This window comes from Lissotriton vulgaris, chromosome 11, assembly GCF_964263255.1.
Source record: "Lissotriton vulgaris chromosome 11, aLisVul1.2, whole genome shotgun sequence".
NCBI classification, from domain to species: Eukaryota; Metazoa; Chordata; class Amphibia; order Caudata; family Salamandridae; genus Lissotriton; species Lissotriton vulgaris.
The window spans coordinates 797057307-797129395 of NC_141699.1; positions in this window are offsets into that span (position 1 = coordinate 797057307).

Below are 72089 nucleotides of genomic sequence, written 5' to 3' on the forward strand. Positions count from 1 at the left end.
TAAACAACTATATTTTTGCAAACAATATTAATAACTTCGATATTTTCAAAAAACGATATTTCTTACCTTAAAGTCGATATTCTTGACCACGATATTCTTGCTGTCGATATTTCTGTATCACGATATTTCCAACCCAATATTTGTGTATGTCGACATTTAAAACTAGATATTCTGTCTGTGCACCCAAAGTTATATGGCCGTTTCAATGGATAATGTGCTGCCTGTAAATAACATGATGCTCTAATTACATAAAAAATTCTCTCACCTCATGTGTATTAAAGCTAGGTGGAAGCTGGAAACACGCATTCTTCTGACATGATTAATAAACCCCTCAAGCAAAAGGTTCTTGCACTGGCAGGACCCTAATAGGATGGCGGGCGGACTTCAGTTGGCCCTCCACCCTAGCGGTGCAGAGACCGTCCGCCAGCAGTGCGACGGTCCGGGCTGGAAATCATGGCGATTGCTGACCGGCGGAAAAGCAGCGGACGGACTTTCCGGCCGCCGCAGGACCCCCCACCATGGTAATATGGCGGGGGTAAATGGCGGTCGGGCGTGGAGTTATGGCGGGCGGATCGCCACCACTGGTCGGACGGTGGGATCTTCACGCCATAATTATGACCCCCTAATTTTCAAATATAAACCTAATTCCCTAATTGTGTCTTCTTCTCTTTCCCAACCAATTCTTTCTTCTTTCTTTACTCCTTCTTCAGCCTTCAATTCTTCCTAATACAATACTTCTAACTCGTGTTTAACCTACATGAAGCCTTAAAATGAATTGGGTTAGTTGTATTAGTTTGTGTGATAGGCCTCATATATTAATACATGTGATTCACATACATCGCCTTTGATTATGGATTTAAAGACTTAAACATAGGTACGTCATCCAAAAGCATATCAAAGTTCAAAACATAATACTCAAAATGATCTTGAAGTAAAAAAAAAATCATAATTATACAGCAGGAAAGAGAAGGCAAAGTGAAAGACAAATGGTGCTATGTGACATCAGCAGCTGTAAAACAAACAGGAAGACACATGCAAATATAATATTATGGGTACCCATGACTTTGGAATACTAATTTAACAATTTAAAATAAATATTTTCTGAAATGTTTCCTGGAAAGCGATCTTTGTTTAAAATCTTCATATTTAATTTACGTTGCTCATCTGAATAGGTCTGGTTGGATCTAATCTCATTTGAAACATGCTCTATAGGTGAGTTCAAACTCACTAGTAAACCCAGTATTACTTTAATAATTGCTTATGCCAAAACTATTTTTTTTTTATGTTTGAAAGCTTTATTGAGATAAAGAATTAGCAATACAATAAGGTGACAACAGCAGAATTAAAATGATAAAGGCAAGCATATAAGAATAAAATTAAGTCAGCTGATGGCACAATGAGGGAACAAAGCATTTTAAGAATTTTTAAGGGAGGGAAAGGAGGGGAGGGGAAGGGAAAAATGAGAACAATGTATAATACAGGTAAGGCTACAATATAAAAGAAGCAAATTAAGTAATGGCAAATAGAACAGTAAATGCACGAGTAACTAATAAATGCACAAATTCAAAATATCATTAAGACATGAAGAAACAAAAGAAAAATAGAATTTTCAATAGTGAAAACTGAAGCATAAACTTACAGGCAGAAGTACAAACGCTCAAGGGGGTTTAAAATTGTCAGGGGTCAATGGAGTATATGTCTTTTTGGCAGAATGGTCTAAGTATAAGGTGAGAGGTAACCAGTAAAGTTCAACATTCCGAGGGGGTTTGCAGGATAACGCAAAGGCAACATCCAATCTATGGGACTGACATAGTAAATTCCACGAGGAGATTATGGAGAGGTTGTTCAAGGATTTCCAATTGGAGGCGATATGTTGGAGTGCAAGTGATTAAAAAAGGTCAAAAAGACCACATGAATGTGGGGGGAGGTCTAAAACCTCTGAAAGGCTACCTAGGAACACCAAAGAGGTAGAAAAGGAGATAGAGAGATTAAAGATACAAGAAATGCGGGACCACACTTGAATCCAAAAACGACGGACAGAAGGACAAAGAAAGAAAAGATGATAGAGATCAGCATCGGGAGCATCACAGGTCCAACAGTTGGATGTAGAAGAAGAGAGAAAACGAGAAAGAGAAAGAGGAGAGAGATAAAGTCTGTGATAGAAGAAGAATAGGGATTGAGTGAGAGATGCAGTGCGAGAGGTCTTCAAGGCTTTAGCCCAAAGTTTGTCCCAAAGAGAGATCGACCATGAGCAATTTAAGTCTTTTTCCCAAGAAAGTTCCAATTTTGACTTGGGACGATCAGGATCGGGAGCTGAGAAGTATCGATAAATAAGGGAAGCCTCAGGAATAGTAGAGAGAATGGTGAGTAAAGAGGAAAGGGAGGTGGATACTTCATCCGAGGGTAGAGAGTAGTAACAATCAAGAACGATGTCCATGAGAATGCAGTATTTCTCTGCAAACGACGCAGGACAACGAAACTGGGCCTGAAATTGGGGGAAGGAACGAGGGGATGAACCGTCAAAAAGATGATGAACCCATATATTACCTTTTGATCTCCACGAAGCCCAAGCTATGGGTCTATTCCGTATGAGAATGGATGAATTATACCAAATGGGTGACGCTAAAAAGGATCCACGGGAGACAGAGGTTGTGGAAAGCAAGGGTCGCAAAAGAGAGGAGGTATGTTTGAATAATGGAGGGTTAAGACCAGGAGCCTTGGCTGTAAAGCGTATCGCATCCTGAAAGGAATAGGGAAGCAACAACTCACGTTCAACCGATAACCATAAAGGGGCAAAAGGGGTCACATCTTGCGATAACCAACGTGAGGCTTGGCGAAGAGAGAAGGACTTGTGGTAAAGACGGAAGTTTGGAAAATTAATCCCTCCATTGGACTTAGGTTTACGAAGTGCTGAGATAGATATACGAGCTTTCTTCTGTTTCCAAAGGAATTTGGATAAAAGAGAATCAATACGACGGAAGTAGAGGGCAGGAATATGGACAGGGAGCATGGAAAGTAAATATATCAGAATCGGAGCAACCATCATTTTAATCGAATCGAGACGACCCCACCAGGAGAGGTATAAAGGATTCCAGGAAGAGAGAAGCGAATCAATCCTAGCAATGACTGCAGTCATGTTAAGACGGATAGAAGAAAGGATAGAATTAGAGAAGAGGACGCCAAGGTATTTTATTTTCGTACTGTTCCAGGCAAAACCGGTGGACTCAAAGAAATGTGGAAGGCAGAATTTAGTTATAGGAAGAATCTCCGTCTTATCCGAGTTAATTTTATACCCCGAAGCCTGGGAAAATTTCTCAAATTCTTGCAATAGGGCTGGGACAGAGGTATGTGGATCTGAAATAAATAAAAGGATATCATCCGCATAAGCCGATAACTTAAGTTGATGTTCACCATATGGGAAGCCAGAAATGGAAGGGTTGTTACGAATCGAAGAAATGAAGGGTTCAAGAGCTAAAATAAAAAGAAGAGGGGAAAGAGGACAGCCCTGACGGACACCTCGTTTAAGGGTAAAGGGGGAGGTAAGTTGACCATTAACAAGAACCGATGCTTTGGGCATAGTATATATCAAAGAAACGTAGGAAATGAATTTCGGACCAAAGCCATGCCATTTCAGAGAAGCCATTAGAAAGGACCAATCTACTCGATCTAAGGCTTTTTCGGCATCAACCGAGATAGCCGCGAGGGGGATAGAAAGGGAGGAAGCCTTGTTGAGAACATTGAGGAGGAGTCTAGAATTGTCTGAAGTGAGGCGGCCCTTAACAAAAACACATTGTTCCTTCCCAATAAGATGAGGCATAAAAAGATCAAGACGAAGGGCCAATAATTTTGCATAGATTTTATAGTCCACATTGACTAGGGATATTGGACGATAATTCTTACAGAACTTCGGGTCACGGCCTTCTTTAGGTATGAGGCATATGGTAGCATCCTGAAAGGAGCCTTGAGCCAAACCTGTGGAGCAAAAAGATTGAAATAGAGAAAGAAGTTTGGGTAGGAGGAGATCAGAAAAGTGTAAATAAAATTCAACTGGAAAGCCATCAGGCCCTGGGGTTTTGCCTTTGGTTAGAGAAGATAGCGCTGTGGACACTTCAGAGAGGGTAAAGTCCGCCTCAATGTCCGAAAAATGAAGTGTAGAAGTGTCTGGTTTAGGTAAGCCATCAAAATATGATTGTAGCAGATCTGGAGTAGGAGGATTCTCAGGAGAATATAAAGATTCGTAAAAGGATTGAAACTGTTTTAAAATGTCTTTATCTGTGTGCAAGAGGACGTTGGAAGGGGAATAGATAGCGTCTATGAGAGTTCTTTCTTTACGTGATTTCAAATAATTAGCAAGCAATTTGCCCGATTTGTTGCGCCCCCCGTAATACAGTGCACTACCGCGAAGGAGAAAGGAGGAAGCCGAATCTGTAGTGAGTTTGTTAAATGCAATTTTATCTTGAAGAAGTTCAGAAGGAATTTGAGTTGGAGAGGAGGTGTAAAATTGATGTTCAAGTGATTTGATATGGGCAAGAGCAACCTTACGCTTTTGGAGAAACTTTTTCTTTTTTTTGGATACAAAATCAATAATAAATCCGCGGGCTGTGGCCTTGTAAGAGTCCCAAAGAACATGAGGAGAGATGTCAGGATCAGAGTTAAGGTGGAAGAATTCAGACGTGAAAGAGCGAAAAGAGGAGGAAAAAAGAGGGCCTGTAAGTAGGGAAGAGTTAAAACGCCAACGAGAAGATTTAGGAGGTGGAGGAGAGAGATCAAAATCAGTGATAATAGGGGAATGGTCAGAAATGACAATAGGTTCAATAGAGGAGGATATAAGATTTTGAGATAATGAAGAAGAAAGAAAAATATAATCTAAGCGGGATAAAGAGGCATGTGGTGGGGAGAAAAAGGAAAAATCTATAGTGTCTGGGTGTGTGAGCCTTCATGAGTCTATAAGGTGAACCTGTGTGATAGTATCGAGAAACTGTTTATGGGGTTTGTGGGGGGTGAATCGTACAGAGGATTTGCGGTCTAAAAAGGGGTCAATGATTTGATTACAATCCCCGCCCAAAAGGAAGGAATCATCTTTATGTTGGATACATTTTGCAGTAATTACGGGCCAAAAAGAAGAATCAAAACCTGTAGGACCATAGACATTAAACAAAGTAAGTGGGATATTATTAATAAGCAATTTAACTAGAATCCAACGCCTCTCATCATCTTTGTCTTCAAGGAGCACTTTACATTTGTGACGTTTGTGGATTAAAATAGCAACACCATTCTTTTTATGAGAGGCCGGAGAAAACAAAACATTGCCAACCCACAATCTTTTAAGTTTCAAGGATTCAGCATCTGAAAGATGGGTTTCTTGAATGAGAACAATATCGGGATTATAAGAGGAAAGGTGGGAGAGTACCTTCTGCCGTTTAATAGGATGGTTAAATCCTTTCACATTCCATGAAATAACTTAATAAACTGTTCAAAATTGAAAGGTGCAAGAACATACTGCACAAGCAATAAAGCAAACAGTAGCACAGTAAAAAATAAGGTAACCAGTAGAATAGTAGAAGGAAGAGTAAAGAAAAATAGGAGAGAAGGGGGAAGAAGGAAAAGGAATAGGAAAAGAGGAAGGGGAAATAGTGGAGAAAAAGAAATAGGGACTGAGAAAGGTAGAAAGGAAAGAAGAGAGAGAACGCATAGAAGACAGTACAAATCCATACGGATGACTGTAGGAAACATACCTGAAGGAAAGGGTACACGAAGGGAAGTGGGGAAGTGGTGATGCGGAACAAGACGGGGAAACTAGGATCAGGAACACAGCCGCGCCGAAACCTCACAGGAGTACAAAGGATAATACATGGTGAAGGGGAAACTGAGACACATCTGTATGGGGAAGGAGAGAGAAAAACAATGAGATCAGGAACGCATTACATATAATCTAAGCAATAAGAGAAAGACCTGAGTCAAGCAGGGATGCAATATAATGGAGGCAATCGAAAAACTGGTCAATGCAGTGAAAGAGCAAAACAACAGCAACTAACAGCAAATGCACAAGGAACATAAGAGTATCTATCAGCCACTAGTAGAAGGTGAGGATTCCATTCCATCATTGTTGTGCAGAAGAAGGAAATTACAGAGCTCGCCAGGTTCTTGAAAGGACCAAGACTTATTCTGGTGGGTGACTCTGAAGGTACATGGGTGGAATAAGCCATAACGGGCCCCTAGAGAACGCAGAGATGGTCGTAGAGCCAGGAATTCTTTGCGTCTAGATGCGGTGGCATTAGAAACATCCTGAGATATGTAGATACGTTGACCTTGCCAGGCTAACTGTCTTTTGGTTCTAGCAGCAGAGAGGATGGATAATAGATCTGTGAATTTCAAAAATAGGATAATGACACCACGAGGCTTAGTAGAGGTGGATGTGCGTGCTCCAAGTCTGTGGGCTCTTTGAATGCTGATGGATGTGGACGGTGGCATGTCCAATAACTTCGGAAGGAAGGAGGTAAAAAAGGTGACTGGATCATCCCCCTCAAGAGTTTCCGGCAATCCATAAAGGCGTAGGTTGTTCCTCCTATTACGATTTTCCAAATCCTCTGTGTGTCTTTGCAAAGAGAGGACAGACTTTTCCAGGGACTCAATACGTTGCGTGTTGGAATGGACCTCAGGAAGTTGATGTTCTATGGAGGAAATTCGAGTGTCCATTACTTCCCACTTGTCCTTCAAAAGTTGCATATCTCTGCTCGTATCCTCAATGAATGGACGCAACGCACGGATCTCTTCCAAAATCAAGTCCATAGAAGGCGGAGGAGAAGAGTCAGGTGTAGGAGAGTTCTGCTTCAACCTTTTGATAGAGGATGCGGAGGGTGAAAACTTATTGGATGGTGGATTGCCTGAAGAGGAGCGCTGAGTGGCGGAAGTCGACATTTTGACAGAGTGTGAGGAGGCACCCAAGTTGGAAGAATTCACAGGAATCCTCTCAGAGAGATTAAACACAAACTTGGGTTTGCGCAACCGCACCATAGATGAAATTGAGGCAAGAAGAACACACCTGGCAAAGGAATGTAGAAAAAACTCCGTACAGTGAACAATAGGGACTTTATGCCACCTGAATATCAAGAACACAGCCGCTACTACATCGAAAGTAGTGAAATGGTCATCCAGAATGAGTCACAGAGAGCCTCAAGTGGGGTAGAATACATCAAGTCAGTTGAAGATAGCATTTACTATAACAGCATCAAAGGTGCGGGTACCTCCATTTGGTGTGAGTGACTGGTGCCAAATGATAAGAAACATAAGATGATGTACTTCATAGAAACAGGCGGAATGCCTAGCCAGCTGTATTTGCAAACAAAGAAGGTCGAAGTTCAACTATAAATCCAAGAAAAATATCGAGCAAAAGGCATGAGTCTCTCAGAGAAAGGAACGTGCGCATGCCACAGCAACCAATAACCCATGGATAGTTATATAACACTGACCTCAGGACATGTCGCAGCAATATATCTGTGTGAAGCAGGAGGTCACAGTGTCGTAATTGGCCCGGCCGCATTAGCGATTAGCTGAACCTACACGTTGTCCTCCTTAACTTGGCTATATATGAAAACGCCATTTTGAATGTTGCAGCGGCCATCTTAGATCATGAGCGGCCTCGTGGCCGGCGTGCCCTTTAGTCCGTTGTCCGTTCCACTGACCACTTCTATCTGCCCAGCAACAGGCTATTTTTAGTACTGGTCAAGCCGCACATGCGCAGTTCCCATTGACCCGTAAACCTTCTGGAATGTGCACCAAACTGACCAGCAGAGTTGTGCCCCCTCCAATGAGCTGGCAGTATTCCAAAACATGACCATATATGTCCTTAAGATGTGTCTTAACTCGTGCCGCCTATCTTTTATTGCCCCAAACTGTATATAAACGGGGTCACACCGGTGTTCGGTGTGATACCTCTTGCATTGCCGAAGGGTGCTGTTTGAGTGTACCACCACCCCATGGGGTCTTAATAAACTTGTTCTTTGACTTTTACAGTTTCCGTGCCAACAGTTCTTGAGTGTAAGTGGGTTATCTCTGGAGCGTGTAGGCCTTGGGAACCCTGAATTACTTCAATTGGCGACCACGAAGGGACTCATCGGCGACTCAGATGCCCGAAGGAGAGGTCGTGACGAAGGCTTGGAAACTCGCCATGGACGCGCGCTGCCACGAGTGACCCGAGTCTTGGCTGCCACGGTGTTTTTTCCTTTCCTTCCGATCTGACCTTCCAGGTGGCGCCGGTCTCCGACTGAGTTTTCGAGTGTCTGCATCGCTGAGAAAGTGCCGTTTGGCTGATTTGGCTTACAAGACCTTGGCAGTTGGAATCTGGACATTTGGGAATTTGGGTAAGCTTTGTGATCGGTAAGGTAGTCTTCGGAAGCTTACTGAGGTCCTATGATTTGTGTTCGGTAAGGTAGTCTTCGGATGCTTACTGAAATTCTGTGATTTGTGATCGGTAAGGCAGTCCTCGGACGCTTGCCGAAGTCCTACGATCTACGTCTTTGATTTGAGTTAGCTAACATTGTGAATTTGTGATCTTTGAACTTATATGTGTAGTGCACTTCACATAGGCAGGCATGTAGAGATGTTTCTCTAACTTTGTTTTTTCCCTCTGAGCGGCACACTTGTGTGAAGAACTGTAAGTGCCATTTTGTGTGGTGTCACGTTTTCGTGATACTTTTTGAACATGCCTGTTTTCAGCACACTCCGAGGAATGTGTTGTCTTGGAGAAGGTACCTCAATTAGGTTATCAGAAGCACAGCCGGCTCCCCCAGAGGGGACACCAAATAGGGACATGTATATAAAATTTGGCCTTCCCCCTATTATGTACAGTAAATTATGGCATAAGTACACCAAGGCCGATCCTGAATTGCAATGGCCTCTACACGGGTCGTTTGATTTAAGAAAAATACAATTTGTAGAGCAATGTTTGTTTCAACGCAGGTCTAGACAAAATATGTTTGATTGCGTGCGAATGTGGGAGAAAGCGGCGCGTGAGCGAATGAAGCGTGAAGTTGCCTTGGCGGACAAAGAGCAGCGTAAGGCTGCTCGGGATAAGGCTTTACAGCTTGAGGAAAAGGAGGCTCAGGAGAAGAAAGAAAGGGAGGAACGGGAACGTAAATTGCAAACGACTGGTCAATTTCCTATCCGCCGACCACTTTATCCTGTCCTTAATAATGAAATTGACGATTTTTCTTTGTTAGATCGGTCACCACCTCCATATATTTCGCCGACGGCTCCAGCTGGGGATTCGGAGGATGATGGACAGGATAAGTCGGATCACAAGGGTATATCTGCTCTCAGGTTTACTGCGGCGAGGTCCGCTCATTTGCAGAGTTGGGCTCGTAAAGTAACTAAGAATTGTGTTTCCCAGGAGCAGTTGTTAGAAGAAAAGAAAGCGTGGTCGGATCTTGAATTAATGTATTTTCTGTCTAGTTTGGCGGATGAAGTTGTAGGCGCGTATCGGGAACTTTCAGACACGTTAGAATCTAAATCGTTGTCAGTATATCGTGAGAATTTGGCTAAAGGTGATTTTGATCTTTCAGATGCTGACGACCTATTCAAGCAATTGATCGCGCTACGGGATGAGACAGCCGGATTACGGGAGGAGAGGAAAAAGAGGCAAAAGGAGTCTGGTTCGGGCAATAATGGGCAGGCTAAGGAGTGCTCTCTCCGTGGTTCAGATAAGAGTTCTGCGTTGCATGTTATGCCTATGCGTGAAGCCGCGCCTTTGTATGTTCCACCAAAAGGGGAAGGTACGGATGATGATAAATTGTCGAAGGATGCGAAAGGGTATTTTGTGTATAATTGGGTATATACGCCGTGGAATAGAGCAGATGTCATGGCATTGAAAAATTCTCTACCTGATCTTCAGAAGAATCCGGCGGCATTTTATGAGGGGGTGGAGGGGGCTATATCATCTTGTGTGATGACTCTTGTGGATATAGATTTGTTTTTTGGGCTAATATTACCACCTGATATGTGGAGGCAAATTCGTAAAAATAATGATGAAACGATATTGGGGGGAACATGGAAAGAAATAAATGCTGCAGATTTAGATAGAGAACCAGCCTGTAAGCCTTGCCAGTTAATTCTAGATCTGCCGGCAGCTATCTTGAATAAATTAAAAACACTTGTTCCCTCCAAAAAGATTGATTGGACCATGCTAATGTCGTGCAAGCAAAAACCGGATGAAACGGTTTCAGATTTCTTTACACGCTTCGAGGAAGCATTTCATGATTACAGTGGTCAATCTTTAACAGACGACACGGGCCGGCATTTGTTTGTAGATAAGTATGTAGCTAATCTCCTACCAGAGATTGCAAAACGATTGAAGTCGAGTGAAAGTTCCTGGGCCACGGCGACCCCTGCGTCCTTGTTAACTATGGCTCAGTATTATGAGCGGCAGGAATTGGAGGCTAAAGAAAGTGTAGAGAAAAAGGCGAAAGAATTGAAAACGAAGGTGATGTTGGCGCAGGTTCGGGGAGCACAGGGTAGAGGGAATGATAGAGGTAGACGAGGTGGAGGAAATGCATCGTATGGTCGTACGGACATAGCGTAGGATCAGTGTGCGTATTGTAAGGAGTTTGGGCATTGGGCCGACGATTGTCCGGTACTTCGTGAACAGCGTAGTCAGTGTGGGCGAGGAAGTGGAAGGTCAAGAGGAGGTTATACTGGAGCGAGAGGTGGTGGAGGTGATCGTAGGCAGGTTGAGGAGAGGGGCCGTGGCCAGGACGAACGAAATACGTTTGATAGACGGAATCAATATCAGATTTCGGAGGGAGAGACTGTGGAACATCAGGATTATGTGCATGCATAGGACTGCGTAGGATGGGGTAAGGAATCAGTTGAAGTGCCGGTAGATCAGCAGGGTCCATATGTAACAGCGGGCATTCTGGGTTCTACTGATCAGTTTCTAGTCGACACAGGAGCTACTCGTAGCGCTTTGTCGAAAAATTTGGTTCCGAGGGCTCCCCTGTCTGGCGAAATGATTACGTGTGTAGGGTTTGATGGCACACCCTCCCCCAGCCCATTGTCCAAGCCCCTTGCTCTATGCATAGACAAATACTTTAGTTTCGGCCAATTTTTGTTATCACCCCATACCCCAGACAATATCCTGGGCATTGATTTGCTTAAATATTTTCGAGCGACAATACGTTGCGCTCCAGAGGGAGTGCGGGTTATCCTGAATGACAATTACCCTGACCCTGACAGATTTTATGCTATTTTAGACATTCCAGCGTTGGCCTCTCTACCGCATACGTTGTGGGCGACCTCAGATACGGATGTGGGAGAGATGCGTATTCCACCAATACACATTACTGTTAAGGAGGGGGCCCCTCTACCACGAGTGTCACAGTATAAGATTTCGAGAGAAGGTGAAATTGCATTGACACATATTGTTCAGGATTTGATTTCTGCAGGGGTTGTGGAGGAGGTCCCTTATAATGTTTGTAACAGTCCTATTCTTCCGATTCTTAAGAGAGACACTGACGGCAAAATCTATCGATTTATTATTGATTTGCGAGAGATCAACAAAATTGTCATTCCCCAATACCCGGTGGTGTCGGATATTACGACCTTGCTTACCTTGGTTCCACCGACAGCCACCACCTTTAGTGTTATTGACTTAAAGAATGCGTTCTTTTCCATCCCTGTTCATCCTGATAGCAGATATCTGTTCGGTTTTACGCTCAATAATAAATCGTATAGATTTTGTCGTGTTCCCCAAGGATATACTGAAAGTCCTAGCATCTACAGCCAGGCTTTGAAAAGGCAGCTAGATTCTTTTAAATTGCAGTCTGGCGTTGCGCTCATCCAGTACGTGGATGACCTTCTGCTTGCCGCTGACTCCTATGCACAATGTGAACAGAGCACACTTGCGTTGCTTTCCTTTTTGGCACAAAACAATCATAAGGTTTCCAAGAAAAAGCTTCAATACTGTAGACCCCAGGTGACCTATCTCGGTCATCTGTTGTCTAAGGAGGGGCGTGCATTAACATCTGATCGAATTCAAGCAATTTTAGATACACCAGTCCCTCGCACGCAGAGAGATGTACGTGCCTTTATAGGGTTGACGTCCTTTTGTAGGCAATGGATCATGGGCTTTTCACATATCATAAAACCTTTGCTAGCATTACTGTCCAAAGCTACACCAATGCCCCTTGAGTGGACAGATGAATGTCAGAAGGCTTTTGAACAGTTGAGGCAGGCCCTTTGTTCCGCACCCGTGTTGGGCACACCAGATTATACGAAACTTTTCACATTGTACGTGCACGAGAATGATGGGTGCGCGTTGTCAGTATTAGTGCAATTACATGGGGATAAGCAGAGACCATGTGCATACTTCTCTGAAATTCTGGATCCTGTAGCACGAGGGTTGCCTGGGTGTTTTCGAGCGGTAGCAGCAACAGCGGTGGCCATACGACAGAGTGAGGGAATAGTGTTATCGCACAAATTGTTGGTGTTAGTTCCTCACGCAGTAGATGCCCTGTTAAACCAAACAAAGACCCAATATCTCACGAGTGCACGGCTAACAGGGTATGAGCTGACACTCTTGGCGCCACATATTACACTGAAAAGATGTGCTACTTTGAACCCTGCCACTTTATTGCCCTATCCGGCCGAGGTGGGTCAGGAAGAAAAACATCACGATTGTGTTTTCCTGACCGAGGAACAGACAAAGGGTCGTGTTGACTTACAGGATGTGCCACTTCCAGATGTGGATGGGGAACTGTGGGTCGATGGGTCGTGTTTAAGGCTACCAGATGGCACGACTTCCGCAGCCTATGCGATCACGACACTTAAGACAGTGGTTGAAACAGCTAGGATACCACAAAAGTCGGCTCAGGCAGCAGAGCTGATAGCCTTAACAAGAGCCTGCGAACTGAGCGCTGGTTTATGTGTGAACATATACACGGACAGCCGGTACGCCTTTGGAGTGGCACATGACTTTGGGCTACTTTGGAGAGAACGTGGGTTTTTGACATCTCACGGAGAGCACATTATGCACGGAGAACTAGTGCGTGATCTCCTAAATGCGCTGTTAGGCCCAAAGAAAGTAGCGATAGTAAAATGCAGTGCCCACAAAAAGATTACGGATAAAGTGGGTCAAGGAAATGCCTTTGCAGACAGCATAGCTAGGCAAACGGCTATGTCCCGAACTACCTCCCCCATGTATGTGGTACAATCGCAGGCTGAGCGATGGAATGATGCTAGAGCAGAAATATTGGATATTCAAAAATCAGCTACTGAATCTGAACTTGCGGCTTGGGCAGTAGATGGGGTACTAGATGATGAGGGTTGTTGGAGAAGCAAAGACATGGAGAAGTGGAAATTGCCTGCGGCTTACTTACAGGCGATGGTCCAGATGACACATGGACTGGCTCATGTCGGAGCTCTTGCAATCACTCGGTTTTTAACACGAGTTTGGGAACATCCCGAGATTGTTAATACTGCAAAGAGAGTAGTGCAGACCTGCCTGGTATGTTTGCAACACAATCCTGGAAAGGGGACCCATACTCCGAAAGGAGGGTTCGTTCCACCTTCTGCACCATTTGAGGTGCTTCAAATGGATTACATCCAACTCGAGCGCTGCAATAACCTGAAGTACGTCCTAGTGGTGGTATGTGCTTTTAGCAAATGGGTTGAGGCCTACCCCACGAAAGACAACACGGCTTTGACAACAGCTAAGGTGTTGCTTAAGGAATTCTTTCCTCGCTTTGGAGTTTGTAAATTCCTGTGGAGCGATAATGGGCCTCATTTTGTTGGAAATATTGTGGAATATGTACTGAAGGGGTTAGGGATTCAGCAGAAGTTCCATGCTGTATTCCACCCACAGTCAGCAGGTTTGGTCGAGCGGTATAATGCTACGTTAAAGCTTAAGCTGGCCAAAATTGTGGCGTCTACATCGTTGAAGTGGCCGGATGCTTTGCCGCTAGCACTGCTCTCTCTTAGATCAGTACCCCACTCACGAACTGGCCTTACGCCTTATGAGGTGGTGTTTGGCCGCCCGATGAATATTTGGGGGGTGCCCAAGCCGCGATTAATACATGATGTGCCTTGTGTTATGATGAATGATTATTTGGCAAGATTAACAAATGATTTGCTCTCCATTCATCAACAGGTTCGAGAAGCGCTCCCTGACAACTCTACTGGAGAGGGCCATGATCTCCGTCCTGGTGATCATGTAATGATACGCTCGTTTGAGAGAGCAAGCAGTCTGGAGCCCAGGTGGAAGGGCCCTGAGCAGGTCCTTCTTGCGACCCGCACCGCAGTACGAGTGACGAACAGGAAGCGGTGGGTGCATTCGACACATTGTCGCCGTGTCTCTCCGGATCTGGTGACTCCTGCTGTGCTGACTGATTACAAGGAAATCTTGGAGAAAGAAAAGAGCCCAGCTGTGACGTCGACCGAAGTTGAGGGAGCCTTCCCGGACCAATCTGCTGCCGGACGAGAGCGCTACAACTTGCGCCCACGATAAGAAGAGTTTTTTTTCAGCCTTTTATGACTGGTTGGTTACCGCTCCAGGTTTGTGAAACGGAAACCGGGAATTCCAAGGGGGGGGATCAGTTCTGCCAGAGTAGCGACACCCGTCTTGGCCCGGAGAAGAAAACAACGGCTACCTCGGAGTTCAGCACCGTATTTTTCTTTTTTTTAGGTATACATGTATGTGTATCTGAGACATTGTGAACAATTTGTGTTATTCGAGACTTTGTATGAACATTCCTGAACTATGGCATCAACGGCATCTCGTGATAAGAAAATATTGGGTGCCTTTCTCTTTGTTCTGACTATTGTGGTGATAGCTATTATAGCCTGGGTAGTCGAACTTGTGGTGCCTGCACGTGAACATTTGCTGCCGACTACCCCGGCTCCGTCTGAACATTTTCACTTTACATTGCCCTTTCATGAAGAACGACACCGACAAACGTATTTGAATAACAGTTTCATTCAGATTCTTCACCACACACATAACATGACCAATACTTCAAATTGCTGGGTGTGTGGGATGTTGCCAGGGCACCAGAAGAGAGGGGGCACCCCACTTATTCCACTCCCGTTTTCGCATAATGGGTCATGCAACGCTTGGTACACCCTCCTCTTTACTTTGAGATGGCCAACCAAAGGGGGGGTGCTTTTCCGCTTGAATAAAGTATGTTCCCATGACAAGGATGGGTTTCCCCGGGCTGAGGGCACTCGATTTGAATGGGAAGAGTATAGGCCTGATAATGTGTCTGCCCCACGTGTATACAGCAATCAGCGGAACATTAATGTATCTAGTGCCCATGTTATAAATGTCATTGCTACAAAAGCCGATTTATGTATCAGGAATAAGGGCTCAATTGCAGTGGGGAAAAGCGAGTGTAATACTATTTTCACGTTTGATAGTCCGAATGGCATTTCATTTGTTGCATCACGAAATACATATTTTATTTGTGGAACGAAGGGCTACCATCAGCTTCCATTGGGGTGGTTGGGCACGTGCTACGTATCGTTTGTGTTACCTCCTGTATTCATTGCCCCTCCAATGTATCACAATGATTATACGTTGTACCATGACTTCGTCTTGAATAGGGTTAAGCGAACTGTTGTCCTGGAGGACGTTGACCAAACAGACACTGCATTGCAACAGTATGTGGACTTTAATTTGGGACTATTCTCCTTTGTGGGGGCTGCATTGAACAGCCGGAAAATCAGACGACTGACACGTGTCGTTGAGGCTGTAGCGAATGACACTGCCGTTGCCCTGGGGAATATTACTGAAGAACTACAGATTTCCAGGATTGTTACGCTCCAAAATAGGATGGTGTTGGATGTTGTCTTGGCTGATCGTGGGGGAGCATGTAGAATTATCGGAAGCAGCTGTTGCGTATATATTCCGGACAATTCTCCATCTGTGTATGATGCCATCTCCAAGCTTCATAAAATTGCAGCTGAGATTCACCCGGACAATGGAACTTGGACACTTTCGGGATGGTTCTGGTCCATGCTCGCAACTTGGGGCTGGAAACTGTTGACGATTCTCTGTATACTTGTAGGAGCCATGTTTTTCATATGCCTATGTATTCAATGTGGCCCAGCTTTATGTTCAATGTGTTTATCAGCTTGCATACCATCAAGACGAGCTCTTGCCCATGACAAAATGATGCTTCACCAAGAGGTAACACAAATAATGTTAATAGACATCGAGGACGAACATCCTGATTATGTTCACTATGAGGTAGATTCAGCTAAACGCTAAAAGGGTCGTCTGTCGTAATTGGCCCGGCCGCATTAGCGATTAGCTGAACCTACACGTTGTCCTCCTTAACTTGGCTATATATGAAAACGCCATTTTGAATGTTGCAGCGGCCATCTTAGATCATGAGCGGCCTCGTGGCCGGCGTGCCCTTTAGTCCGTTGTCCGTTCCGCTGACCACTTCTATCTGCCCAGCAACAGGCTATTTTTAGTACTGGTCAAGCCGCACATGCGCAGTTCCCATTGACCCGTAAACCTTCTGGAATGTGCACCAAACTGACCAGCAGAGTTGTGCCCCCTCCAATGAGCTGGCAGTATTCCAAAACATGACCATATATGTCCTTAAGATGTGTCTTAACTCGTGCCGCCTATCTTTTATTGCCCCAAACTGTATATAAACGGGGTCACACCGGTGTTCGGTGTGATACCTCTTGCATTGCCGAAGGGTGCTGTTTGAGTGTACCACCACCCCATGGGGTCTTAATAAACTTGTTCTTTGACTTTTACAGTTTCCGTGCCAACAGTTCTTGAGTGTAAGTGGGTTATCTCTGGAGCGTGTAGGCCTTGGGAACCCTGAATTACTTCAATAGATACATTAGTAAAGAAGGCGTGTGACAGGGCGGAGATAAGTCGCCAAAATGAGGAACCGCAACTTTCAAATCAGTCACGGCAAACCTAAAATGGCGGCTGCAACATCTCAAGGTGAAAAACGCGCCTGAACACAGCGAGGGTGGCGAGAGCCATGAAAGAACCCCCAACGCTCACCTCCAAGAACTGTCGGTGCAATGCAGGCACCGAAATGAGGAAAGTCTTCTCAGAAAGCGGACGAGCAGAAGTTCGTCAGAGGAGCCGCTGACGCTGAGGCATTGCACAAAATGGCGGATCTTGGCATCTCATCCCCGGTCTCCGACTTCAAAACCTCAGGGAAGGTCCGAAAAAGGCACCAAAAGGCAGAAACTGCTCACGCCATGTTCCGGTTGAGAAGTCCGGTGAGTTGCGACAGAAGTAGCCCCCTTCACCGCCGGGAAGCCAGAAGGAGGTGATACGGCACGGAGGAGCTCTTCACCTAGCCGTCCATCTTGCGCGGCATCCAAGCCACGCCCCTATGCCAAAACTATTAATATCATTTTGCAACCCTTTATTTGACGGCATGATTTCTCTTGAGTCAGATCAAAAAGGAAAAATAAAAAATGTTCTTCTTTATACTACTGTGGAAATTTGCTGCAAAGCAATTTGTTTATGTTAACTTTAGGATTGGGAACCTACAACTTTGACTGTCAGCTAAAAGGAGAGTCTACTCTTCAGCTGGATACGCATGGGAACCTAATATCTTTGTCTGGTTAACTAAGATGCAAAACATTAATTTTCAAACATTTGGACGGATGCCGCTTCAGTTCAGTCATCAAAACATTCCTTTCATCCTTAACTGTAATAGCATTGTTCAAGTGGGCTTTTCAAACACATTTCAATGACTTTCAGTTTCATGAACTCCTAGACCAGGATTAGATAACAAAGTAGGTCCACTCAGGAGTGGAATACCTGCAGTATGGCCCTCTTTGTCTCTTAGTTCTTCTTACATCTGATTGTTCACTGTCACTAGCACTCTTTTCAGTTGACTCTAGTTCTTTCATGATCATCTTTGGAATTTATACTTCTTTCACAACTTTCTTCAGTCTTTCACTAGTTTTCGGGCACTTCTCTCCGTGCTGCACTCTACCATTTAAAGTGCTTGGACTTGGAGGTGCTAGAGGGCGTATGAACAGATGGCTGGGCCTTAGTGCAACTCTGCCGGCGATCCATAATCTGCCCAGAATCCTGCTTTACGACAGCTACATCCAACGTGGCACTGTGCCAGTTATATGCCTAGGACAAGATTGATGCGGCTTGCGGCCCTGTACATGAAGCAGTGAGCCGATACTGATAGTATGCGGAGTAGTCGCGAAAACAACATGGCGGCCGCCTGTTCGCAGTTGAGATCTGTGCTCAATCCTACATGCCGCTGAGGACTCTGTGTGGTCGGACGGGGCCGCTCGATTACTGGAGCTGCTACCTGTCTGAAGATTGAAGGCGGAGACGCCGGAGGACCAGTGGTTGCCCGTTTGCCCGCACGCAGTTACCTACTGCTGTGAGGCCTACTGGGATGTGCTGCGCTGCTTGACCATAGTGATGCTGGGCCTGCTGTGGCATTGCTGAATTGACATGCTTGGGCTGCAGTGAGCTGTATTGTTGCAGCTGAGGCTGGCAGGTTCTGTCCGTACCAGATTCACAGTGAATTCTTCTCCGGATGTGAGGGCTGTGATACGGAGCCCAAGTGCTGATGTACATTTACCTTGATGCTGTGGCCTGGGACGACAGGCCTCCCCAGGCGGCTTTACCCACCTCATTGGCCTAGCGCTGTAGCCGCTCTGTATTCCTACAGCCATCTGGTTGCATGACTTGTGGCGTTGCGGCTCTGCAGGACTGATTGTCCCGACTGCATGGTGGCCCCCTGGATGGAATCTGGTTTCTGACTGGTGTGCAGGGAGTACAGGGGTGCGCTGCATGCCAGTCATCTGGACATCTGGACATCTGGACATCTGGACATCTGGACATCTTGACTGCTGCTGCTGCAGGGAAGGCTGAACAAGTGTGTCCGGGGTTGTAGTGGAGCCCATATCTGGAAATGGCATATATCAGCTGGCTGCCCCGGAGTTGTTGAGTCCTGAGGCTGTGCCATTTATCGTAGCGGCCAGTAGCTGTGGATGCCTGTGACGATATAGCGACACATCTGTGGTCCTGAGCAGTGGTGCCTTTTGTCTCAGTATCCTAAATGCACCAGAGCAAATAAGCGGCTCGTTCCACTGTAAGGTATCTTACACCTGACTAGGTGGCTATGAGTGGCGACTTCTATTGCTACAAGTGAGCTGGTCACAATGGGCAAAGCCGATAAGTCACAATCCTGCCTCACGTTTGAAATGCGCCAGCCTGGCAGGTCGCAGCCTAAACAAACTTTGGACCCTGAGGCGGAAGCTCCACCAGACACTGCCCCACTCTGTAGACGAAGCTCCTGGCGATGCAGGATAGCCTCTAGTTGATTGATGTAAAGAGTGACATGATAAACTTACGTATGGATCATATGTCTGCAAAGCTCGACAAGCAAGGCATGAGGCTGGACGAAGTTGAGAAGCGTGTATCTATGGCTGCAGATGACCTGCACACTGTCTTCAATAAAACCTTGAATATGGGGAAAGTGCTGGCAGTTATCCAGGCAAAGAATGAGGACTTAGAGGCGAGATCCAGGAGAAACATACTTGGAAGTTGGAGATCTATGTGAAGGGGATGCTCAAAGATATGTTTGGTGTGGACAATCTGTGGCATATGCTTATCGTCGAGCACGACCACTGTTCTCTGGTGGCTTGTCCATTCCCTGGAGCCATGCCGCTACCTACTATTGTGCGACTGCTAAACTATAGATATCGGGACACGATCCTCAGATTAGCCCGATAAAAAGGTACCATCAACTATCAGGGCAATGTGTTGGCTTTCTTTCCGAATTTTACCACGGCTGTCCAGGCGGGGAGAAGGGATTTTGTATCATTCAAAAAGTTGCTGTTGGCGGAGGACATCCCATATGCTATGCTCTACCCTGCACACCTGAGGATTGGCCCGGAGGTTGCCTCCAAGATCTTTAACAACCCGAGGGCCTCCATGGAACATGCTAAAACATTGAAAAAGCCTCGCCGTGAAACCACTAGTGATCCAGATGAAGGGGAACAGTGAGTCCCTGTCAGTGCCTGCAAACTGTGAAGGTATGGTTGTGGCCTGAATGTCGCCATCTGACATTCGCTGAAGGTGGTCAACACCATGCAAAATATCCTTTCCCGAGGTGATTTCATATTGATTACACGATTTGTTGTTCATGTGAGTACTGCAAAAAGGTTGAGATGACCGTGGTTTCATAGGCACTGAACACTGACTGGGCTGTCACGTTGTCACTATGGACAAGTTCGGCCATCTCCCCTACCATTCGGAGGCTGTATGCACTCTAGTGAAACCTAATAGGTGTACCCCAACTATTTCTCTGAGTTTTGTTCTTGTGGGGGGGGGGGTTATTTTTTATTTCAGTGGGATGTCTTTAGCAAGTTTGGCTTGCTGAATTGTGTGGGAGGATTGGGGGAAGGGGTGATTTGGCAATTGTGTAGATGCAGTTTATTGGGTAACACAATGGTCCTATCTAGGAAGTAAACAATGTGGGATCTTGCAAATTATGATGGTTCAACACACGTCAGGGTGGTACTGTTAAGTTAATAACGTGGAATGTACGCAGGCTTAACAGCGCCACAAACATCCATAATGTGCTAGCGTTTCTAGATAGGCAAGATGTGCAGGTGTCATTTCTTCAGAAGACACATCTCACTAAACATACAGAACAAAATGTGGGGAGTCATTGGGCTGTGGTGCCTGTGGCAGTATCGTATTCCTCCTATTCTAGAGGAGTATTGCTTCTGGTCAATAAATTTATCCTGTTCACCTTACTTAAGTCTGAGGCTGATGAGCAGGGAAGGGTGCTTCTGGTTCTGGGCAAACTGGGAGGCACGGTTGTTCTATTTGTTAATATCTATGGGCCTAACATTGATGATCCGGCATTTTTAATGACGTCTGGGGGCAAATCTCCTACTTTCCTCCCTCTGTAGAAATATGGGGCAGTGACCTAAATGTATGTTTGGAACCTCGGATCGACCACTCTGTGGATGCGGTGGGGTGGGGGAAACAGGCTGCTCAAGTGCTGGTTGAGCTGATGGAGACTGAGGGACTTATGGATGTATGGAGGTCCCGAAATCCGCTGGGAGGGAAGGTACAGTTGTGTCCACAGTGCATGGTCCCTGGTCCAGGTTGGAATACTAATTGGTTTTCAAGGAGGTGTGCCCCTGGACTGTCCCTATCAAACAACTGGCCAAAACGTTCTCTGATCATTCTCCTGTGCTTCTAGAGCTGAGTATCCCTGAATGTGTTAGCCTGCTATTTCTGTGGCAGCTACAGCAGCCTTCCCTACTAGACCTGGTGTTCTGGGCCACGATTGGCGCTGCTATCTCCAACGCTTTCACAGAGAATGAAGGCTCGTTGACAGTGGGGGCACCCTTGGGAGGTCTTTAAAGTCACCATTAGACGGGAATGTATTGGGGCACAGGCTGCTGTATTGAATGACCTCCGGAATAGGATAAGTGGTCTAGCTGATAAGATTAATGTGCTAGAGCGTGAATATGAACAATCTCCCTCGCCCGCAATTCTGGCCCAAATCAGGGAATTGATAACTGAACATAATCAGGTAACGGATCAGGAGGTACTACACAGGTCTAGGAGGTGTAACATGCACTCTTATGGAGAGGGTAGTAGACCCAGTTGGTCATTGGCACATAAACTAGTCTCTTCCAAAGGGACAAGTGCATATCGTTGAGATGGTGGATGAGGACTCTTTTTCCCGTCATTCAACCCCGGAGATTAGCAAGGTGTTTATTGAATTTTTCACCAATTTATATGAGATCAGGTCTTCGGCTAACGAGGACAAGGTCTCCAGTTACTTGGATGATATCGCTCCAGGGTGGCACTCTCATGGCCAGTGTGAATATTTGACTCAGCCCTTCGATGTGGAGGATGTCAAAGAAGCTATTAAGGCCATGCCGACCTGTAAGTTGTCGGGTCTAGATGGGCTGCCCAGTGAATTTTACAAGGCGTATATTGAGGTCCTGGGTCCAAGATTGATGGCAGTCTTTGCTGAGGCCTTCGGGACTGGTACACTACCCCGCAGCCTTAGGGAAGCACTGATTGCCACACTTTTAAAACAGACAACTCTGCAAATAAGTGTGAGTTGTATAGGCCCCTGTCCTTAATAAATATTAACACTCAAAGTTTGGCAAAAATCATTACTAATAGACTATAACCCCTGATCCCTGACCAGCCGGGATTTGGCCCCTAGCGATTGACCGTACATAACCTATGTACTATTTTTGCTGTGATACACCACTTGGACCCTGAGCTCCCTGCTGTGGCAGTGCTTTTGGATGTAGCGAAAGCCTTTGGTTCGTTACAATGTGGGTACATGTTCGTCGTCTTGCAGAGAATGGGAATACTGCCGTTCTTCTTGAAGATGGTACGACTCTTGTATGCAGGCCTGGTCGCCAGGTTGCGCGGTAATGGATGGGTATCTGGTACATTCTCAATATGCAGGAGCAACAGGCAGGGCTGCTCCCTCTCCCCTACGCTCTTTCCATTGGCGCTCGAGCCGTTGGCATGTAAGATCCGACAAAAGCATCCTGATGCCGCTCTAGGTTTCCGGCAGCGTCCGCTGGCTATCTCGCTTTATGCGAACGATATGATGTTATACGTTCGTGAGCTGGCTTCGCAAATGGCATCCCTACTACGCAAATACATCGGTTTGAGACACATTTGGGGTTGGGTATGCATTGGGGAAAGTCTACAGTCTTCCCATTGATGGCCTGCAACCCAGAGCCACAGTCATGGAGTACCCGCTCTCCTGGTTAGCGGACCCTGTAAAGTACTTGGGGATCTGGGTGCACAGGGATCCTGACATGGTGCTCAGTATGAACTATGGGTGTGTCATTCCCAAACTTACAGAACAGGTCTCCCGTTGGACTCGCCTACCACTGTCATTGGCAGATAGAATTGATGTAGTGAAGATGACTATTCTTCCCAAACTACTTATTTATTTGTGAATATTCCAATAATGCTAAATGTAGCACTTTTTAAAATGTTGCAGTTCTGCCTGCTGGCTTTGGTGTGGGCTGGCAAGCAGCCTAGATGCAGCTGGAGCAGTTTGGTGCTGCCGTTTAGGCATGGGGGTATGAAGAACCTGATTCCTATTCATAGGACACCCCCGCGCCGCACGTCCACCAGCTGTCGCGTGTGCCCCCGCCTGCCGCTGCTCTCAGCCTCGCTGAGCCTCCCCGCCTTCGGGCCACGCCCCCCGCCGCTGCATCTCTGCCTGTGGTGCTTCGTTTTGTATGCATTGTATTTTGTGTTTATTCCTTGTCTTCCTGTGATAGTGCTGCTTCGTTTTCGTATTACACTCTATTTTGTTTTATTCCTTGTCTCCTGTGATAGTTTTGCTGTTGTCCCCCGCCCCGCTCCCCGCCTCCCGCTTCCCGCCGCCGGAAGTGTGGACACGCCCCCTTCTTTCCCCGCTCCCGCCTCCCAGCTGATCCGCCCTCCCTGCACTTGGCCATAAATGGCGACCATGCGGCACAGGTGAGTGTGACCTATTCATAGGACACCCCCGAGCCGCACGGCCACCAGCTGTCGCGTGTGCCCCCGCCTGCCGCTGCTCTCAGCCTCGCTGAGCCTCCCCGCCTTCGGGCCACGCCCCCCGCCGCCGCATCTCTGGCTTGTGTGCTTCGTTTTGTATTGCACTATATTTTGTTTTTATTCCTTGTCTTCCTGTGATAGTACTGTTTCGTTTTTGTATTACACTGTATTTTGTTTTATTCCTTGTCTCCTGTGATAGTTTTGCTGTTGTCCCCCGCCCCGCTCCCCGCCTCCCGCCACCGGAAGTGTGGACACGCCCCCTTCCTCCCCACTCCCGCCTCCCAGCTGATCTGCCCTCCCTGCACTTCGCCATAAATGGCGACCGTGCGAACGCGCAGCGGGCGCGCCGATTGTGCGCCGAAGGCGCGCCAAAGGTAAGCCCGTCTGCGCCCGTCTGCGCCTGGACCGCGCCCAGTGCCAGGACCCCTGGCTCCCGCAGACACCAGCCCACCCGCCGGACCTACGACGCCACCGAACTCTACGCACTCAACGCCGGTCAAATCCCGGGCTGCTACCGAGCCACACCGAGACGCACCCACGGACCCTTTTGCTGCCACTCCTGCAAGTTCACTTGCATCTGGACCTGCACTATTCCAGCACCGACCAAGACCAAGACGAGCAACAGCAGCAGCCACCTGAAGTGCATCCTGCTCAACACCCGCTCCGTCCACAGACACGCCGTCGAGCTCTGGAACATGCTCAACACAACTTCACCAGACGTCGCCTTCCTCACGGAAACCTGGATGAACGCATCTTCAGCGCCCGACATCGCCATCGCCATCCCAGACGGCTACAAGATCATCCGACGGGACCGCATCAACCAGACCGGATGAGGCATCGCCAACATCCACAAGAACACCATCCGCATCACGACCAACACCGACGACACCCTCGCACCCGCCGAACACCTGCACTTCCAGGTCCACATCAACCCCAAGACCACCCTCAGAGGCACCCTAATCTACAGACCCCTGGGACCACGCACACAATTCAGCGAAGACATCGCCGACTTCATCAGCCCTCACGCCCTCCCCTCCGCTGACTACATCCTCCTCGGGGACCTCAACTTCCACCTGGAGAACAACAACGACCGCAACACCACCACCCTGCTGGACAACCTCGCAAACCTCGGACTCAAGCAGCTGGTGACCACCCCCACCCACTACTCCGGACACACACTCGACCCCGTCTTCTCATCCAGAAAGGACATCACCTTCAGCCATGCCACTGGACTCCACTGGACGGACCACAGCTGCATCCACTTCAGCTTCAGAAGGACCACGATCCACCACCACCAGCAACAGGTTGCACGCAGAAGCTGGAACAAGATCACAGCCGACCAGCTCCCGACTTCCCTGAGCAAGAACCCACCCACCAGCGCAACGAACCCCAGCCAAGGGGCCACCAACCTCACGAAGTGGATCAGCGACTGCGCAGATGACCTCGCCCCCCTAAACCCCCCGCCTAGCAGACCCAGCAGCAAGAAAGCCCCATAGTTCACCGACGAACTTAAAAGCTCCAAGAAGAACTGCCGAGCCCTCGAGAGAACCTGGCGCAGAGACCCTACACCGGACAACATGACTGCCCTCAAGCTCGCCACCCGAAAACACCACCAACTTATCCATGCCACCAAGAAAACTGCATTCAAGGAACGACTGGACAACAACGCACACAACAGCAAGGAACTCTTCAACATCGTTAAAGAGCTCTCCAACCCCAACGCCGGAAACAACGACATCACCCCTTCGCAAGACCTCTGCAACTCCCTCGCCTCCTACTTCCACAACAAGATCGCGGACATACACAATAGCTTCAGCACTCAACCGACGCACGCCACGACCGAACCACCGCCCCCCACCACCACCCTCCGCGCCTGGACCCCGATCAGCACCGAAGACACCGTCCGCACGATGAACTCCATCCACTCCGGATCTCCGACCGACCCCTGTCCTCACCACGTCTTCAACAAGGCTGACACTGTCATCGCACCCCACCTGCGGGACATCATCAACACCTCCTTCGACACCGATACCTTCCTGGAGAGCTGGAAGCACGCCAAACTCAGCGCTCTACTAAAGAAGCCATCAGCCGACCCCACCGACCTCAAGAACTACCGCCCCATCTCGCTGCTCCCGTTCCCTGCAAAAGTCATCGAGAAGACCGCCAACAAGCAGCTGGCCGCCTTCCTCGAGACGAACGGATCCCTCGACCTCTCGCAGTCTGGCTTCCGGGCCAACCACAGCACCGAGACCGCCCTGATCGCAGCCACCGATGACATCCGAGCCCTGCTCGACAACGGAGAAACAGCAGCCCTCATCCTCCTAGACCTCTCCGCGGCCTTCGACACTGTCTACCACCGTACACTAGTGCAGCGACTCAGCAACGTCGGAATCCAGGAGAAGGCACTGGAGTGGATCATCTCCTTCCTCGCCGGAAGGACACAGAGAGTCCGCCTCCCCCTGTTCAGATCTGAAGCCACCGAAGTCATCTGCGGCGTTCCTCAAGGCTCCTCGCTCAGTCCAACCCTCTTCAACGTCTACATGAGCCCCCTTGCGACCATCGCACGCCAACACAACCTCAACATTATCTCCTATGCCGACGACACCCAGCTGATCCTCTCCCTCACCAACGACCCCGCCACCGCCAGAGCCAACCTTCACGAAGGGATGAAAGAGGTAGCCGAATGGATGAAGAACAGCCGCCTGAAACTGAACTCGGACAAGACGGAAGTCCTCATCCTGGGATCCTCACCCTCCGCCTGGGACGACTCCTGGTGGCCCCCCGCCCTAGGCAGTGCACCCAAACCAACAGACCACGCACGCAACCTGGCTTCGTCCTGGACTCCTCCCTCTCCATGACCAGACAAGTCAACGCCGTCTCCTCGTCGTGCTTCAACATCCTGCGCATGCTACGTAAGATCTTCTGGTGGATCCCCACCGAGACCAGGAAGACGGTCACCCAGGCCCTCGTCACCAGCCGTCTGGACTACGGCAACTCCCTCTACGCCGGAACCACGGCCAAACTCCAGAAGAGACTCCAGCGGATCCAGAACACCTCAGCACGACTCATCCTGGACATCCCCCGTCGCAGCCACATCTCTGGACACCTGAGAGACCTGCACTGGCTCCCGGTCAACAAGTGAATCACCTTCCGTCTCCTCACCCACGCACACAAAGCCCTACACAACCAAGGCCCAGGATACCTCAACAGCCGCCTCAACTTCTACGCTCCCAAACGCCAGCTTCGATCGACCGGCCACGCCCTCGCCGCCGTCCCCCGCATCCGAAGAGCCACCACAGGGGGACGGTCCTTCTCCTAACTCGCCGCCAAGACATGGAACTCCCTCCCGACCCACCTCCGCCTGACCCAGGACCACCTCGCCTTCATGAAGCAACTCAAGACCTGGCTGTTCGAGCAGTAGCGGACCCCCCTCCCCTAGCGCCTTGAGACCCTCTGGGTGAGTAGTGCGCTATATAAATGCTTTGATTGATTGATTGATTGATTTGCGTTTGTATTACCTGTGCACGCACACACAATTCACACACTATTGGCTTTTTCCACAGCGATATTTACCGCACTTGGCTGTGGAAGTGGACACTGCATTTCCAACACCGTTAGCCGCTATGATCCTGCATGGTAGAGAGGATGGCACCAGGATGGAGCTTAATCCTGTCAGGTGTACTGTCTGGGCATGGAGGGCCCATGCTACTCGCACAGGAGGGACTATATATATGCGCCAGACATGCCGATTGCTGCACACCCAGGCATTTCTGCAGCACAGGAGCAAAGGGCCTTGAATGTCCTACAAAATGCAGGTGTTACTAAACTAGGGGACGTTTATCTGAATGGGTCATTTTTATCCTTGAATGATTTTCTGGCCAGTCAAATGTACAAAGCAATGCACGGTTTCACATACACTAGACTGCGTTCGGCAGTGCGTATTCTTTACCCTGAGTTCCCTCTGGAGCCTAGAGTGCTGAATGCGCTACTGGTGGTTTTATCAGGAGGGGATAGTAAAGGACTGATTACCAGATTATATGATGCTTCCCAAAAGGAAAATGACTGGTCTGGCTCCTCCACGCTCGGTAAATGGAACAAGGAGCTTGTTGTTCATATGTCCTGGGAAAACTGGGAGTCTTGCTGTAAACTGATTGGGCATCTGACTGCCAATTGTAATCTTCGCATTATACATTTTAAGGATCTGCATCAGCTGTATTACACCCCTTGCTAACTGTTGAAATTTGAACTGCGGGAGGATGCAAGATGTACTAGCTGTGGGCAGGATGGGGCCAATTTTATGCACCTGGCGTGGGGTTGTGTTGCTATACACAGTTTTTGGCAGTGTGTTGTGAAGGTACTCTCTGACATGACACTGGATAGGATTGAATGTACACCGGAACTGTGGATGCTAGGGCTGCTGAAGAAGGTTAAGCCATGCAATAGACGCATTGTTGCTATCTCTACTTTGTTTGCTAAACACATTGTTGAAATGCATTGGGGTGGTAGAACAGTGCCCACTTTTGTGAAGTGGATCAGAGACTAAGGGCCCCATTAGGATGTCGGGCTGATCCCCACCCCCATGCGGGCGGTGGCAATCCGCCCGACATCCTTCCCCGCCCGCCACCCATTTCCCCCCATCATGTTACTATGGCGGGGGCACCGTGGCGGACGGAAAGACCGTCCGCTGCTTTTCCGCCCGGTCAACTAGTTGACCGGGCGGAAAACGGTTTCATCTGTAAATGTAAATGTAAATTGATACTTGTATAGCGCACTACTCACCCGCAAGGGTCTCAAGGCGCTTGTACGAATACCGCTGTGGAACCCATCCTGGCTTTCCCTGTGAAGCGCCCACTCCTGGGCACCCCCAAGGTGGAGGCCAGGCATCCTTAGCGTTGTGGGGGCCGTTGTGGAGATTAAGCAAGCTATTGCCCATAGTTGCAGAGTGGGACTTCATGATTGGAATAGGCACCGAGGCGAGAATTATCAGGTCCGTGGAATTTCTGAGCCCAAGACCCGCTGAGGCTGGGAATTGAACCCTGGTCCCGGGCTAGACCTCTGCATCAGGGTCTGCCGCTCTAATCATTGAGCCACACTGCTCCATCTCATATGGTGGCGGTGTCTGTTAGACATCGCCATCCATATTAGGGTGTGAGCGGGAACATGCGCCGCCCCAGAAAGGCATGCGGGAATGTCTTGTGGGGGCCCGTTGCAGGCCCCCAGGGACTCCGAGGGGTGGGAGGTGCACATGGGGGGTACCTATGGTACCCCCCTGCACTTCACTGTACAACGTGGCAGGCACCGCACTGTGCCTATCGCGTTGTGCATTGAAGTGCGCAATGTGCATTTTTAGCATTGCGAAAGCACCGCCCGCCGCAATGTTAAAAATGCGGTATGCGCCCGCCATGCGCATCCTAATGGCCCCCACGGGACCGCCGCCCTTATGATGGGCGGTCCGCCCGCCGTCCTAATGGGGCCCTTAGTGTTTTGCAAAGAACAAATGGAGGCATAGGCTGAGGAACTGCCAATATCTTCTAGGCCTAATGTCTTCTGGGCTCCACTGAGTATGTACCTGTTGGAACATCCGGACATCTCATAATCGCCTGTAGAAAATCTGTCTACAGAGGTTGAAAGGGCTTTGTAAGATCTGTTAATCTATATTGGTCTTAATTGTGTTGCAAATGTGTATCTTGCTCTGCACGGTCTGCCTTTTGTTTTGAGGGGTTGGGTTGGGGTGGACAGGTGGGGATAAAATGACTGCATCCTACTTGCCATTCTTTTGATGTACAGAGAGGCTCCTTTGTATGCTGCCTGATGTATCTTGCAGCATAATAAATAAAGTTTTAAAAAAGTGTTTGGACTTTCTTCCATTTCATGGTGCACACTCTTCTTCTCAGCTTCTTGAATGATTGTGGTTATTCACGGCATATTCACCATAGACTGCACTCTTGTCATGACTTGATCACCCAGAGCATCCCAACTGATAGCAAGAGTTCTGGAGGGTTGGAGCCTCAATCTTGGTTCTTGTTTTTGGTTTGGAGGTTTACATCCTTGTGTATGATCTTCTCTTCATCAGCTTATCTCTCTGTCCTGGTATGGGAGGTATGTATTCAGTGGGGCAATCTGCCACACTTAACAGCAGTATTCGTCACAAGGATCAAATGAAAGGATCCTTTCCAGAGTGGTATAGGCACATTTTCATGGTGAATTTCTTCACCAACTCCCAATCGTCTAGACTGAGGTCATGACACAACACTTCTATTGCAGGTGCGGTAGCTAAGTCAAAATGATGGGAAAAAGAATGCACTACATCAGCCAATCTTTTGCAGTTGTCAAGAACAATGTCATCAGTTATATTCACAAGCATAGATGGTGGCATTGACAGAATTCTCATTGCTCTCGCTATCTGCACTTTGTGAGGGAGAAGGCTAGTCTTTTGATTGGGAGTGCTTCAAAGGCTCATCCGAACATCAATGCCAGGCCATTTCAAAGAGTTAGAAACACATACCATTGCCATCTTGGATTTAGGAGAGCCGTTAATCTGTTCCACTGTGCCACAAGCTTCTGGTCTGTAACTGTAGTGGAATCGCTGGTCAATTTTACAGGCTAACCACATCAGTTTCATGATTTTGTTTTTAAAACGAATGCCACGATCTGACTCCAGAGAAAGTGGTAGGCCAACTCATCGGATCAATTCCCTCAACTTTGGTTTGGATACAGTGTGATTCTCACTTCTTCTGGTCAGGTATGCTTCAACCCAGCAGGAGAAGAGACAAACTATCAGTAAAATGTAGCGAAGACCATTGCATAAGAGCATCTCAACAAAGTCCAATTGCATGCAATTAAAGTGACCATTGAACTTCCTTGTCATTCATGGCTACAACTTTTCTTTTGCCCGCAAGTAACTACCGGCATGGGATGCACCTTTGACACAAATTTTCAGCAATGGCACGAAAATGGGTATTGTACCAACAATAACAGATTTTTGAAGGATGTAGGCGACTAATTAAATAGTCCTGAACAGTCTGCATATTGTCAAGATTAGAGCTGTGGGTGACACAATATTATAAAGAACAAAGAAATTGTACAGTTTTTATATCCAAAGGTAACACTGGCATATTATGCGCTCATAGTGCTGAACCTAGTAGGGACTGACTGTTTCAACTGAGTATACTTAGAGACAATGACCAGGTAGACTATTAAAACAATTCTCTTTCTCATCTTATATCACTGTCCATTATTACTCTTACTAATGAATGCAGGTGACATGTAAGGATGACTAAGATGTATAATACAATTACTTTTATAAGAAGGCCCAATTTATTTGCAATAATCTGTGGATGTGCTCTTGACTCAATAATTTGAGGAGCACTGTTCCAGTCACAATATTCTGAGAGCTTTACCGGATCAAATATTTGTAGTGGACAACTGTAGTTTTGGTCTCCTTATTATTTCCAATCCTGTTTTCATTGTGGTATAGTAGCATGTGAAACCATAAAACACTGTTCCTGATGGCCATTACTTCTACAGACATTCTTTTATTAAGGGTGCTATATCAGCTGTGAGTCAATATTTAAAATGAAAAATGTTGCTATACTTACACCTGGGAACACATGCTTCTGAAAATATATAGTTTTTGACCAGCAGAGGAAAAAATCTAGTTATCGTAGTACAAAAAATCCTGACCATCAGATAAATTTCAGAAAGTCACATAAAATTTGCTTTTAAGAAACAACATTGGAAACTGGAAAGCATTTTAGACATGGACGCCCCAGAACTAAAACGCTGCAAATTAATGTATATATATCTTTTTGGCTGTTTACCATGTTCCTTTTATTTCAGGAGCTCAGTTACTAGAAGCTGCCCTGGAGAGTCTACACACAATGACTGTTAAAACCCTCTCCTTGAGATTCCATTCATCAATAGATTCTCACAGAGCTAATGACAGAAGCTAAGCCCACATCATAACACACCTACCTCCCCACAATAACCAAACAATGATATACATATAAATAATATTAAAATATAATTGCATTATTTAAAATATAAACGAAGATGAATATGTATAAAAGAAATAGTGCATCTAAACACACCTTAATACAGAAAGGATCTTTAATCAACATATCAGTTCAATGCATAATCAAGTCTTTGAGGCAATTTAATCTCACTTTGGTCATGTAGTACTCATTCATTTGCTACTTCACCATCAGAATCACACTGCAGTCTTCCACTCTCCAATCTCTACACCTTCTTCGAATAATTAGGGACCCTCACATCTTTTTTCTTGTTATAAAGATTTTCATCACTAACTAACAACGTGAATTTGTTTACTCTCTTCATGACGAAAGGGCCAGAAATGTAAGATTCTCATTTATTCACTTTCCGTCTTTTCAAAACCCACACCCTATCATCAACCTGATAATTCAATCCATCCTCACAATTCTACTGGGTACTAGACTTCATCCCCATACCGTTTTACAACAAAGCCCTAGGTTTGCGACCTCTCATTAATCTAAATAGAGATTTATCAGTCACACCATGCAAGGTCGAACAGTATGACCAGAACAACTTGCGTACTGCCTTTCTCCACTACAGATCGCTACAAAGAGCCTGTTTTATACCTTCGTTAAGTGCTCTGTTCCACCTTTCCACCAAACCATTGGTTTGTGGATAATATATAGAGGACCACACATGCTCAATACCAGACTTTTCTTAAAAGTCCTTCATGGTCTCAAACACAAATTGAACACCATTGTCTGTGACAATAACTTCCTGCACTTCTTCTCTGTCCAACAACTTGCTCAAAAATTCCACCGGCACGTCCGTAGTAATACGGTACCTGAATATAACTTCCAGCCAACGAGTATAATATTACACCACTCCAATGCCAAACGTTGGCCGAGTACCCAAAGCATACAATAGTCCTGTAAAATCAACAGCAATTTTCTTCCACATAGCATTAGATTTATCTGATATCACTGGAGGTTATTGCACCAAGTTTTGTGACTAATCGCTCTAAGCACTCAGCACACATTCTCTAATGCAGTGTTCCGCATCCCGGTCAAGTCCGGGTCACCAGTACTCAGCTTGGAAGTGCTTTTTAGTAGCACTCATGCCAATGTGCCCATCATGTGCCAGTTTCAAAATTCGCTCTTTCAGTTTGGCTGGTACCACCTAAAACTCTCCAATCAGCAACACTTCATCTATCACAGACAACTCATCATTCATCACCTGTCCACATTGGACCAGATACTTTGGGGGCTGGCCAGCACCTAGAAGCAGGGCCTTAATTGGCAGCACTTTTGCGCTATCAATGATTGATGGCACTGCCAAACTGCATACAGTTGCCTGAGGAACATTTTCCCGGGTGGCGCCTCTGCACAAAGAATTTCTGCACAAACTGACAAATAAAGCCCAAATTTGTGCAACCCGCCAGTACGGTTATTTCCCACAAAACAGAAAAATATTGCCTATTTGTATGGGAAATAGCCCAATCTGGCAACACTGCTTGTTGCTTCGAGTCAAGCGTTTTCATTAGCTGCCTATTCGGTCATTGGTTGTAATGCATTGTGACATCAGTTTGTAGTTATTTTCCTAATGGTGCATGGGAAATATAGTAATTTATCTTGGCTGCTGTTCGGGTTAAGGCATGGAAACAACGCATACTACTAACCTATGTGTCTTTAATTAAACCAGGATTTTACTAAAGCTAGTAAAATATACTAAACCGATGCCACATTACAACGCAAATATTATTTTTCCTTTTCTTTTGTATTTTGCACATTAGTTAATATGAAAAGTAATTAAAAAAATGAATAATGATCATTGACATCGGTCGATGAGTGTTTTTTTCTTTACATTCTGAGAACATTCCTAGGAAAATAAAATTAAGGATGGCCTCCTACAAAATGGCCGCAATACATGGCTGGCACAGGGAGGGAGATCTCAGCTAGTCCCTTTTTCCTGTTTAGTCTAACGGAGAACTTGACAACGAACAGAGCTGTACACAGTTGCTGCAATGAATCTAGTGAGCTTATGCAGATACATCATCTTAAATGCATTAAGTATTTATTTTTTTAAACTGATAGCTTTATTATTTTAATAAGGAAAAGTTTGTACTTGTCTTTGAGGAATATAGTTATATAATAGTATTAAGGCATTTCTAGGCCTCGCAGGATCATACTCTATATAAACACGGGGGCAATGGGTACAAGGCCACGTTGAGCTGATTAAAACAGAAATGCGTAGAATATGGGAGAGACTGGAGTTAATACATCTAAAAAGGAGCGTAGGGGATATGAACAGGCCCCGAGAATCTGTAAACAATACTTGCCGCTTATTTATGTTTAATATTTTTAAAGCGTCAGTACACGTTTAGTTTGTTTTATATTTCCGCGCACAGAGTTCTTTATTATTTTATTTAATGATGTGCTCTACAAAGTGTTTACTTTCTCTGAGCTGTAGTTAATTTATATCAAGTTTCACGTGGCCGTTGCATCAGAGTCTGAAATCAGTATGGTAGACGAATTATGTAGTATTTTAATTATTTTGGTGAAATTGATGTTAAGCTTATAGAATGTTTTTGGTACGTCGGGTTGCCACCATTCACAGGAACCATACCAACTACTTAATGTTTTACGATTCTGTTAGGCTAGTCATGGGGTTCTTAAATGTTATGTAAACTCATTGTTCAATTATAACATGGCGTTGCTACCTTTATTACTAAGGAATCGTTTAGGCATTACACTTTTTGAAGAGGATTGTTCTACTTACTCCGTGAAATATGTACTGAAAAGGAATATTAGCTTTCTCTGATTTTCCTGTATTTTTTTCCAGTCTTGACATGAAAATACTTGTGACGCCCATAAAAGACGGCGAGGTGGCAAACCTAGCCAAAGAAAGGTTCAAAACACATTTCTGATGTCTGAGCTACATAGGTTTCTCATGTTCCAAGAGCATGCCAGAGTAAATTCTCGTTGATATTTTTAAGCATTCCTGTGGGCTTTCAGTAACATGGCTGATTCCATAAGCACTGTAAGGGTTTTGCTGTTTCTGGTATTGATGTTACTGTGATAAAAGATGGCATGGGAAATATTGGGGCCCACGTTGACATAGGTGGCACAGGAGGACTTGGGAAATAAATTGCTCTGGATGATCCAAGAGTTATGAACTCTGGGCCTGATTCACAGAGGTATACTTCTGTGTACATTTACTGTTGTTGTGGTATTCACAAACTACGAGTTAATAGGAAGTTTACGATTGGAATTTTTTTGCAATAAGGGCGGAGAACTCTGCAAAGAAAAAGATAGCCCTATCGTAAATGTACCATTAACTAGTAATTTGTGAATACCCCAAAGAATATAAATGTGCACAATAGTGGAAGTTCACCTTTGTGAATCAGGCGCATAGTTAAAAAACGAAAAAAAAGAAAGAAAGCAGTCACAGTGCATATACATTCCGGTCAAATGACATTTCCGATATCAAGTTACATGTCCACGGTCTTATACATTCAAGGATATAAAATGCCATTCAAAATGATCCATTGTACAGCCTACTCTAGGCTAGCATTTACCCCTCGAGTGCAGCTTTGTCTCATGAAAACCTACTGTGGACAGTATTCTCTATAGGGTGTGTAGGCTTCTTTAGTCTAACAGGTGCCTAATATAAAAAACTAATATATGGTATCACTCTTACCCAGAGATCACTAAACGCGCGCTCCCTGCTACCATGTACAATCCAAACTACCAGAGATATTCATTCTAGGCCAGCTAAGTAGCTCTGATACAGGCTCCAGAAATATTTAGGGAGGCTCTGAGGGGGGAGCAATTCACTATATAGTTTGGATTGTGTGTTGCAGTACAACATATCCCTAAACCACTGTACTACTGTAGGAGGGGACCCAAGGGCCCAGTGCTTAGCAACTTCACGCCAGTAGTAAACCCATATCCACCAGTCTACATATTTCTTTCTGAACATGTTTAGAATAGCCAATAAGAGCTAGCAGAGGATCGAGCATCCGAGGCTCCCCAATAATACCACTCAGTTTTTGAAAAATGAATACCCAAAATGTAGCTATATTGGGACATAGCCAAGCTAAATGTATAAACCCGGCTTGGTCTACTCTACATCTCTTGCGTCTTGCTGAGTCCAGAAGGCCGTATCTAGGCAATATGATGAGGTTATAATATACCCTGTTAAGAAATGTAAAATGAATAAGACGTTGTCTTCCATTTGGGGAGAGGCGTTGCATGGCCACGCCTCCAGTCATAGCTCCTGCCAGCCTGGGGTACTGATGGATAGAGCGGTACCTCCGTCCTTAGCTGTTGCCAGGTGAGGTGAGGCGTCTTACTTGTAACTAACAGGTTACCACCAGTACATCATAATTCACCAAAAGGGAAACTACTGGTGCTGTAGGTTATATTTGTTCCAAATCACACCTTTAAGTGTTTTTTATTATTATTTTTTTCACTTTATCACCTTGTTACGTAGTAGCATTGAACATCAACCCTGACACCAAGAGTTAACTAATAAAGTCTATTTTTCCGCCTGGTAGTGAGTCTTAGAACACTCATCACATTTATTTGAATTTTTTGCACTGCGCTCATCCTCAAGCAACTTTAGTGCTTCACATCTGTTGGATTTTAGTAGATCCTTTATTAGAGTATTATCTTTAACATCACTGCGTTCCTCCTTTACAGTGGGGGGGAGCGGGGAGGGGGGGGGGGGGGTTGTAGCCCTTAGCTGCACTAGTTATTCCAGCCAAGAGGAGAAATCCCAGATGATGAAGCATGCCACTTCGGTGGGGGATGGGATTCCTTCCTTATTAAAGGACTCCTTCTATGTATGATTGAGAGCCTCTGCTTGTGCCTTTTGATTTACGTTTCTGGTGCTTTTTTGTAGCCCGGCAGACCCGTGGATAAACTATGCAGCAATAGCGCCATTTATCATCATCAAGTTTAACCTCCAAGTCCGTCTGCCACTCCAATCTGGCCTTAATATAGAAGTTTTTCTGATGATCTTGGTCTGTGCTATATATCCTAGAAACTAATATACAAGTAGACTCTGCACGCAGTATCAGCGAGAAGTGGGCGACTTCTGGGGGTTCCATCATCTCTTCTCCAAGAAAATCACTGAGCGCGTGACTAACCCTATGGAGATGAAATATGGTTAGCGGGGTGATATGTTGTTTTTCAGAGACTATCTCTTCCCAACGCCGTCCCATCCCTTCCTCAAAAAGATCACCTATTTTGGAGATGTTTAAGGAAGCAGGGGCATGTGAAACCTTTGGTTTATTAAGCAGTGGCTGCCATTGGCACCACTTCCTTGGGGTAAGTGGAGAGTACAGGATTGAAGCATCTTGTCTTTTAATTAAATTCTGCCATAGGTGGGCAGTGGCATTTATGGAGACCAATACCCCCGTTCGCCGGGATGGGACTCGTTGCAAAGAAGTGGCAAGGGAAGAAGGCGCAACTGTAACCTTTTCCATATGTAAGTGCGGGGGAGAGGGCTGTTGGTGCAGCCAATAAAACGCATGAGTACACTGCGCAACACGGTAGTAAAGCTCCAAATCTGGAGCCAGAGACTGCCCATCGAGTAAGGCAGTGTCCAGATATCCCATCTGACTTGGGGCTGCTTACCAGCCCAAGCCAATCTAACCAGCAAGGACCTGATATATTTTAAAACGTGAGTTGGAAGAACCATAGGGATGTTTAAAAACAAGAATAGAAATCGAGGTAGCAATACCATCTTCAATAAAGAAATATGTCCCAGGAGAGATAATGGCAATCACATCCATCCAGAAACATCATCTTCCAATTTCGCTAATGCTCTGCCATAATTCTCGCTGAACACTATCTCCGAATTGGTGTGTTCTTGAATGCCTAGTTAGCGCACAGTATCAGTGGACCAGCTCAAAGGGAAATCTAATTATAATGGTGTCATGGCTGCAGTAAGGGGAAAAATTGTGGATTTAGTCCAGTTGATTTTCATGCTTGAGTATTCCCCGTAGCGTACAACTTCCCTTAACACCGGGGATACATTAACATCCAGGTCTCTGATGTACAAAAGGGTGTCATCTTCATAAGTGGAGATGATACAATTATATCCAGAGAAACGCATTCCTCTGTGGCTTTGGTATTCTCTAAGGGCGCAAGCCAAGGGCTCCGCCACAACAGGGTAGAGTAGAGGCGAGAGCGGACATCCCTGACGGGTGCCCCTCGAAATTGTAGTAGGAGACGTCACCAGGTTCCCCACTCTGACCCTGGCTGAAGGGGAGGTGTATAAAACTTTTACTAACTGTAAAAAGAGGTCTCCTACTCCCATACATTATAAAACTGACATCATGAAATTCTATTCAACTGAATCAGAGGCCTTCTCATCATCTAAAGAAAATAGCTGTAGCCTTGATATTTGGCCTTCTATGCTGGATTGTGCCAAAAACTGTACGCAAGTTGTGTGTAAGAGTGTGGCCCAGGACAAGACCTGACTGCTCTGGATCAAGCAATATTGTCACCAGTGGAGCCAGGCTATTTTCCAAAACTTTGGGAAATAGCTTTGTGTCGACGTTCAGTAGCGACAATAGTCTATATGATGAGCACCCGTCGGGTGACTTGCCCGGCTTTAAAAGAGTATCAGGGCCCCATGCATGGACTGGGTTACATACCGCTCTCTCATATCTCCTCGAGCAGTCTGATCAGATGCAGGATCAACAGGTCCTTGAAGTCCTTATAAAATGCGATTGTTAGGCCGTCCTGCCCTGGGGCACTCCCTGAGAGCATAGACCCCAAGGCTCTGCGAACTTCCCAGTCTTCCAAAGGTCTCATGAGATATTCCCAATGCTCATCTGCAAGCCACAGGAGCTTAAATGCTCGAGATAATCTAGGACTGCTGCTTTCTCCCTCGAGAATCTAGTTTGTAGCTGTCCGAGTAGTACCTTTGAAATCTATCCGATATGGAGTCAGGATCCTGCAACATCTCCTCCAATGCGGCACAGAGTTCTGTGACGCCTGCTGTCACACGTCTACCTCTCAATACGGCTGCTAATGTAGCACCTGGTCGCTCTCCCTCCCCATATGTTTTAGCAACAGCGTATTTCCCTAAGTACATAACTTCTCTATCTGCTGCATCATGATACTCCTCCAAGTTCTTTTTAAGCTCGTCAGTGACTCAATCGCCCCCACCCTCCGCCACCTTTCGCTCCAGAGCCGCAATTTTCTTTTCAAGCGCTTCCATATCCCCTCTGATTGAGCACAGCACCCCTGAGTGTTTGGTCATAGCTATCCCTCTAATGTAGACCTTGAAAGTCTCCCACACCGTAGAAAACTGAAGTTAGAGTCAACATTTATATAAAAAAAGGATTCACTAGCTTCCGACATTTCTGATGTAAACATATTATCAAGTAGTGCATAGGGTTGGAATCTTCAAGTAAATGGGGCGGGTCTTTTTAGTGGGTTCTCAAACTCTAGCTGTATAGGAGATTGGTCTGGGTACAAACAAGGGTGTACCTCACAGCTGTTAATCGCCACGCCTAATGATCGGGAGGTGAACCAATAATCAATCCTGGTATGCAGGTCATGTGGGGCTGAGAAGTGCGTGAATCCACCCGCTCTGCGAGCTCTCGAACGCCATGCATCAACCATGCCAAGTTCAGCAACAGCATCCTCCATAGCTTTAGCATTTAGTGACTGTCGTCAATCTGGGCCTCCAGAGCAATCTAGAGTCAGGGATACAATTAAAGTCACCCCCCCCCCCCAAATCTGTGGAGACGGTGCTTAGTTGGCGCAGGCGCCCACGAAGTTTGCGATAAAATTGCAGGTGGTCAAAATTCGGTCGATAAACATTAACTATAATGAATTCCAATCCCTTCCCTTTGCATCTGGAAAATGTGTACCTTCCCCCTTTTTCTGTTTCAATAGCCTCCAATGAAATACCAGTTCCAGGGTTTACCTAGGCAATTACCCCACACCCCTGCTGCATGGAATGAGCCTTGCAAAAAACACAGTTGATGGACAGAATGCAGAACAATGTCTTACATTCACCCCAGTACAAAGATCTGGGCCTAAATCCATCGTTTTTTTGCACTCCACACCACCCTAGGTCAGACAATGACACTTCATGGAGTGGCTCAATACCCAAGACCGCTTCCTCAAATTCACGCATTCAGCTTCAAACGAAACACTAGTTTTCCTGGATCTCAACATTTACCACCAAGATGGAAAACTAGAAACCACTACACATTTCAAACCGACAGCAAGGAACTGTCTACTCAGATACGACAGTTTCCATCCACGCCATCTCAGGATGAACCTTCCATATGGCCAATTTCTGCGGCTTAGGAGAAACTGTACCCAAGTGGATAACTATAAATCACAGGCCCTAGATCTCAAAGTCAAGCTACAAGCTAGAGATTACCCAGACAGAATAATCAATGCCGCCATGAAAAGAGCCAGGAACAATAATAGAGACACCCTTCTGGAGGACAAAATCAAACCAGTCCCTAAACAAACAAGACCAATATGCGTCACTACATATAGCCCTCAATCAAATGAGGTGTCAAAAATAGTAAACAGACATTGGCACATTTTGACGTGTGGGACTGTGGAGATTGAGAAACCAATGTTTTCCCATAGACGTGGGAAAAACCTTAAGGACATACTAGTGCACACACGCCCAAAACCAACTCCACAACAACAACCTTCAGTACAAGGAATACAGGGACATTTTCCCTGTGGCAACTGTGCTAGCTGCCACCTAACCAAGAAAAGTAAGCAACTGAACTTCGCCAATGGCACAAAGTGGGACCAACGAAGAATGACAAACTGCAACAGCAAAAATTTTATTTACATGATTGTGTGCCCTTGCCATTTGGCGTACATTGGCATGACCACCAGAGCAGTGAAGACACGAATCAGTGAGCACAAGAGCAATATCAGCTGCAAAAAGAGTACCGCCAAGATGGCGGCTCATTTCCTAGAGATGGAACATTGTGTTAATGACATCTACTGGACTGTAATTGAACAATTACCCACGGAACAGGGTGTCTTTGAAAAAGAGCAACAATGGGCTTTCCGCTTGGGAACCCACATATCTGGATTAAATGATGCTATCCCCTGGGGCCAATTAAAACCTTAAACGACTAATATATATAAAAAAGAGGGTACCTTCCTGAATATATTTCCCCCCCTTTTTTATATAAAAGGATTCGCCTCCTTCTAAGTCCGAACAAAAATTCTGAATATGAACATTCTCCGTGAAACACATGAATGTACTAAATTCAGAACAGCCCGTAGGGTAGATGAGGTAAACAAAAAGATGAAAGAAACCCCTTTGAACTAACTGTATATACTAATATCTGAACTATGAACAGATTGCCCTGGTTTCATTATACGACGTGAATGTGTAAAATCCTTGCTTTATTTATTATATTTATAATTTTTTGGAAGATAATTCCAGATTATCTGAAGATAAAAACAGGCTCAGTGCAGACACGAACCCCTGTCGTTTCGGAGCAGAATAAAAGCACGCAGAAACTGTTTCCGGGCATGCGCGATTAACACCAGGCCACTATAGCCTAACGCGCATGCGCAACCGGGTGAAACTAACTATTGCGCATGCGCGATCCGGAAGAGAAGCTGAAAGCAAACCCAATTACCGGTGAACCAAATATGGATATCCCTGCTTTCAAACCTTACCAATAATCCAATTAAGGGCGTGACAACTACAGTATATATAGGGGGGGGCGCTAGAGGGCGCACGAGCTAATGGCCGCACTTCTGTGAGGCTCTGGCTGCCTGGCCAGACATATCCTGCATTTCTCTGCTTAACCTGGGAGTTGGAGCCTGAAACTCACACCGAGGGTGGACCTACATGTGCTGCAGTGCCTGACCGAGTTTGGAGGGGATCCGAGGTCCGACGCCTGAGATACGGCTTTGAGAGTCTCCGCCGGGAGAAGACGCCTCGGAGGAGCGCTGTGGAGCACGGGACGCTGACCTACGCGAGGCCGCGGCTTCCCACGAGGCGGCTAGGCCGCAAAGTCGCGGACCACTGCCTGGGAGGCGGGCATACAGCGGGCAGAGCACCGGCGGCGAACGGAGGTGAGTCTTGCCACCGCTGGCAGCGCCGCAGCGAGAGACAAGCAGGGACACTGTACCTGGGTCCGGCTGGCGCTCCCGGTGCAAACAGTGCGTCCTGCCTGGGCCTGCCACGGAGATACCACTTCACCCAGCCTCACTGTGTGCCTCTCTGCCGGCCTCCCTGGAGCACCTGAGGGACACTGTTACCGCTGGCTATAGCGGCTGTGATAACGGAGCACCCCTTGTTGTAAATACGGAAGGCCGCCTGGCAGATCAGATAAGTGACCATCCTAGGAGCGGACTGGGCCCCGTTCTGGCGCACTACCTTCCCCCTCCTAGGCGCTCCTGCCGCCGAAGATTGCACATCATTGCACGGGCGAGCTGCGACCTTCCAGCCGGCGCGTAAGCTTCCAAGACGCCCTGGACATTGCAGTTGAGGCTGAAGGGGGGACAGGGGGCCACTGGGACTTGCTGACCTATTCATCGGCTGGTGCTGCCTCGGTGGGGATCGCCACGTTGGAGGCCGCCAACTCGAGCACCATAGTCTGGAGGAGGGGAACCCTATAACTGTACGCCATTTGCCGACCCTGATTGGCGCCAACAGACTTGGCACTATGGGCAAGAACGACGCTAAGCAGCCCAAGCTATCCTTCGAACCCACAGCCTCCAAAAAACCAACACGAGGCACCATGGGGTCCGGCGGCGCCTCGGGGCCATCGAATGCTGACACATCCTCTGCCCCTGTCGCTCCGGAATTGAGACTGCTTATCGACGAGATGAGGCAGGGATTCGCAACAATCGTGGATAAGGTCGACCGTTTGTCTTCTAGGATGGACGGAGTGGAGCCAAAAGATAGAGGTCCACGAGGAGCGGCTGACGGAGGCGGAACGGCGCATCTCCACTACTGAAGACATGTCCAATACTCACGAAACACGCCTAAGCCGAATGGATAACGTCCTCAGAGTAATAGCGGCTAAGAATGAGGAGTTGGAGGCGAGGAGTAGGCGCAATAACATCCGCGTCACGGGAGTTCCGGAATCCACCAATACCGGACGGATGGAGGACTATGTGGAACGCATACTGATAGCCGCAGTAGGTAAAGAGGCCTTCTCTAGTCAGTTCATTGTTGAACGGGCGCACCGCTCACTGGGCCCGGTCCCCAAACCGGGGGCGCAGCCACGTCCCATCATCGCACGGTTACTCAACTACCGGGATAGGGATGCGGCGCTGAGAGCGGCCCGTACTAGCCGTAACCTGAATTGCGATGGCGTGCAGTTCTCCCTGTATCCGGATTTCACACCCATGGTACAGGACCAACGAAGAAAATTTCTGGATGTGAAAAAGAAACTAAGAGACATGCAGGTAGACTATACTCTTCTTTACCCGGCACGCCTCAGGGTAACTCATCAGGGCAAACAACACTTCTTTACGAACCCGCAGCAAGCTGAGGACTACGTAAAAAGACTTCGCGCTACTAGGAGGGACAGGCATAATGACGAGGAGGATGAGGCAGGAGGACATCCTGCCGAACAAGAGGAGTCTTGATGGTGGCCTACTGCTCGTGTTATCGAGGGCTCCTTTCTGAACTGCTGATGCTTGCTTCGGAGAATGTTCCCTTGGGATGCTAGGACTTCCATACCCTACCTACGGAGCCAATGATGACTACTACCTTGCATTCTAGATGAGCGGTGGGGCGATAGGGGCTTTTGAACATTTTGCCCCGCCACTGGTATGGTGTTGGGAATGCGCATACTTGTGGCGCAGAGGAGATAAATAGGTGCAGCGGACTACATGTTGGCGACAATCTTTGCTTGCATAGTACATTAACTGCCGAAATAGGGGCGTCGGAGGGGTGCAGCCCTCACAGTCGTCTGGGCACTGAACTGCTCGTGAACTACTGGAGCCTACTTCGGAGCATGTACCCTGCTTCCGGCGGGGCGACCCTACCTACCAGTGGCGGCGTGAGCAGATGCTTGCTGGGCACGACAACTCGCTGCTGAGAACTGTATGGCTTGCCCAATATGCGCCACTGGAATGACTAATGGATTGCGTAAACTGTTGGTGTTACAGGTGGGAAGGGGGGTAGTGGAAGGACCTTTGGTTACTCCCCCAGTCCTCACGGTTGACTCAGCCTGGTGGGAGGCGAGCGGGAGATATTATGGTGTGATGTAAAGGCTTCGGCCCGCAGGGGTTCTATATGCCAGGCACCACCCCTTCTTCTCTGTCTTCCCCGTATGGCTTGTGCGGGATGGGAGGGGAGTGCAGGGGTGTATGGGTGCGTGCCTCTAATGCCCCCAAGAGGGGATACCCCATGTGGCTTAGTTATGGTTTTTGTGAGTGGGGATTGGGGTGGCGGGGGGGTTTCTGATACTGGCAAGTTTGGGTTGCTTCAGTGGGTTGGGGGAGGGACGGGGTTACGGGAGCTGAGATGTTGCGCGTGGAGGGTGGGGGGGAAGTTACCTGTTGGGGTGAATGTTGTTGAGAGAGGTAGAGCAATTGAGGTAGAAATACATGGAACGTGTGCTGATGCTAGTGTAGCGGAATGTTACTGTGTGGATGATCGAGCACAACGGTGGTTCATGACGTCGGAGAGACTGGTACTGGTTACGCTCCTGCGAAGGGCTGGAGAGCTGGAGATGTACATGCTTTTAGATTGTGATGACAAGCGCGGGTGATCAAGCCTTATCTACTGTATCCATATTGTCCTGGAATGTTCGAGGTCTTAATGACCCACGGAAATGTAGGAATGTAATTGCATATCTGGATAGGCACCAGGTGCAGATAGCGATGCTGCAGGAAACCCACCTAAGCCCACGATGTGATCCTCGGTTCGCAAGTCGATGGGCGCATGTGAGAGAATTTTCTTCCTATTCCACGTACTCCAGAGGAGTGGTAATTCTGATAAATAAACGGTTGATGTTTCAGAAGCTGGGGGTTCGGACAGATGGGGAGGGGAGGTATGTGATCCTGTGGGGGCGACTGGGTACCGATGTGATAATGCTTGTGAACTGCTATGCACCTAATGTTGACACACCGGGGTTTTTCTTGACACTTTGGGGCCATGTGCTAGAGGTCGAGGCCACACACATAGTCTGGGGGGGGGATTTCAACCTCTCGCTGCATCCGGGGATGGACAGATCGGACGGTAGTGGACAATATAACACCAAAGCTAGGGACACACTACAGGGCATACTTACGGAGGCGGGTTTACTGGATAGCTGGCGACATTTACACCCGGGGACTAGGGAAGGAACCCACTTTACCACATACGCACGATCATGGGCAAGAATCGACTACTGTTTTGTCTCTCGGGGCCTGGCTGGCGGAATTGTCCGGGTAAAACATCTGCCTCGTACATACTCGGACCATTGTCCTGTTATGACGGTTATGGAACTGCCCGGCTATGCAAGAATGCGTCCCCCGTGGAGACTTTTCCCTTCGGCCCTACTTGACCCTGTCTTTAAACAGGAACTCGGTGAGGAAATTGAAGCCTTCTTCCCTAGGAACAAAGGGTCTGTCGACAAGGTCGAAACGATATGGGAGGCTTTTAAGGTTACCGTGAGGGGTATCACAATCTCCAAGAGCTGTGGCGTACTAAGGGAAATCGTCCGTACATTGACTGCTCTTGAGGCGGAACTTAAGACACTAGAGGCGGAGATGGTCAGGAATCCCAGCCCTGACCTGGAAAGGGCGTTTAGGGCTAAACTGTCGTCATATGAAGAAGAAGCTGCCAGAGAAGTGAAGTTCCGGGGCAAATACTGGACCGCCAGACGGTACTGCGAGGGAGATAGGCCGGGGAAAGTTTTGGCAGCACTCACGAGACACCAACGTTTCGCCACACACATCCTGGAAATCTCTGATGGTGAGGGCAGGTCCTACCGGGATACTAAAGGGATACAAGACACCTTCCTCCTACATTACCAACGCCTGTACTCCACTCAACAGTCAAATGCGGTGGAGTATGGCGACTTCCTAGACGATATAGCACTCTGCTGGCTAAGTGACAGCGATAGGGCATTCCTGGGATGCCCCTTCGAGCTGGACGAAATCCGGGAAGCGATCATGTCGCTCAGCAATGGCAAGGCTGCAGGGCTTGATGGCCTTCCGGCAGAATTTTATAAATGCTATATCGATATAATGGCACCGGTACTGAAGGAGGTGTTCGAAGAGTCGCTGGAGGAGGGAATACTACCAGGCTCCATGAGGGAGGTGGCGATCACCTCGCTACTGAAACCAGGGAAGAACCCGGTGGATACCGATGCCTATCGGCCCCTGTCATTGCTAAATTGCGATGCGAAGATACTGGCGAAAGTGCTTGCGACTAGGCTATCCCTCCTTATGACTACTCTGGTCCTGCCAGACCAATCTGGCTTCATTCCGGGGAGAGCTACTTCCCATAACCTCCGCACACTGTTCTCCCTCGCACCCACCATATCGCCCGAGCTTCCGGTCGCTGCTGTGTTTTTAGACGCCACCAAGGCGTTCGACTCGGTGGAGTGGGGATATCTCTTGGCTGTCTTGAGCAGAATGGGGTTCCCCCGGATATTTATCGCCTGGGTGACACTACTATATACTTCCCCAGTCGCCAGGGTTGTTGTTAACGGTGTGCTGTCGGCACAGATGCCGATCACGAGGGGAACTAGGCAGGGTTGTCCCCTGTCACCCCTGCTCTTTGCCCTGTCAATCGAACCGCTAGCCTGCAGGATCCGACAACTACATAAGGCCAGCGCCTTTAATTGCAACCAACGGCAGATTGGCATATCCCTCTATGCGGATGACGTCACTTTATATGTGCGACATCCACAGGACAACCTCAATCCGCTGCTACGGGAGTTTGTTGTATTTGGTGGTATTTCAGGGGTGCACATCAATTGGAAAAAGTCGCAATTCTTCCCCCTCACGGCATCCGTAACCCGCTTTCCGCTAGACTACCCCTTGGAGTGGTGCGACTCTGACTTAAAATACTTAGGAATCGAGGTGTCGCTTAACAAAGAGGACCTGATCCGACTAAATTATGGTGTGGCCATTTCACAATTGTCTGACAACGTGACCCGCTGGATGGCCCTGCCGCTGTCGATGGCTGGTAGAGCATCCCTGATAAAAATGGTGGTTCTCCCACGGTTTCTATACTTATTTCAGAATATACCTTACTACCCTGGGGCCTATTTTTTTAAACGTCTCCGATCTGAATTGCTGCAACTCTTCTGGGGGGGCAAACAGCCGCGCCTCAGCTGGACTGTCCTCACACAGCCATATGACAGGGGGGGATTTGATGTGCCAGACCTGGAGGTGTACTACCTCAGTGCCCAGGCTCAGCATGCCTACCATTGGGTTAACCCCGCACCCTTCATGCCCCAAGTTGCCGCTGAAGACTGGATCGTACACCCACTGCCACTCAGGGGCATGCTGATGGGTTCGGTGGGGGATGTCGAAACGCCGCCTACCACTGTCACCTGCACCATAGACTCATGGCGGAGAGTGACGAAACTGCTAGGCGCTCCTATGCTCTACTCGCCAGCAATGCCCCTCGCATACCACCCGAAACTTTCGCTGCTGACGGAACGTGGATTCAGATCCATGTGCACCCGAGTACATCTTAACACCTGGGGCGATTTGTTTCAAGATGGACGATTCCGTTCCAAGGAACAGATTTTTCAGAGCGCCCCGCCGACGCCAATGGAGGTGTTCTACTATATTCGGCTTCGCCAGGGTATGAGGGATATACTCCCCAGCTTTCCGGAGGAACCGGGCACAGTACTGCCTATGCACATATTGCTGATGTCGGACGGCAGGCATTTGGTGTCGAAATTGTATGCGGCCATTCGAGAACAGCGTCCCCCTGTCCTGGCCAAGGCGCGAGCTGCCTGGGACTCTGAACTTCCCACGGCTCTCACCGATGACCAATGGAACTATTGCTGCTCAGTCACGGCCAAGATCTCCTCCAGCTGTAGACTAAAAATTATCCACTACAAATACGTGCAGCGATACTACTACACTCCAGTTCGGAAGTTGCGTTTTCACCTTTCGGAAGATGACAGATGTGCGAGATGCCGGGCCGAGGGCGCAGATTTTCTCCACTTAGCCTGGGAGTGTGGAGCTATTCAGGTGTACTGGGAACAGGTGCATGCTGCGCTCCAAATTATGATAGCTGGCCCTCTTCCCATGGACCCTGTGGTGATGCTGCTGGGCTACACCAGGAATGTACCCAAGGCTGACCGCCGATATGTTGATATAGCGCTGCTGCTTGCAAAGAGGAGAATCGCGTGCAGATGGGGGAGGGGAAGAGCGCCCAAATTTAAGGAGTGGTTAGACGATCTCAAGTACTGCCAGGATCAGCATGGCGTCTATGCAGAGCTGATGCCTGCCCGTTGTAAACCCAGCGACTTCTGGTCCCCCTTGCAGGTGTACTGGTTGTCTCAGACGGCGCACAGCGACTTCTCTGGAGACGACGAGTCGGTGCCGGGCCCATGATCGTGTATGGACACCTCACGCCACACTATACATCACACAGCGGAATTAGCCTGACCCGCCCTGCCCGGGGAGAGACGGGACGATAGCCGTTGGGGCGAAGCTAAGCAGCCCAGCAAATGTATGATACACACAGCATTGCTTGGACGACCGATCGCTCCTCGTCTTCCACTACTCTGACGTGGTGGGCCAACGGGAGGAACCAAACGCTATGACCCCCGCCGCCGCCAGTCGTTAAAGATGGCTGCTGTGCTGCAGAGTGCTGTGCCCTGATTTGTAATGCGCCACATTCTGCTCACTCTCTCGCTGACTACCGTTGGGTAACCTGACGGAACAGCGTTCGCTCACTGCACATAGGACACGATATCATACGGGGGGTGTAGTTAGTTGAGCACTTACTGCCAAGACGGACGTGGGTTGACATGACCTGCGATGTTTCCCACCCTACTTGCCGAACTACCTGTATATTTCAGAGTGGGTCTATATCTCCGCAGTCTGAACCCCTGGTTGAATTGGGGGGGGGGGCCTCAGGGGGCGATGCATCTCAGCCCAGGACACCAATGGCAATGCATGTACTGACCCAGCCCTTGCGAAGATGATCTCTATCCAGTGTATGTACCATGACCAGTATTGTATCGTATTGTTAATGCTCTGATTTTCATGCCTCTGTGTTGAATGCCGCTGATAAACTGAAAATAAAAAGGTTTAAAAAAAAAAAAAAAAAAAACTACAGTATATATAGGGCCCTTTACAAACACCCCGGCACAACCAACGTAGCCGGCGTAAGGGGCAGCGAAGAGGGATTCTCCTTATAGACTCGTGAGTAATACCACCAAAAAACGAAAGAACTTACCACCTCTACCAATATGTAAGTAGCATGACAAACAGCAGTGTTCGTATTTCTCCCTAACAGGCAGCAAGGAAGCACGAGTAACCCCTACGTTAGTACGGTCTCATGGAGTGATAAACTCCTAACAAAACAGTATGTTATGCCCACTGTGAGCTTCACAGAATTTTCTTATTTTCACAATAAGTTTATGACTTAACAGTTATCACATAGGCTGACTACAACCCGATTCTGCCATGATCATTAGAGTGTGTGTTTTATGTTACATGTGTGTCTGTCTTGTATGTGTCTTTTGATATGTTAAATACTTTTCACCATAGGCACGTTCTTCATGTGTAGAATGACACTAACGTGTCTTGACGAAATTTGAACAGCACCTCTTTTGTGACTGTATCCACGGGTAAACATATCTATGGGTTTTCAAGGGATGGACCACCTGAAAAAAATGTTTTTGTCCTTCTCCTTACAGGTCAGCTAAATAGCGGTTGTTCAGTAGGTACATTGATATACCTGCACTTGTAAATTTCACTTTTTTAGAAATATAAAAAGTAGAAAATAGAAAAACGTGAGTATGGTGGGGATTTGTGTACAGCAAAAAAACACGTGAGGTACTCAAAGTCTGGGTAAGGAAAAGTGTTGGAACCTGATGGTGTCCAATGTATGTGTTCAGATCACTCCGTTGATCTTGAACAGATGACACTATTATGTCACAAAAGTGAAATAGAGAAGATACAAAGTCTAGAAAACAGTACCCATCCGCCCACTCAAAAGTGGAATATCGTCATCTGGGTAGGTGTCCTCTAGGCTTCTCCCCAGCGACAGTCTGAGGTAGCCTAATCATGGACCCTTAGGTCGAGCATCTAACCCACAGAAGACAGTGTGTGAGCAGACAGGGCAAAAAAGTTGCAGTGCAGAAAATAAAGACAAGAAAAGGAAAGTAATCCTAGTGGTTAAAAATACCTACTTTGATGACATAAGGAAACTTTATTGAATTTGACCATCAAAGTGGTATCGTTAAAAGCAGTATGCTGATAGCATGCAAGGAATTGCTATCTATCATGTGTGTTACTTGGTCGACATGTTTCAGCCTTTAACGGCTTTCTTCAGGACCTATGATATGCTACTGCAACACATACTTATCGTGAATAGCGACCAATCTCCCATGGATTCAAAGGAAAAAAGTGTATCTTCTCCTGTATAGACAGTGTGGGAAACAAAAATTGAGACACAGTGTTAAAATACATACATAATGTAGTACACACCTCACACCTTAATAATGATATTAAAGTGCATCAAAATTATAATATAAACTCACCCTAAATGTGGGGAGAGAAAGCCTCACCTCGCCTGGCAACTGCTCAGGTAGGAAGGAGGCCACGCACTAGAAATAAGCGCATGAGATCGAAATTAGTTATCAAGTGACTGCTGATAACAGGCGTTTCAAAAAGCAATATCATTAGAGGCAGATATATGAGACCAGATCAGGAGAGTCAAAGATTACCAAAATCCTTCTCTCAGCAGTTACAAATAGTTACAAAAGGGCCAGCCAGTGTCTGGGTAGTATCTTAAAGAGAAATGGACTAGGCACTACCTGTAAGCGCTAAGTCAGTGCAAAAGTAAGCATTCTCATGGCTGAAGCCCTCAGGTAATAAAGCGCCAGTGGAGCGCTCAAAAACCTACCTCTCCGTCGTTGCCTCGGGTCGAAAGACTGAGCCGAGGGGGAGGTGAAGAGCTCCCGTAGCGTGGATGTTTTTAGCAAAAAGTGGCGGACCTGAGAGGAAACTATCCCTAAGTGCCTCGCTATTGGTTGTGTTGTGTGAGCCAATCAGTTTCCGTGCCGGCTAAGCCAGCAGGAAGTGTAGACCCTGTGACGCATTCCCATTGGTTAAATGCTTTTGGCCAAAGGCACCGGTATATGCTTGATTGCAGGACTAGAGGCAACGCGCGCGGGCACGTCTCTTCGAGTCATTTAATTAAAACCAAGTGCGTCCGAGTGGCGGACCTTGGAGTAAGACGATAGTAGGAGGATAACCATTGGTTCCTTAGGCCAACCAATGGCTGTAAATGTATCTCCAAACTCGTGTCTAGATGAGCTTGAACACAAGGAACGTGATTGGAATGGTGTAAACTCGTACGGATACGTTTGTAACAGGTAGCTGCTTGAATACGCAATAATATTACTGTGAGGAAAAACCCAAGATCTAAAGCTGGGTGATTAATGTCGAACACAGCAGATATAAACGCAACTGTGTATAAACAGTGGGGTCTAACACTACATGTGGGGGGGCAGTGTTTTGTGCGGGTGATACATCACCATACATGATGTAACTGCGCGTGTTGCTAAGGTTATCAGTAAGCATGAACCCACTGTAGCCTTACCAGTGGTATGGTAATGTCAACCAATAGATGGTGTAGGTTTTTTAGCGGAGCTGTAAATCAGCACGGGCACAAAAACCTCTCAGAGTCATTCAAATTATACATAGTCCGTCCGGGTAGCGGACCTCAGTATAGGATCATGGAAGGAGTATTCACATTAGTTGCTCGTTGCGGCCAATGGCTTAACAAACTTGTGTATAAAAGGCTTGAAGAATTGAAAAAAGAGAGCGTGATCGTGATGGTGTAAACTACTCACACGAAAGCTCGTAGAGCAAAGGAGTATAATGCAGGTAGCTGGTAAAACCATCAAAATGATATTACTGTAAGGTCAACCCCAAGATGTAGAGGCGGTTGATTAATGTTAGCACAGCGGATTTTCACACAGCTGTGTGTCAAGCAAGAATGTTTATCACCATCCGTGGGGGGACAGTGTTGATGTAGGTAGCCCAAAATGTGCGTAACCAAACATGATGTAACTGCGTGTGCTGCTGGAATAGTGCGAAGGGTAGCAGGGTGGTCAGATTTCAGATGGGGGGCCGTCCAGAAAAGAGCCTCAATGCAGGGCGGCTCCCAGAAAGGCTGAATGTAAAGCTTCCAGTGTAGGCATGATAGTGTGTCAATCCTACATGACTACTGGATGCTTATAATTGCATCCAGGGAATGTCATCATTTAACCCTTCACTGTCACTGCGCAGTTTATAGGCCCACCTTTGCTCTTTCCTCAGGAGAAACAGTGGAATGTCAGTAATGTAACTGGGTATGTGTGGTTGTTCTAAGATCAACCACTTGAGTTCGTCAGGGTGGTGTTTCTTCTCAAGGAAATGCGAGGTTAGGCGGGTGGCCTGTTTGTTGCGTCTAATAGTGCTCTTATGCTCTTGGATGCGCAATTTGATTTTCCTCGCTGTCATGCCTATGTACCTGAGGCCGCATGGACAGGTGATTTGGTAAATGACTTTGTCACTATTACAATTAGTGTGGCGCCTGAGTATCCAAGGGCGGTTGGTACCAATATCGACTTCAGGGGTCTTACTAGTTTGGGCACATACTGAGCAGTTACCGCAGGGATGATGTCCCTGCACTGGGGGAAGGTTCCACAGGTTGGAAGTGGATTCAGCAAATCCCTCGCGAGGTCTTGTGTGTACAAGAGCGTCTCTTAAATTTGCCCCTCTCTTGAAAGAGAACATTGGTAAAGGAATATGTTCGCCCGAGCTGTTAAGAATGCGCCATTTTTGTCTAATAATTTTTTGAATTTTAGACGAAGAGGTGTTGTATGTAGTGACGCACACCATTCTGTTGAGGGGTGGTTTCACAACTGGCGGTTCTAGTAAGGCCTCACGATGATTATTGGCAGCACGTTTAAAGCTTCTGCGAACCAAAGATTTGGGGTAGAGCCGCGCTTTCAGCTTACTGGAGAGATCTCCCGCTTTTGAGCGAAAATCAGCAGTGTCAGAACAATTCCTCCGAACCCTGAGAAACTGCCCAAAAGGAAGGTTCTCCCTCAGGGAACGGGGATGATGGCTATCAAACCTGAGCAGTGAGTTTCGTGCCATAGGTTTCCGATATAAAGAGCTCGCCAGATGTCCTTCTTGTGGAAAAATTGTCAAATCAAGGAAAGGGAGTTCAGTTCTACTGTACTCCAAAGTGAACCTGAGATAGGGGTTCTGTCCATTCAACCATTCATGAAAAAGCTGGAGTGATAGTATATCCCCTTGCCAGACTACTATGATATCATCAATGTACCGTTTCCACAATTTCAGTTGTTTGAAATGTGGATTGGTGTTATTCAGTACATGTTGAGTCTCAAAGTGATGGACATATAGATTCGCTAAGCTGGGTGCAAATTTGCTGCCCATAGACGTCCCCGAGATCTGTAAATACAGAGATTCCTCGAAGGGGAAAAAGTTTTCAGTCATGGCAATCCTTGCCAGTTCCATTATAAAATGGATAGGAGTAGCACTGTCCATCGAGAAGTCTTCTAGAAGTGTTTTGACCGTCTCTAGTGTCTCAGTTTGCGGTATGCAGGTGTACAATGATTCGACATCAAAACTTGCTAAGATGTCTGTATTGGTGTCGAAAGGGACATCAGGTAGTTTGCGTAGGATGTCCTTTGTATCCTGAAGATATGTTGGCATGGTTTTTACAATCGGACTGAGAAAGACATCAACAAAAGTTGATAGAGGTTCTAGCAAAGATCCAATTCCTGAGATGATCGGGCGGCCAGGCGGTGGTCTGGCCGGTTTATGAATCTTTGGAAGAGTGTAAAAATATGGAATAGTGGGACATTTAGTGACTAAAAAATTAGCCTCTTGTGAGGTGATCCATCCCTCAGTGCTCGCTTCTTCCACTAGATATTTGATCTCATTGGTGAGTCTGGCGGTAGGATTAATGGTAAGTAGGGTGTAAAACTGTGTGTTGCCTAATTGTCTGAGACATTCAGTACGATATGCATTGGTGTCTTGCACGACAATGGCTCCCCCCTTATCCGCCGGTTTTATCACTATTGCAGTGTCCTTGGAGCGGGTCTTTAAGGCGGCTCTGTCTCTTTTTGAAAGGTTCTGGTAATTGCCTTCTTTAGAGAAATCGATAGATTTCAAATCTTGCAACACTGCTGCCTCAAAAGTACCGACCTTGGGTGGTACTTGTTGTAGTAGAGGCATAAAAGTGGATTTCACTTTTAGCCCTGTGCTCATGTCTTCAGTCGGTGTGACAGGCTCTTTATCCTTGAAGAAATAATGTAGCCTGATTGTCCTGAAAAATCGTTCGATTTCACTCCTTAACAAAAACGGTTCTCCACAGTTAGTAGGAACAAACCCGAGACCTCTGTTGAGAACCTCCTGTTCGCTGGGGGTTATGACCCGGCTGCTCAAGTTCACAACCAGATCTTCAAGGGGCTGTATTGTAGAGTCTACTGGCCTCGTTTGTTGTGGGTCGTCGGAGGATCTTGATCGACTGCCCATTGCACGTGGCCTTGTCCCTGGCCTCTCCGTCTGCCTCGGTTCCAACCACGGCCCTGTCCTAAAAAAGCCTGGTTGTCAAAATACTGAGGCTGCATAGGATAATGAGACATTGGTGGGGGAAATTGAGGATAACCCCATGGGGCGGGTGGCCACCATGGTCCTGTCTGATACATATTGCCCCGTCCATTATATCTCCTGTTGGATCGATTGTTTCGGCCTCTGCCCCTTGGTTGGCTAGTTTCCTCGCTGTCTGAGCTAGAGGAGTCGGTGTCTGAGGATGTGGCGTAGGAGGAACCTTGAGTGTTCTTCTGTTTGTGAGAGTCAGTGGGAGTGTAGTTATCACTGGTGTATGGGTATATTCTCTCATGTGAAAATTTGGCCAAGTCTTTCTTGAACTTCTCTATTTTGGCCAAAAAATAGGTTCTTTATACTCCTTGTTAGCCTTGTTAGAGTCCTCTTGCTGTTTCTCGAATTCTTTGGCGGTCAAGGTAGTTTGAATTTGTCCCTCAAGGACCTGGATTTCAACCAAAATAGCGTCCGCAATTCTTTTGGCTGTGGTAATGATTAAAATGAGCCAATCTCTGGTACAGCGCCAGGCTATTAAGGACCAGTCCTTAATAAAGGCCTTGTCTGTGAGAAAGAGCCTCGGCGCATTGGTCACTATGAGACCTGTAGGTGAACATTTTCCATGTAAATACTCCGCCATGATCTGTCCATGTATAACGGTGCGGGAATTACTTTTTTTAAGATTGAGTACTGTCTCCCAATCTGCCACTATGGTGGGTGTCGGCGTTGGGAGTTGATCTAACATACTCGGATTTTCTGATAGGATGGATGATAAAGTCTCGTCATCGAAACCTAATCCGCCAAAATCTGCCATGGTATCGCTAATTGAAACTGTCAGACAGTGTTCACACTGTGGTGCGAATATATATAAAAAAGAGAGGGACCCGCAGCCTCAGCTGCACAAATAAGCCGAAAACATACAGAGTATTGGACGGTCCTAGGGGATTAATAGTTTATAGATTGAGAAGGTACCTTGTCCCCCAACTCATACAGCAAAAAAACACGTGAGGTACTCAAAGTCTGGGTAAGGAAAAGTGTTGGAACCTGATGGTGTCCAATGTATGTGTTCAGATCACTCCGTTGATCTTGAACAGATGACACTATTATGTCACAAAAGTGAAATAGAGAAGATACAAAGTCTAGAAAACAGTACCCATCCGCCCCCTCAAAAGTGGAATATCGTCATCTGGGTAGTTGGAAAAAAGGTGTCCTCTAGGCTTCTCCCCAGCGACAGTCTGAGGTAGCCTAATCATGGACCCTTAGGTCGAGCATCTAACCCACAGAAGACAGTGTGTGAGCAGACAGGGCAAAAAAGTTGCAGTGCAGAAAATAAAGACAAGAAAAGGAAAGTAATCCTAGTGGTTAAAAATACCTACTTTGATGACATAAGGAAAATTTATTGAATTTGACCATCAAAGTGGTATCGTTAAAAGCAGTATGCTGATAGCATGCAAGGAATTGCTATCTATCATGTGTGTTACTTGGTCGACATGTTTCAGCCTTTAACGGCTTTCTTCAGGACCTATGATATGCTACTGCAACACATACTTATCGTGAATAGCGACCAATCTCCCATGGATTCAAAGGAAAAAGGTGTATCTTCTCCTGTATAGACAGTGTGGGAAACAAAAATTGAGACACAGTGTTAAAATACATACATAATGTAGTGCACACCTCACACCTTAATAATGATATTAAAGTGCATCAAAATTATAATATAAACTCACCCTAAATGTGGGGAGAGAAAGCCTCACCTCGCCTGGCAACTGCTCAGGTAGGAAGGAGGCCACGCACTAGAAATAAGCGCATGAGATCGAAATTAGTTATCAAGTGACTGCTGATAACAGGCGTTTCAAAAAGCAATATCATTAGAGGCAGATATATGAGACCAGATCAGGAGAGTCAAAGACTACCAAAATCCTTCTCTCAGCAGTTACAAATAGTTACAAAAGGGCCAGCCAGTGTCTGGGTAGTATCTTAAAGAGAAATGGACTAGGCACTACCTGTAAGCGCTAAGTCAGTGCAAAAGTAAGCATTCTCATGGCTGAAGCCCTCAGGTAATAAAGCGCCAGTGGAGCGCTCAAAAACCTACCTCTCCGTCGTTGCCTCGGGTCGAAAGACTGAGCCGAGGGGGAGGTGAAGAGCTCCCGTAGCGTGGATGTTTTTAGCAAAAAGTGGCGGACCTGAGAGGAAACTATCCCTAAGTGCCTCGCTATTGGTTGTGTTGTGTGAGCCAATCAGTTTCCGTGCCGGCTAAGCCAGCAAGAAGTGTAGACCCTGTGACGCATTCCCATTGGTTAAATGCTTTTGGCCAAAGGCACCGGTATATGCTTGATTGCAGGACTAGAGGCAACGCGCGCGGGCACGTCTCTTCGAGTCATTTAATTAAAACCAAGTGCGTCCGAGTGGCGGACCTTGGAGTAAGACGATAGTAGGAGGATAACCATTGGTTCCTTAGGCCAACCAATGGCTGTAAATGTATCTCCAAACTCGTGTCTAGATGAGCTTGAACACAAGGAACGTGATTGGAATGGTGTAAACTCGTACGGACACGTTTGTAACAGGTAGCTGCTTGAATACGCAATAATATTACTGTGAGGAAAAACCCAAGATCTAAAGCTGGGTGATTAATGTCGAACACAGCAGATATAAACGCAACTGTGTATAAACAGTGGGGTCTAACACTACATGTGGGGGGGCAGTGTTTTGTGCGGGTGATACATCACCATACATGATGTAACTGCGCGTGTTGCTAAGGTTATCAGTAAGCATGAACCCACTGTAGCCTTACCAGTGGTATGGTAATGTCAACCAATAGATGGTGTAGGTTTTTTAGCGGAGCTGTAAATCAGCACAGGCACAAAAACCTCTCAGAGTCATTCAAATTATACATAGTCCGTCCGGGTAGCGGACCTCAGTATAGGATCATGGAAGGAGTATTCACATTAGTTGCTCGTTGCGGCCAATGGCTTAACAAACTCGTGTATAAAAGGCTTGAAGAATTGAAAAAAGAGAGCGTGATCGTGATGGTGTAAACTACTCACACGAAAGCTCGTAGAGCAAAGGAGTATAATGCAGGTAGCTGGTAAAACCATCAAAATGATATTACTGTAAGGTCAACCCCAAGATGTAGAGGCGGTTGATTAATGTTAGCACATCTGAAATCTGACCACCCTGCTACCCTTCGCACTATTCCAGCAGCACACGCAGTTACATCATGTTTGGTTACGCACATTTTGGGCTACCTACATCAACACTGTCCCCCCACGGATGGTGATATACATTCTTGCTTGACACACAGCTGTGTGAAAATCCGCTGTGCTAACATTAATCAACCGCCTCTACATCTTGGGGTTGACCTTACAGTAATATCATTTTGATGGTTTTACCAGCTACCTGCATTATACTCCTTTGCTCTACGAGCTTTCGTGTGAGTAGTTTACACCATCACGATCACGCTCTTTTTTCAATTCTTCAAGCCTTTTATACACGAGTTTGTTAAGCCATTGGCCGCAACGAGCAACTAATGTGAATACTCCTTCCATGATCCTATACTGAGGTCCGCTACCCGGACGGACTATGTATAATTTGAATGACTCTGAGAGGTTTTTGTGCCCGTGCTGATTTACAGCTCCGCTAAAAAACCTACACCATCTATTGGTTGACATTACCATACCACTGGTAAGGCTACAGTGGGTTCATGCTTACTGATAACCTTAGCAACACGCGCAGTTACATCATGTATGGTGATGTATCACCCGCACAAAACACTGCCCCCCCACATGTAGTGTTAGACCCCACTGTTTATACACAGTTGCGTTTATATCTGCTGTGTTCGACATTAATCACCCAGCTTTAGATCTTGGGTTTTTCCTCACAGTAATATTATTGCGTATTCAAGCAGCTACCTGTTACAAACGTGTCCGTACGAGTTTACACCATTCCAATCACGTTCCTTGTGTTCAAGCTCATCTAGACACGAGTTTGGAGATACATTTACAGCCATTGGTTGGCCTAAGGAACCAATGGTTATCCTCCTACTATCGTCTTACTCCAAGGTCCGCCACTCGGACGCACTTGGTTTTAATTAAATGACTTGAAGAGACGTGCCCGCGCGCGTTGCCTCTAGTCCTGCAATCAAGCATATACCGGTGCCTTTGGCCAAAAGCATTTAACCAATGGGAATGCGTCACAGGGTCTACACTTCCTGCTGGCTTAGCCGGCACGGAAACTGATTGGCTCACACAACACAACCAATAGCGAGGCACTTAGGGATAGTTTCCTCTCAGGTCCGCCACTTTTTGCTAAAAACATCCACGCTACGGGAGCTCTTCACCTCCCCCTCGGCTCAGTCTTTCGACCCGAGGCAACGACGGAGAGGTAGGTTTTTGAGCGCTCCACTGGCGCTTTATTACCTGAGGGCTTCAGCCATGAGAATGCTTACTTTTGCACTGACTTAGCGCTTACAGGTAGTGCCTAGTCCATTTCTCTTTAAGATACTACCCAGACACTGGCTGGCCCTTTTGTAACTATTTGTAACTGCTGAGAGAAGGATTTTGGTGGTCTTTGACTCTCCTGATCTGGTCTCATATATCTGCCTCTAATGATATTGCTTTTTGAAACGCCTGTTATCAGCAGTCACTTGATAACTAATTTCGATCTCATGCGCTTATTTCTAGTGCGTGGCCTCCTTCCTACCTGAGCAGTTGCCAGGCGAGGTGAGGCTTTCTCTCCCCACATTTAGGGTGAGTTTATATTATAATTTTGATGCACTTTAATATCATTATTAAGGTTTGAGGTGTGTACTACATTATGTATGTATTTTAACACTGTGTCTCAATTTTTGTTTCCCACACTGTCTATACAGGAGAAGATACACCTTTTTCCTTTGAATCCATGGGAGATTGGTCGCTATTCACGATAAGTATGTGTTGCAGTAGCATATCATAGGTCCTGAAGAAAGCCGTTAAAGGCTGAAACATGTCGACCAAGTAACACACATGATAGATAGCAATTCCTTGCATGCTATCAGCATACTGCTTTTAACGATACCACTTTGATGGTCAAATTCAATAAAGTTTCCTTATGTCATCAAAGTAGGTATTTTTAACCACTAGGATTACTTTCCTTTTCTTGTCTTTATTTTCTGCACTGCAACTTTTTTGCCCTGTCTGCTCACACACTGTCTTCTGTGGGTTAGATGCTCGACCTAAGTTTCCATGATTAGGCTACCTCAGACTGTCGCTGGGGAGAAGCCTAGAGGACACCTTTTTTCCAACTACCCAGGTGACGATATTCCACTTTTGAGTGGGCGGATGGGTACTGTTTTCTAGACTTTGTATCTTCTCTATTTCACTTTTGTGACATAATAGTGTCATCTGTTCAAGATCAACGGAGTGATCTGAACACATACATTGGACACCATTAGGTTCCAACACTTTTCCTTACCCAGACTTTGAGTACCTCACGTGTTTTTTTGCTGTACGAGTTGGGGGACAAGGTACCTTCTCAGTCTATAAACTATTAATCCCCTAGGACCCTCCAATACTCTGTATGTTTTCGGGGATTTGTGTACCCCAGTCCTTGTTGTGTTTCCGGTCCAGGGAAGACATGGCTTGGCAGTTCGGGCTGGACTGTTCCCATGAGGCACAGGGTCAGACTGATTTGCATATGGCCATGTCTGAACTGGGGTGGCAGAGTGGGCTAAAGAACGGTGATGGATTAAACCCAGATCTTTTGACTGGGTGTGAGTGTTTGATTGATTCAGATGCTCCGTCCATCACCACCCCCTTTTGTACCGCTTTTGGCCGCCATAAGTGTGGCAGGGTATGCTCAGACGTGAGTCCCTTGCTCACTTTGCCACTGGATTCAAGCAAGCCGGGCTGAAGACGGCTGGAATGCCAGAAACCGGTACTCTGAAGCTTGTTTCCGGTCCAGGGAAGACATGGCTTGGCAGTTGGGGCTGGACTGTTCCCATGAGGCACAGGGTCAGACTGATTTGCATATGGCCATGTCTGAACTGGGGTGGCAGAGTGGGCTAAAGAACGGTGATGGATTAAACCCGGATCTTTTGACTGGGTGTGAGTGTTTGATTGATTCAGATGCTCCGTCCATCACCACCCCCTTTTGTACCGCTTTTGGCCGCCATAAGTGTGGCAGGGTATGCTCAGACGTGAGTCCCTTGCTCACTTTGCCACTGGATTCAAGCAAGCCGGGCTGAAGACGGCTGGAATGCCAGAAACCGGTACTCTGAAGCTTGTTTCCGGTCCAGGGAAGACATGGCTTGGCAGTTCGGGCTGGACTGTTCCCATGAGGCACAGGGTCAGACTGATTTGCATATGGCCATGTCTGAACTGGGGTGGCAGAGTGGGCTAAAGAACGGTGATGGATTAAACCCGGATCTTTTGACTGGGTGTGAGTGTTTGATTGATTCAGATGCTCCGTCCATCACCACCCCCTTTTGTACCGCTTTTGGCCGCCATAAGTGTGGCAGGGTATGCTCAGACGTGAGTCCCTTGCTCACTTTGCCACTGGATTCAAGCAAGCCGGCTGGAATGCCAGGAACCGGTCCTCGGAAGCTTGTTTCCGGTCCAGGGAAGACATGGCTTGGCAGTTCGGGCTGGACTGTTCCCATGAGGCACAGGGTCAGACTGATTTGCATATGGCCATGTCTGAACTGGGGTGGCAGACTGGGCTAAAGAACGGTGATGGATTAAACCCAGATCTTTTGACTGGGTGTGAGTGTTTGATTGATTCAGATGCTCCGTCCATCACCACCCCCTTTTGTACTGCTTTTGGCCGCCATAAGTGTGGCAGGGTATGCTCAGACGTGAGTCCCTTGCTCACTTTGCCACTGGATTCAAGCAAGTCGGGCTGAAGACGGCTGGAATGCCAGAAACCGGTCCTCGGAAGCTTGTTTCCGGTCCAGGGAAGACATGGCTTGGCAGTTCGGGCTGGACTGTTCCCATGAGGCACAGGGTCAGACTGATTTGCATATGGCCATGTCTGAACTGGGGTGGCAGAGTGGGCTAAAGAACGGTGATGGATTAAACCCAGATCTTTTGACTGGGTGTGAGTGTTTGATTGATTCAGATGCTCCGTCCATCACCACCCCCTTTTGTACTGCTTTTGGCCGCCATAAGTGTGGCAGGGTATGCTCAGACGTGAGTCCCTTGCTCACTTTGCCACTGGATTCAAGCAAGCCGGGCTGAAGACGGCTGGAATTCCAGAAACCGGTCCTCGGAAGCTTGTTTCCGGTCCAGGGAAGACATGGCTTGGCAGTTCGGGCTGGACTGTTCCCATGAGGCACAGGGTCAGACTGATTTGCATATGGCCATGTCTGAACTGGGGTGGCAGAGTGGGCTAAAGAAAGGTGATGGATTAAACCCAGATCTTTTGACTGGGTGTGAGTGTTTGATTGATTCAGATGCTCTGTCCATCACCACCCCCTTTTGTACCGCATGGAATGAGCCATGCAAGCATCTCCGAGTTAACTTCTGACTATCCACCAGCAGATGGGACTCTTGCAGAAGAGCTATGTCTATATTATGTCTCGTTAGATAAGCAATTACTTTCTTGGTTTTTCTGAAGTCATTCAATCCCCTAATATTCCAGGTTAACAGCCGTAATCTATCCCCCAGAGTTTGAATAGGGGTCAGTCCCCTAATGCTCCACGTTAACAGCCGCAGTTTATCCCCCAGAGTTTGAATAGAAGTTTAAATCCTTAGCAATGTTTCTCCTATAACCATACAGGTCAGCTCCCGGGACTCCTACAGCAAGACTCCCCTACAAGTATTGATAAACATACTATGCACATTGTGACCGGAACTAAAAAGAACTGAAAATAACCCACTTAGCAAATTCCCACCACCACCCACGCCATGCAATTCCCAACTAGGCACAGTCGAAATTCCCCCACCCCTCTTCCTTCCCCACATAGAACATAAGGCATGAAGCCATATAGTGAATAACACGCCGGGGTGGAAGTTACCTTGGCTTCGGTAAGTGCACCACTAAGACAGTACATAGTAGAGCCAACCAAGCGTATCTGGGACATCCGCAAAAGACATTTTGGGAACTTTTTCAGCTCCCTAACAAATGGTGAGTCTCCCCCTTCTCACATACAAACGGTGTGGTTAGCAAATGTTCGGGTTAACAAACAATGCCACCCACCCCCAAATCATTTTAACATATCAATAACAATATTTGCGGTATGCAGATTCCACTACAACGTAGTTAACAAACTCAGATAATCTGGGTGCATTTATTAGCTCAGTCAGACCCAGTATTTTAGGGCAATTCTTAGACTTGTGTCGAACATTCCAGCCACAGTTCCTGAGTGAAGATTCACCAGCGAATGACATTTCAATCCTGTCCGTCCATGCCACCGCCAGGCACTTTGTCAAGCCTTTCCGCCTCTTTATTCCGCTCTTCCGCCCTAGTGCAATCCTTGAAGGCCTTCAGTAGAGATTATGGGTCCAGAAAGATCTTTAACTTGCTGTTCATCACGACTCTCAACCTGGCAGGATACAGCATTGCATTGTCCAGTTTTTTTTCCAGCAGACGCCGTTTTAGCGGGGCAAACTTCAACCTAGCCTCCTCCACCTTCATGGTGAAGTCCGGGTATAGTGATATTGAAGAGCCCTCATACTGTAAAGATGCGGCGGACCCCCCGGTGAGGTTTTGGGCCAAGAGAGCTGTGAGCGCTTTCCACAACAGACATATCAGAGAAGGTCTCCCGGCCTAGAAGGACAATGAGGAGCTTTTCTGCTGGGAGTCAGACCACAAACCCCGGTAAAACTTAAAAAAAAAAATTCTGATTAGATTTTTATTGACATTAGTACATACTTGATCACATTCACATACCAGAGACATTTCTTAGATGGTACAAGACCTGCTGACAATTTTGTTTGCATTGAGTCACATTGTTACACAACATTATGTAATCTATCCCAGCTCATTGTCTGACATTCCTAACCGTGAATATAGTTTTGTATCGTACAATACTTGAGTGGGAGGGTGCACCTTTGTATTGTGTGGTCTCCAAGGGGGAACCATCCCTGGGGGGGCAGTCTACTGCGCCCCGGGCGACAGAGGCTTGTCTTCTTGGTCACTGTCAATCGGGTGCGCCAGTAGATATGTCCGGAGCAGGTCCCATATATCCCGTGGGCTTGAAGCAGTCAGGAGTACCTCTGCATATAAGCATGTTTGATCCTGTGACAAACTCATGTCTCCGAGCCAGTCCTTGAACTTGGGTGCTCTCCCCCTACCACATCGACAGGCCACCCGCCTTTTTGCCAACATGATACCAAAGGGGACAAACCTGCGATGTTTTGCTGGGATCTGTTCAGTATCATAAAACACAACGTGAGAGGGGTCTAAGGGGAGTATTTAAAGACCAGCTTGCATCCTATCCCCCAATCTAACTAACAGAAAACACAACAGGGATGCTAAGGGTCTAAAGAGAAAGCTACAAAGAACCAGTACATTCATAAGTAGTTTGTATAAGGAGAGCAAGAACAGTGTGGAATAATACCCATCAGCCCACCCAATGGCGGAGTCTCGTCATCTGGGTTTTGTTAAGAACTGGTATCTGCTAAGTACCTCCTTGATTGTATGTAGAGGAATACTAGTGACAGATCCACCAGTGATAGAGAGCCAACAAAAAAGCATAGGTGGGTTGAAGATGGACCAGTATTCATGTACCTCCGGCCACGCCCAAGCGAGATGGAGGAAATCAGCAGATTACGCTCTGCATTTGTCACACTTGTTCGTGTCTCGTTGCCCAAGAGTCTGTAATCGTAATGGGGCGTAGTAGCTTAGTTGAAGGAAATTATAGTGAATGATGCACAGTCGACTGCTTGGGGACACCTTTTCAGTGTGCTTACAACAAAATTCCCATTGTTCATCAGTGAGAGGTTGTTCCAATTCGCCAACCATTTTTCCCGGGCAGCACACAATGTATAGGTAGTATCAGTGTACATAGTGCGGTATAAAGTGTACACTAAATGTCCTGCTGTGGGTGCGCGTAGTGTATGGTGCAGTAGTGAGAGAGTCCCAGGCTCTTCTGGATATGTAGGCGTGCAGTCTTTCATTTCATGCTGTAAGCGTGCATATAAGAAAGTTTCCATGGCGGTGGGCTGGGGGTCCGAAATTAGCTGGTATAGTATGCGGAATTTGCCATTGATATATAAATCGCCCCAATTGCGAATGTTTTGGGCCCTTATCATGTTGCGAAACACCCCCTTCTGCAACAGATGCAGCTGTGGGTGGTATTCTAGTGGAAGCAGGGGCAAGTAAATGCATGCTACTTGTGCTGTGTTAGCGATGTATGGCCAGGCTTTGAGTGTACATTCTACAGAGTTAGGCCGTGAGTACCGAGGTCTAATTGTGGATAGTATTACGCCCTCCAGCGGGATGGGGTGTGCGAGACAATGTTCAGTTGCGGGGCAGGGGGTGGAACAGAAACATTTTGGAGTATTGAAAACAATGTTCGCTGATTATGAGCGGTGGCCCTTTCAGGGATGAATCCTGCCTGGTCTGGTAGATCCAGTTTCTCCATGAGGAGTTTGAGCCGGTTTGCGATTAGCTTTGCCAGAATCTAGGCATCAGTGTTTATTAGCGAAAGGGGCCGATACGACTCACACTTATCCACAGGTTTTCCCGGTTTTAAAAGTGAAATTATGAGCGCCTCTCTTATGGACTCGGGAAGGATTCGCAGTTCTTGCGCCTCTAAGAAAACCTCCTTTAGAACAGGGATTAGTTGGTCAATATAAGTTTGATAGAATTCGATTGGAATTCCATCGGGCCCGGGGGCCTTCCCAAAGGACATCTGCATGATGGCTTCGCGAAGCTCATCGTCTTCAAATGGTGCCTTCAGAAACTTCCTCTGACCATCCCCCAACTACCCTAGCATTATGTCTGCAAGATACTGTGACAGGTCCGGAGGGATGCTGTGATGCGTGGTGTATAAGTCTGTATAGAACTCAGTGAACTTTTGCAATATGTCCCAGCTGTCCTTGTGCCTCGTCCCACGCTTACCACCACCTCCAACACATAGTTGGAGAAGCGGGGTGGCCTGATCTCCGATGCCAGCGCTTTGCCTGGTCTTTTCCTTTCACCATACTTCCGGGCTGTGAAGTATTTGCCTTTAAGTCTGACCTCCTGCTCTGCTGTGTCTGAAAATTCTGACATTGTTTCCTGTAGGGGACCCCGTTGTGCGCCCGATGACTCTGTCCACATGGACTGCTCCAGTGTCTTTATGTCTGCTTCTAAGATGCGCAATGTGCATCTGAGATCCAGGAGCACCCCGAAGCTTTTAGACATACACAGGCCATGCATGGTCACCTTAAATGCTTCCCATACCGTGTTTACATATTCGACCAAGCCCTTGTTCCTGGCGAAGAAGTCGGTAATCTCTTCCCCTACCTCTTTTTGAAACACAGAATCCAAAAGCCTGGCTCTATCCTCCAGCAGTGCTGGGACGCAAATAGGTTGGGTGGCACAATCGTCAAACACACGGAGGCGTGATCTGAATGCGTGCGGGCCAAATGCTCGACTGAGTGTATCCATATGCCGACCCCCCCTGGAACAGACCCAGTAGTCCAGCCGTGACCATGCCTGATCTCCGGCAGTGTAGTAAGTACCTTCTCTAGTGGATGGGTGGGCGTATCTCCAGGCGTCAATGAGGCCTCGATCTAAGAATAATTGAGATAGGGTGTCTTGTGTGTTATTATAATGTTCCGGGAGGGGGTTGGATCTATCTAGTGCAGGGCGTAATGCAACATTAAAATCTCCTCCCCATAGGATGTATGTGGACCCCGTTTGGATTATCTGTCCCCATAAGGTGATGAAGAAGTCTGGGGCATCTATTTCGGGCCATAACAGGAAACCAAGGGAACTGACTGGGTGCCTAAAGTGCCCCATAGCAGGCAGCTGCGGCCCGAGGGGTCGCTGTAAGTGCCACCTAGGATGAAGGCCGCGAACAACCCTTCCCATGATCCTACTCCAGTTCCTTACAGTGCCCACCTGGTCCCATGGGGAGGAGGGGGGAGCGGTAAGGGAAGGTGGCCTGGCGATGGGTATTGTCAAATAATCACTGCCTGACTTAGGGCAACTTTTTGGGGCTACATGTTGAAAATCACAGCTCTGCCAACGACCATGGTATATTTTTTACACATTACGCCCAGGAGGGCACTTAGCTGTTTGCAGTAGTTCCGGACTTGATGCAGCGCCGTGTGGCAGGGAGCACCGGTCGATTCCAGAGTCCCAGCAGCGGTAGTCGGGGTAACAGGATGCCAGCAGCCGGTTGGCTCTTTCTAAGCCCTCTCATATGGGGAGGGCAGCCACCCTCACCAGTCTGACCAGTGCGTAGAGTCTGTCGTAGTCTGGTTAGTTGTCCATTCGAGAAGGTGAGTTGAACAGGATGTCTTGCCGAGGTGATCTCGGCTGTGCAGTTTTAAGAAAGTCTTCCGCTTGTTGTGGGGTGTTGCAAACAATCTGCTTGCCCTCGTGCGATATCCGTAGCAGCGCAGGATACATTAGGGTGTATTCAAACTGAGCCTTTCATAGTTTGAGCTTTACCGGCAGGAACTTTCTCTGCTCCTCCTCCACTGCCATAGTGAAGTCTGGGTATATAGTGTATGTGTTTCCTTTAAAGTGCAGGTTTTTGGTTTCAAGTGCCTTCTGGAGGGCCACATCGCGATCCCGATAATTTAGCAGGTGGGCTATTATGGGTCATGGGGCAGTTCCCAGAGGGGGTCGGGGCCCAGCACTCGATGTGCTCTCTCCACCACCATGTGTGCCTAAAAGGATTCTGCTCCAAACGTGGTGACCAGAGGCCGCTCCAAGAATGCGGAACATTGTTGCGGTGACCTCTAGCCTCCAAATCCTCGTTCTTTGCCGCGATGACCTTTAAAATTTAGTCCATTTTGGACACCTGTTTCAGTAGTGTGGCCGTGGCATCCTCAGTGTCCGATATCCTCCGTTCTGCCTCTTTAATTTGGCCATCTTGTTTGTCTATCTTTTGCATGAGGAAGTCCAGCCTGTTATTCATGGTGTCCATCTTGCCTGACAGAGAACAATGAAAATGATGCCTTGGGACTAATAATTCAACCCAGTAATGGAAAAAGATACCACTAATTATCTCTCCCTATTGTGTTCACTCACTTATGAAATAAATCTGTATTTGTATCCTCTTCAAACAATGGCAACCAAGAAAGAATTTTCCAAATTATAAAGTCTTTGTTCTATTTATTTCACCTTCTTCTTCAAAAAAGAACAATTATATATAGTTTTCACTGGCTATCGCCAGTAGGTATATATAGTTAGGATTAATTCCCTATGGGATTTCTGAAAATTCTATGTCTAATAACTTTGGCGTTTGTGGACGGAATCGGCTGAAATTTTCAGGAAAATGGCACATTTTGTTTCTGAGCAGCCCCTGAAAATTTGGTGGGGTTTCGTCAAGGGGGGGCCGAGAAAAAAGGGGGGTCCCAAAACGCGTTTTTCCCATTCATTTTTCCATAGGGCCTTTGGCCTCACTTTTAGCTCGAACGGCTGAATGGATTTGCACGAAACTTGGCAAAATTGTAGGGACTGTTAGCCCGATGTGCCTTTGCTAGGTCTCAATATATGTGCTTCAGTGGATTTTGAGAAATTAACGTTTAAATCAAGATATATATCTGTAACAGCGCTCCGGGCAGCGATCCGGTCCGCTTACTTTTCGCTTATCGGAACTTTGCGCGCAGAAAGCTGATTGGCTCTCCGGTGTCTGTCAACATTCTAAACAGTCCGGAGCGGCCGCCATCTTGTCTCTCGGTAGGATCGAGAGAGAAGAAGAGGTGAAAAACGAAAGGGGAATTTAATGAAAGGGGGCAAGGTATCCCCCTCTTGACCCCCTAGGAATGTTGTTGGGGTTATTAAAGGGTCCCGTGGGGAAAATAAAAAAAAAATGATTTTTCACGGTAGAAGCGCTTCACGGGCCGCGAACTGGTAGCGAAACAGGAATTCGCCATTTTGTGCTTCATTAATTAAATTACTAGGTATAAGTGGGTGCGGGAGACGTATCCTAATCCCCTATGTTTCCTGAGGGTGGCTGAGGAGGCTGATATATGTTGATACATCTCTTCCAGCGGCTGTGCGTGAGCTTTTTTTTTTTTTTGCTGCGTGACAGTCCGGAGCGGCCGCCATCTTGTCTCTCGGTAGGATCGAGAGAGAAGAAAAGGTGAAAAACTAAGGGGGAATTTAATGAAAGGGGGCAAGGTATCCCCCTCTTGACCCCCTAGGAATGTTGTTGGGGTTATTAAAGGGTCCCGTGGGGAAAATAAAAAAAAAATGATTTTTCACGGTAGAAGCGCTTCACGGGCTGCGAACTGGGCCGCAAACTGGTAGCGAAACGGGAATTCGCCATTTTGTGCTTCGTTAATTAAAGTACTAGGTATAAGGGGGTGCGGGAGACGTATCCTAATCCCCTATGTTTCCTGAGGGTGGCTGAGGAGGCTGATATATGTTGATACATCTCTTCCAGCGGCTGCGCCATCTTGCCTTTTTTCGAATGCCACAATTTTGTCGTGCACGGCAGCCATTTTAGATGCCAGGCTGGTCCCAGGCTATCACCTAACCCTGCGGATGTAGTTTATGGCCCCAGCTGTAGAGAATTCAGACATGCCAATCCTCCTGATTCAGGCGTGTGACTACTGTTTCAGTGCTAGTCTCCCGCCTCCCGATTTCTGCAAGCAAAAACCCGGGGGCATATTACGAACAACTAGCGATAATTTTTGTCTCTAACTTGTTTAGAGACAAAAATTATCGCCGCACATCGGCGATTTTTATCGCAGATAAACCTTGCTATTATCGCAGAAAAGTCAGCGATATTCATGTATTATCGACCTAATGCTCTTAGCCATGTTATCCACCTCCCATTGGATAACATGGCTAAGAACTGCTCAGGGCAGGTGTTAGATTTTGGAGACATTCGCGCTTAGCGCGAATATCTCCAAAAGTTGGTAATAGAAGGTAGCGATGTTAGGGACTGTTTCTAGTCGCTAACATCTTGGCACGCCACTTTGCATGTCATTAGTGATAAGTATCACTGACATGCAAAGCGGGGCCCAAGATGGTCGCAATCTCCTTTTAGCTGTCACTAACTGGTGTTAGCGACAGCTTGGTAATAGGGAGATAATTTTATCTCCGCTTTCAAGGCTTTTAAAGCCAAAAAAGCGGAGATAAACCCCCTTGATAATATGCCCCACGATTCCGTGTCCTAATCCCCTATGTTTCCTGAGGGTGGCTGAGGAGGCTGATATATGTTGATACATCTCTTCCAGCGGCTGCGCCATCTTGCCTTTTTTCGAATGCCACAATTTTGTCGTGCACGGCAGCCATTTTAGATGCCAGGCTGGTCCCAGGCTATCACCTAACCCTGCGGATGTAGTTTATGGCCCCAGCTGTAGAGAATTCAGACATGCCAATCCTCCTGATTCAGGCGTGTGACTACTGTTTCAGTGCTAGTCTCCCGCCTCCCGATTTCTGCAAGCAAAAACCCGGGGGCATATTACGAACAACTAGCGATAATTTTTGTCTCTAACTTGTTTAGAGACAAAAATTATCGCCGCACATCGGCGATTTTTATCGCAGATAAACCTTGCTATTATCGCAGAAAAGTCAGCGATATTCATGTATTATCGACCTAATGCTCTTAGCCATGTTATCCACCTCCCATTGGATAACATGGCTAAGAACTGCTCAGGGCAGGTGTTAGATTTTGGAGATATTCGCGCTTAGCGCGAATATCTCCAAAAGTTGGTAATAGAAGGTAGCGATGTTAGGGACTGTTTCTAGTCGCTAACATCTTGGCACGCCACTTTGCATGTCATTAGTGATAAGTATCACTGACATGCAAAGCGGGGCCCAAGATTGGTCGCAATCTCCTTTTAGCTGTCACTAACTGGTGTTAGCGACAGCTTGGTAATAGGGAGATAATTTTATCTCCGCTTTCAAGGCTTTTAAAGCCAAAAAAGCGGAGATAAACCCCCTTGATAATATGCCCCACGATTCCTTGGGGGTTTCAGCTGACAGGGCTTGGTATTGGGTTACATGGTAATTTTTCCAGGAAACGTCAGAGGGTCGATGCAGGGGTTCTAGAAGAGGTGATAAACCATTTAAGCCTCATGAACAAGCGCATGGTCTTTTAAAGATTTGTGAAGTACTCGGAGCGGCGGTGTGTGTGTGTGCCCTCTTTCAGGAGCGGGCGGGGGGGCACTGCCAGCAACTTGCCAGGTCAGGTAGTGTTCAACACGTGCATCACCCTTTCTCTGCTTGCTATTGCGCTCCATGCTTCGGAAAGGTAAGACAAAGAACGTGCATTTGAGTTTGAAATGTCCGATCCTGCAGAAGCACACTTCCAAAGCCCACACATGACAATAACCCGATTCAAGGCCCCATTCACCCGTTTTTAAAAAAATAGATAACACTCCAACAAAGTAAGGTTATAAAACTTTATTAACTACTAACTTTAACGAACGGAACAAAAACTAAAAACATTTAAACATTTCTCAACACAAAAAGCAACAATGGTTAGAAGCTGTCTTTTGTGCGAATAGTCCCAAGGCAGCACAACGTGCAGAGTTCTGGACGGCACCCAGGTGATGTCGCCTGGGTGCCGCACTGGTTTAGGGATCCTACAATGCAGCACAGAAAAACAGCGTGGGGCGTCCCGGGTGGTGCGGGGGGAGGCCTCGTCAGTAGCGGTCTGTTGTGCGAATAGTCCCAAGGCAGCAGAACGCGCTGAGATGTGGATGGCACCCAGGTGATGTCCAGTAAACCGCCGCACTGGTTTTGGTATCCTACAATGCTGCTCCGAAAATTGGCGTGCGGCGGCCCGGGGGGGGGGGCGTGGGGGAGCCGGCGTGAACGGGCCTCCCCAGGTGGCGGCCATCTAGCTGAGTTGCGCCCGCTCTTGCGGCTACAGCGTCTCGCTCACCATGTTGTTGAGTTGCTCCCACTCTTGCAGTGCAGCGATAGGCGGCTGCCACATGGCTCTTAAAATGGCGGACGGCTCCTCGGTTTTAGGCCTGGTCCACTGAAATGGCCCTGGGACACTTTGGAACTCGGACGCTTGCCTGCTAGGGCTTGGGCTCCATTCTCGAAAAGCGTTCCCTCAGCCGTGAAGATTGTATAAAAGTCTTGGGGGCCCCCGACTCCCGCAGGCTTCCGGTGGGGAGCGGCTGCCATGATTGCTCGCGGAATGACCACGACGGAGCCACGAGATGGTGGTGCTCTCATGCTGACGCCAGCTTCAGTCTGAATGATCCAGAAACAAGGTGGGGCTTTCATCGTTTGGGAAAAAAAAATGTTCTAAACCAATGAAAAGTGTTATTTTTAGGTCATATGACCAAGCCTTCCATCTTTAGGAAACCAAAAGTAAAATGAACCAATGAAAAGTTTTATAAACAAGTCACATGACCTGTTATGCGGCATAGGGCTACAAAAAGCGTAGAAAATCCGTTGGCACGTGAGGCGGCGTCAGTAGCGGACCGATGTGCGAATAGGCCGAAGGCAGCACAACGGGCCGAGATCCGGATGGTACCGAGGTGGTGTCCAGCAAATTGCCGCACTGGTGTGGCCATCCTACAATGCTGCGCCGAAAGACGGCGTGTCCAGCTGAGTTGCGGTCACTGTTGCGGTACAGTGACTCGAACGCGCCGAGATCCGGATGGCACCGAGGTGGTGTCCAGCAAATTGCCGGACTGGTG